A 70306-nucleotide genomic window follows, 5' to 3' on the forward strand; every position below is an offset into this window, starting at 1 on the left:
CACACTGGCCAAGCCTAGGGCTCCCACAAAGCCACCACCCCAGACAGGGCCACCCCCCCCAGTGAAGACTCAGCCCACAAAGCTGAGCTGCTTAAAAGGGACATTCTAACTCCTCTGAATGCCACAGTCCTTTAGTGTTTGGGCTGTCTGACCTACACCTTCCAGATGTGGACAACAGGGGGCCCATCTTCAACAGGCATTAAAATCATGTTTTTTCACCCTCCCAGGAAAGTTGGGGGTGGTGAGGGGGGGTTGGGCGGCGGGGGAACAGGCCAGCAGCTCAAAGAGACACAGTAACATATTTTATTAAGTTTGCCATACAAAGTCTATGCCAAAGGAAAGAACATCAGAACTGGAGAGGCCCATGGAGACCATCCGGACCCCTCTTTTTACAAATGAGGAAAGTGAATGAGGAACACCAGAACAGCATTCTGGACAGCACCGGCCTGTCAGCCCAGTCCTAACACACAGAAACACACAGACGTCGGGCTTCTGATTTTGAGCCAAGTAGAGCCTAAAGACTTGATCCATGTTGACTCTGAATGTTTCTGTGCCCTACAGTACCACATTCTGATGCTTATCTCCTCCTCGAGGCTGCAAGAAGAGCCCTAAAGAAAACATCATGAGTGTCAGGGTGATCCAGAGCCAGAAAAACAGACCGATTGTGGAGCAGAGGGTGCAGAGGGCTGAGGAGAAGAACTCAATCCCACCCAAGAGAGTCCTGATCACCCCTTCCCCCCAAACAACACACACTCAGACCCCAAAGCCTCAGGGCAAATATGCTTGCCTTCCTGAAGTTCAGATCAGGTTTGAAGGAAGAAGGGAAAGAAGGAGGTAGAAGAAAAAGAGAAAAAGATTTACTTCTGAAATCAACAAGTCCAGTGGGAACACATTTTTCCCAGCACAGAGCAAATCCAAACACCACAAGAGAAGGCTGTAAAACTCTGGTATTAAATCAGTTGTGAGATGTAAGGAAAAACACCAATAACTTAGCAAAATAAATACAATGAGAGTTTCACTGAAATTGATGTAACCCAGTGAAAACAGTTTTTAGGCTCTTGAGTCAAGAAGACTGACATGTACCTTGCACTGCATCTTAGAGGAAAACCCTAAGAGATGCCGGGAGCCTTCCCAGCAGAGAGAAGTCACACAGAACTACCTGCGGCCCTACAGAATCTTTCCACTAAAAGCTACTCCCGGGATGTACATTTCCTTCTCCCAGGAAGACAAGGCTGGCCGGTCAAAGCCAAGGCTCGCTGGCTCTGCCCAGGCCATGGCAGGCCGCCCTATGTCTGTCCGTAGGAGGCCCGGGTCAGCAGGGGCTGAGGGCGGAGCGAGTGGGAAAACAAACATGTTGCGAAGAACTGAGCAGTGTTTGTGGAGGGAACTTCATTCCCCCGGGCCGCCCTCCCATCACTGTGGACAGCGCTGCCTCCGGCATCGCCAGGTGAGTCTCCCGACCCAGTGACGGCCTGGACTCTGGGCCAGCTGAGCTCCAGTCTACAGGAGAAGGGAGACTCTGCTACAGAGAAAAACAGTAACTACAGGAATAAGGATACCGCCCTGGCTCTTGCTGGCCGGTTAACGTCCTCCAGAGGGCTGCAGTGTCCAGAGGAGGTGTTCATCCTCTGTCTGCCCAGCAGACGGGGGACAGGAGTTTGGGAAGAGTGGGACGCATGAGCCGCCCAGCCCTGAGTGCAGCCCGGGAGCGGTCAGGAAGTCGAAGTCAGGGCGAAGAGCCTGCGGGGCTGGCGGGCTTCTCCGCAGGCGAGAGGTAGCACCAAGAGCAGCATCCGGCTCCTCCCGCTCATGTTTCCACCACTCGGATAAGAGGCAGGGGCTTATCAGGGCTGGGGGGCTTGGATATCCTCACGCTGAAAGAAAGCCGGAAACACTGAGTGCTTTGCCACCCGCCCCGCACGCGGCTGCCTCCCGCATCGGCCCCCTGCGTCCACACTTCGAAACAGTGACTGTCAGCAGCGTCTAAGAGAAGATACGGGGGGTGGGCGTGTGCTGCTGCCTGGGGGGCAGGGGTGATGGAAACACAGGGACTGAGAAGCGGGTCTAGCTGTGAGTCTTGACTTTTTTCAAAGTCTGGGACCTTTTTGTGAGTCTCTTGGAAACAAAAGGCCCTCTCTCTAGAAATACACACTTGCTACACCTTCATGATTTTCGCAAACAATTGCAGGGTGTCCATCTGTGTCCGGAGGCTGTTCGTGGGCCTCCTTGGGGTTGTGCTATCAGGCTCTACTCTGACCTGGTTAGAAAATGGTTCAGGCGGAGAACAGGTCGGATCAGAGACTGTGAGCGTAAGCGGGATTTAAAAGAGCCTTGCCCTTGCCTCAGCAGTAAAGCTTTCCTTCCCACAGCTCTGTCCCTCTTCCCTCACTTCTCACCCAGGCCCCAGCACAGGCACGCCCCCCTGCTCACCTGCCCAGGTTCTCAGTCTTGGTCCAGGTCTGGGTGCTAAAGTGGCCATGACTGATCTGCTTTTCTATCAGGTGTTCCATCCGGTCATGCATCTCTAAATTCTGTAATACAAGTTGTGGGATCAGAGTTGGCCATTTGTGACATTTAACTAGCTCATTCTACAGCACCTGTTTGTGCTGCAGTCACCACCACCCCTACCATGCGTGCCACCACCAGGGTGCCCTCTCCCCCCACCCCTCATCTTCACCACTCCCGACCACCCTCTTCCTCCAGTTGTCGCTCCCGCCTCCTCCCCTCAAGAACTGTGTGCAACACTGATCCTTCCCTGCTGTCCTCCCCAGCTCTCAGCAAAGGCAGAAATTAGACTAAGAAGAACTCGTGAGCTGATCGAGGCCATCACCTTAGCCGTGGAGAAGACAAGACCCCTCCTACAGAATGCCTCCCCCTTCACAGCCCAGCTCCACTGTCACCTCCTCTGCTAAGCCCATGGCACGTGGCTCACACGGGGACGATGTGTCCCTTTAGAGTGGGGACAGGTTTTACCACCGTAACTCCCTGAAGGTTCTCAGAAAACACTGACTCAACTGAACTGCACGTCAAAAATCATCCCAGATACTCACTTCCCAGCAGCAGCCAGACAGGACGAAGACCCCTCCAGAATCTCTCCCTCCCTATGTACAGTCCTGTCTTCAAGAGCCTGCTCCCTTCCCCGGGCTGCCCAGTGCACACACCTCTGCTTCCAGGTAGGCGATTTTCTCCTTCAGCTCCTGGATGGTGCTGTCCTTTGACTGGACCACAGCTTTTGAATTCTGGAGCTACAAAGATGTGGGAGACAACTGGGTTCATTTTGAAATGACTCAGTACACACTCATCGAACTTCACCCTGCTGCCGGGGAGCCAGCGGAAACATAAGGCAGACTTTTGTACCTCTTACACAACTTGCTTAGCTTTTCTAGAAAAGCCTCATTTCAGTCAATATTGAGCTCTTGATTATCCCAGGCGTGAGGGGAGGGGTTGTGAGAACATCACCCTGATGATCCAAAATCATGAATGGCTCAAAACCCATTCCATTTGATGTTGGGAAATACAAATTATTTATTCATTCAAGAAATATTTGTTGGGGCACCTGGGTGGCTCAGTTGGTTGGGCATCTGCCTTTGGCTCAGGTCATGATCTCAGGGGCCTGGGATTAAGCCCCGTGTCGGGCTCCCTTCTCAGCGGGGAGCCTGCTTCTCCCTCTCCCTCTGTCCCTCCCCTGTGCTCTCGCTCTCAAATAAATAAATCAAAATCTAAAAAAAGAAAAGAAAAAGAAATATTTGTTGAGTGCTTACTATGTGACAGGCTCTGTTCTAGACGCTGGGAAATAGCAGTGAACCAAACAGAAAAATCCTAGTAGTCATGGAGCTGACATGCAGCAAATATACCCTCCCAGTTAGGGGGTTTTAAGTTCTCAAGACAATTCTGCAAAATGCCATATCCTGAGTATGCTACCCTAAAGCTCAGGTGGGGAAAGGCAGAAGATCTGCCGTGAGGTACAAAGGCCTTGATAATCTGCACACAGATAAGTGAGTTTATTGTGACTTCATTATTCATTTACTAGCACTCTTCAAAGTGTAAGAGAGACTAACCTTTTCCTTCTTTTCCCATTGGAAAGCAAAGACAAATGACTAAAACCATAGGGGAAAGATGGGAGAAAAGCAAATCCTAATCACCTAAACCTAGTAATTGGTAGCCATAAATGTTTTAATATAAGGAATATAAGCCAAGCTCCCCAAGAGAGTGAACAGCAAAAGCATGGACTTGACAGGAAAACAGGGCTGGGCTCTATGTGGCGACTTCCCAAGAGGGCAGGGGACGCGTGGTAGCACGGGCCCTGTTTACCTGCTCTATCATTTGCCGCACTTTCCGCTGCTGGCTCTTCAGCATGTCATCCAAGTGGTGGATCTTCTCCCGCAACCCAGCCACTTCCTTTTCCAGACTGGCAGCCCTGGGCATTAAGACCAGAAAGCTGAGGTGAGGGAAAAGATGCCTTCTCTACCCAGTCACAGGAAGAACCTTGGGCTTGGGGGCTTCCACGAACTGGATCCCCTCTGCCTGATGCCCCAGTGGTCTGCCATGAGGCGGAGGTGCTCCGGACACCTTGGAACAGCACAGTGGAAGCCTCACTAGAGATCAGCTAGTCTGAACAAGGACACTGCAGCTCAGAGAGGTAAGAATGGATAAGTCATTCTGGAACGCTCTAGAAGGTACAACTAGAACCAATAAATAGATGTCCAGGGAAGCAGTCCTTATGCTAACACGGGACAGACTTTCTCAGCATCAAAGCTATCAGAACGTGGACTGCCTCAGCTGTGATGAACTCCTCATTCCTGGAAAGATTCAAGTGGGAGCTGGGAGTTTAATACCCAATGCCATCAAACTGTTGGAAAGGACTCTACGTCAAAGGGAGATAAGATTTACAGGTCCTTAAAGCCTCTTCACACAGGTGTGTTCCTATGTCTCCTGATTGCCAGACACTGCTATATCCTCTGCATCTTCTAAACTGGGCCAAGATCCCCAGAGGTCCAGCGACTGGGCAGGGTGTCCAGGAGTTCAGACCTCTGAAGGACCGCCGGTGCCCACCACTCTCCACTCCTGCCTGGCGAAGCAGACAGGTGCCGTTGGAAGGGCAGCGCTCCCGGTGAGGGTGGAGGCAGGGTACAACGCAATCTGAGCCCCGGCATCCTCCCTAAGCCTCAAACAATCTGAGAGCCCACCCTCAGCTCTCCAGTGCCCTATTGCTCAGTCTCCTTTTATTTAGAAAATTAACGTTTATGGTGCATAGCCATTGCTTGCCATTCCCAAGCCTCCGTTTTGGATTATCTGGGTCTTCTTTTGTTTCTCCTGCTGCTTCCTCTCAGTCACCTGCCCATGAGCACCACTGCTGAGAAAGAAGGAGTGCTGAGTAATTTAAAACAATTCCATGATGAGGTCAAGCCCAAAAGGAGGTGACAATAAAATGTCTGCATGTCTCACGCCTAGACTGAGGTTATCCCAAAGAAGAGAAGATGCCCCCCACCGACTGCAGGGTCCAAGGGGGCAAGGATCATGTCTGTTGGGGCGGCTGAGTGGCTCAGTTGGTTAAGCGTCTGCCTTTGGCTCAGGTCATGACCCCAGGGTCCTGGGATCGAGCCCCACATCGGGCCTCCTTCTGCTCAGCGGGGAGCCTACTTCTCCCTCTCCCTCAGCTGCTCCCCCTGATTGTGTTCTCTCACGTGTTCTCTCACGCTCTATCTCTGTCAAATAAATAAATAAAGTCTTTAAAAAAAAAAAAAGGATCATGTCTGTTAATCTTGGAATGCCTTAGAAGGCCCTCCAGGTGACGTCCGTTGAACTTAACAAGATCCAACTTATACCATAGAGGGCAGGCCCAGTATGCTGGTGTTAACTTTGATTTACCATTTGAGGCCTTATTTATTAAAGCCAGCAGCATAAACAATTTCCCAAATCTTAAAGGTCCAAAATGGCCTGCTCTTTGTTCTGCAGGTTTCACTGGTAGGGCCTCTGATCTCTGATCAGACGGAATCTGTGAAAACCCTGGGGTGGAAAGGACCCCAGAGACCCCCTGCATGTCACTGCTGACGGCTGGCTCTCAGGTACGGCAGCTTCAAGTGACAGGAAGTTCAGAATCTCTTCATGAAGCTGCTCACTGTATTTTTCAAAGCATGACTTGTGAGGAAGTTATTTGATTTACCCTCAAATAATTTATAGTCGGCCTTTGTGTTTGGGGGAGGAACCTGCGGTGCAATACTACTACCACAGCCACATCCGGCATGCCACAGCGGCAGGTACTTTACCGACTCTCACTTGACCTTGGCTCTAACACCATGCAAGCCTTTTCTTTAGGCTCCCACTCCATGGAAAATGGCCTCCTCAGAGATGGCAGCCTCCCAAACAGTATCTCCCTGGGCGGGACCCCACCCAGAGCAGCCGCCCAGTGAGTCAGAGCTGGAAGATCTGACCTCAGCTCCAGCTTCCTCCCCCGGCCTGGCTGCACAGAGCTGCAGGCTGCATGGCCCGCCCTCCCGTCCCTGCACCCCAGCTTCCCGGAGAACGAGGGCCCTTACTTTTCTCGTTCTATTTGGCAGTCCGTGTCCTTGCTCCGAAGTTCCTCCAGGGCTGTTTCCCCTTCCCTAACCTTCACCAGTAAGGCCTGATGCTCCTGAATGGGCCGAAGGGAAGAAAATCTAGGTTAAGGAGGTGGCAAGGGTTTCTGTGTTTGGGGTGAAAGGGGCCTGAGGGCTGGGGCTCAGCCCCTATTTGGTCTGGGACATCTGCCAACGAGCAGCAGGCCAAGCTGGTTTGCTAGGGCGCCCTCCCCTGTCAGGGATAACCCTTCCCACCCTCAGCATACAGAAACTTCTCAGCCTCACCCAGCTATCTGGACAGAGAGCCTGGCCCTGCATTATCCAGGCCCACCTGCCGGCTATGGCTGCTGGTCCCCGGGAAACCAGGCCCAGTGGCTCCTTAAGAGCAGTCTTGTCTTGTCTTTTTTCTTTTCTTTTAAGCACACTTCAAAAGCCCATAAAGGGCAGCTCTACGAGAACCCAACTGAAATGGAAATGGGTTCAACTCTAGTTAGCAAGGGCTGAGCTTAGCTGAGAGAAAGACCTCTTGTTCCTTAAAGGCTAAAAGGTTCTCGAAGGTATTTGCTGAGGAAGCCGTGAAGTGTGTTTTTCTGGAGCTGCTCAGAAAAGCAGACTACCATGGTCTCAGTCAATCCCAGGACCAGCCCCCGCTCCCCCACAGCCCCCAGCCCAGGAGTGAGGCCCTGAAGGCAGGACTCCAACAATTACCGCCTGCATGCCTAGCAAGCGCTTCTGGAGCTCTCCCACATCTGCCTCCTTCTGCTCCACTCTGTCCTCCGCTCTCTGAAGGGCCACTTGACTCTGTTCTGCTTCTCTCTGGTACCGGCTGAGTGTGACCTAAGACAGGATGGGGATGGGTGAAGGGGATGGAGGGGAAAGAGCAAACATGGATAAAAACCTTAGGAGAGAACCCAGGGCCCTGGGAGCAGTGATGGGAGAAGGGAGGCACCCCTCTCTTTCCCATTCACGGTTCTAGGACAACTTGGGAAACTAGCAGGTATCTCCATTTCCAGCAGGTATCTCCATTTCCAGGGTTCACATAGTTGATCAAGTTCTACTTTATTTTTTTTTAAGATTTATTTATTTATTTGAGGGAGAAGGTGCGAGGAGTAAGGGTGGGGGTGGTGGGGAGCGATAGAAGGAGAGGGAGAGAAAGTCTTAAGCAGACTTCGCACTGAGCGTCGAGCCGGACACGGGGCTCAATCTCACAGCCCTGAGATCACGACCTGAGCTGAAACCAAGTCAGACACTTAACTGACTGCACCACCCAGACGCCCTGATCAAGCTCTACTCTAGAGTGACATCTGGAACCCAGAAGCGCCTTCCAGATGGCGGACTTCTTCACCATCCCCCCAAGGCGGCCAGCGCCACCCAAGCTTAACCCAGTGCTGTGGCTTTCCTACAAATGCAAACGCAAAGAGTCCAGGGGAGCACATCTCCACATCCTTCCTTCTGTGCCCCCACTCTTCCTCACCCTCACATCAAGCCATACTGCACCCTGCATATAAAGGCCAAAATGGCCTCTGGAAGGGCTACTAAGCACCAGAAGAACTGCTCCATTCCAAGACGACAAGCCAATCTGGGAAGGATAGAAGCAGAACTGCAGAATGAAAAATTAAGGAAGAACTTGCCTCCCTTCTTCCCACATGCCAACTTCAGGTCTCAGCTTAGATACCCTTCCTTCCAGAAGCCTCCATGCCCGGTGAGGAGTCCTTCCACTATGTGGCCTTCCTTCTTACAGCACCAAATGGATTTTGCCCAGTCACTTGTGTGCGCTCCCCAGTGGGCCATCAGCAGGGGCCTTGAGCTCAGCACAGCACCTAGCACACAGTTAATGCTCGCTAACGTCATGAGTGGAATTGGTATTCATCTAGTCCGATCCTCTCCTTTTGCAACTAAAGGTCAACTGATCTCTCCAAGGTACACAGCTAGGGAATAACAGAGCCAATGCTAGAACACAGTGCCTTCATCATCCATCTCAGTTCTTCCCAGCTACCCCACACTGACTCCCCAGTCAGTTACTGAAAAAGAATCCACGGAACCTCTCAAAAGTTCATGCAGCCCGAGGAAAACAGAACACCAAAGAAGCCAGTTTGTCTGACTCCTCCCAAAGTCAGAATCAGGGAAGAGAAAGCACAGCACAGGATGATGTGTGATGGGACATGTCCATGCTGCACACCAGCCCTGTGCAGAGCAGACTCTCCGTGAACCCTTCCTGAGAGCAGGCTGCTGCTGGGAGAACGGAAAACCCATGCTTACTGGCAGGTTGTTTTCACGGTAATTGACAATCTTGCCCTCGCTACCCCCTGGCTCAGAAAAGTAGATCAGAGAGTCTCATTCACTAGCAAAGACCAAGAAAAGCCTCTGAAGGTCCCGTATTAGCCTGGAACAGGCCAGCCCCATGGACAGGAACGTAAAAACGAAACTTCTCATTTCTGTACCTAACACTGCATCCAGGTTGATGTGTACTCAGAGCACAGCGTTAATGGGCCACGGGCTGTCCCCACACTCTGCTGTTGGGATCACAAAGGGAAAAATACATACTCCTCTGCCACATCTGTCCTTGTTGCTCCAGTCAGCAGTGCCCTGAAGGAACCTCTTAGTCATAAAAGGGTGTGCCAACCTACTCCAACAGTGGAAACAGCACCTCTGATTGCAGGCAGGTGCTACTTACCAAGGGCAGCCCCTTCTTAGAAACTGTGGGAGGGTGGCTACAGCTTGTCAGGGACCTTCCGGCCTTAGGCTTTCATTCTGGACCCTTTTGTCCAAGCACTGAAACCCAGAGTGAGCAGACCCCTCCATGGATGGCCAAAACCAACCAGTGCTTCATAATACCTCTCTGTGTAGAAATTTCTTTCCAAAATTCACAGTCTGGTCAGTGCTACAGTCTCAACTGCCCCTTCCTCCTGCTGTGTACCAAGAAGGTAGGGAACAGCTAGTCACCAAAATGATACATCGTCAACCCAATTATCCAAATTGTGGAATCTGAAACAGAGGCGACAACTCCTTTACTGCACAGCTACTTTGTTCTGAGACCAAACTAATCGCAGTATCATGCTAAGTCTAAACTACTTAGGATAGGAAAACCCACTTAACTAAATTGATCACTAAGAAAAATATAGGGTATCTTATATTTCTAAAATCGTTCAGAGTAATAAATATACTTACATATCTTACCTCATTCAGTTCACACACCACACTTGTAAGGTGTACTTAAAATGACCCATTTTTACATAATTTAGAACTGATACTTAGGTTAAATTACTTGCTCAAATAATTGGTCATCTCTAAAGGCAATTGACTATCCCTGTGCCTGCTTCCTCCCCCTCAATATCCTTCTCAAAAATTCTCTCTCTTAGTCCCATGGAAGAGAAGCATTCAGTCTTCTTCCTACCACCAGCTCCTGGCATGCCTGGGCAGGGCATATCCTATCATTACAAATTTATGACACAGAAATACTTTACATGTGGCTGAACAATAGCAGATAACAGATAGTTAATCTCACACAGAAGCCTAGTGTTTTCCTAGTGTATCTCATTTTATACACAAAGAATTTTCTGGAAAGTATGGCAGACCTCACACAGTTTTTAATGGCGGGGGGCTTTCACTCTCTACAGACTTTTGTACTTCTTTAATCTTCCACAATAATTTAGTATTACTTTTGTAACAATAATTGAAATACTCATTCAAGATCACAAAGCTCTGCATAGTAAAATCAAGACTTGACTTCAAGTCCTCTGACTCCATGGGCACAGATCTTTCTACAACCACACTGTTCCACCCACTCAACTAGTCCACACTTAAGAGGTACCCACCTTATATCAGGCGTTATGCCAGACATGGGGATGTGGGGTGACCTTGACAGCAATAGTCCCTGCCTGCATGGTGCCTAGAGCCCAGTAATTCTTACTGTGGTAAGAGTAATGCCCCCTGAGTTACTTGCTATCCCAGACCAGCACTACCACTCAACTTCAGTAGAGAACCAAGTGCCAACCTTTAAACCATGGGCTAGCCTTGAACAGCAAAAACGATACATGTCCAGGAATGCGAAAAGCAGACAGGAAAATGCCCAGGCCTCAAAGCCTAGCCTCTCCAGTTGATGGCACACAGCCAGAAAGACATGAAGTCCATGCTAAGTCACTGGCACCTATATCCAGCAGCCTAACCCTTGGGGTACCTTCTCCTCAAATCCCAAATCTCACCTCAAAAGCCACACGGTCAGACTGGTGCTGCCGCTCAGTCTCCTGCAGCTTGACAAGCAGGTCCCGCACGGTCTTCCTCAAGCTCTCGACATCTTCGTTTATATAGGCATCTACCTATAGTCAGAACAGGGAAGAGAAGGTGAAGGCCCTGTGTTTGTATAAGAGAAGGTCCCCCTTGGGGCGCCTGGGTGGCTCAGTCGGTTAAGCATCTGCCTTCGGCTCAGGTCATGATCCCAGAGTCCTGGGATCGAGCCCCGCATCGGGCTCCCAGCTCAGCAGAAAGCCTGCTTCTCCCTCTCCCACTCCCCCTGCTTGTGTTCCCTCTCGTTCTCTCTCTCTCTGTCAAATAAGTAAATAAAATCTTTTTAAAAAATTGCCATTAAAAAAAAAAAGAGAGAGAGGGTTCCCTGCAACACACACTTGGGCCCTCTTGTCCAGACCACCTTCACATCACTCAGGGGGAGAGTTAGTCTTGGGCACCCAGGTGCTCTGAGTTATTCACGTGAAAACACTCTTTCTTCATATCCTAAGGAACTCAACTAGCCTCAAATCGCTGAATGATTTTAGGACACACTCAGTAATTTTTATACAGGTATCAGCTGATTAAGAGGTATGCTTATGCCATCCTCACCTGCAGGTCCTGCTTCCATCAGACTAGAGTTCTCTGAGAGCCGGCACTGTGTTTCCCTTTAGACTACAGTGCCCCAAGGGCAGGGACTGTGCCACACCCACCATGAGGGGTGCATCCGAAAGGCACATCTTTTGGTCTTCTCTGCATCTAGCACAGAGATCAGCATATAGAGGGTTACTGATGGACAGGCAGATTTAGAGCAAAAGCACCCATGACTCCAGGAATCTGATTCAATGTGAAAAAAGGTGTCTTCATCGAGGTTACCACGAGTCTCTCCCCAGACACACCCAATGGTGGGTTGGTGGTTAGCGCCGAGCTGGCATGTGGGGTCTTGCCCCCACCTCTGCCGCACAGGTACCAGACATTTCAGTTACCAGCTCCCAGTGAGTCTGACAGAAAAGTCTTTCCCCATCTTGCGCATTAGGAAGCACGGAGCTCAACTGGGAGGCGGGCCACAGGGTCCCAGTCGCTGCACAATCACTGAGTCCAGTGGGCCTTCACTTCTCTATCTGTGAAGCAAGAAGACTCCTTACCATGCCCTGCCTTCCAGGCTGCCTCAAAAGGAAGATAATATCCGGCAGGGCTTAGAGCTTGTGAGAAGAAGCAGCTGAACAAACAGTATCAGGTATGATTATAACCTGTTGCCAACAGCCCATTTGCTAAATATGGTGATTCAGGGGAAGGGAAAAAATTCAAATTGCACATCTAGAGCGAGTGGCTAGAATCATAACATGCCAAACTCTAGCCATCAAGAAGTTATCCAGTCAACTGCCCTAGATCTGTACCTAAGCGGCTGAGCAGGTGAGAATGATTTAAAGGGCTCCTGGAGCATAACTTCTACGTGCTTATTTCAAATGTTCTTATAAGACTATTTAATGACATGGAAAATTTTCATGGTATAATATAAAGAGAAAAAAGGTAGTTATAAAACTTTGCATGCAGGAGTTAGAAACACATTAGATTTCAGCACAGCAATGTGGGTAGATCCTAAGAACATGGTGTTGGTCAAAAAGGAAAACAAGAGAAATATAGCACAAATTCATTATGAAAATTGAAAACAAAGGCATATCTAAATCATACACTGAATATATTAGAATGTATACCTTTTGGCTGGGGAGGGGAGAGGCCAAAAAAAAGAAAAAAGTGAAAGGCCTTTATGAAATCAGAGATGATAATATGCCCTGAATGGGTGGGTAGATCTGATTTAGCCAGGCACTCAAGGGCCAGAAATAACAATCCAAAAAACCAAAAAAACAAACAAAACCAAAAAACCCACTGAAACAAAAAAAAACAAACAGAAAGAAATGCTCTATACAGTATCATCTCAATACTGTAATACATGTTTGCATTTCAAACTGTGGTTTTTTTTCTGGGTAGATTTGAATGACATTTTTTTCTCCTTTCACGTTTCTGTGTTTCTGAATTTCCTAAATCTTCTACGATAAGCATATCTTATTACATAATCACAAAAAATCTAATGACAGAGGGCTTTTTTTTTCTACAAGTATAGCATGTTTATTTGTCAATCATACCTCAATAAAGCTGGGGGGAAATTTTTTTTCAAAAAAGATAGCCATGATGAGCACTGGGTAGGGGTACATAGGATTGCTGAAGCACTACACTGTACACCTGAAACTGACACTGGATGTTACCTATACTGGAATTTTAAAAAATAAATAAATAAACAAGGACAGCCATGGAAAGAAATACTACTATGTCATTATTCAAAAGAATGTGGTAGATCCACATGTACTAACAGAGAAAGAAGGCTATAAATTTAATAAATTGACAGAAGGCTATCAGTTTAAAAAAACTGAAAAGCACGGAGTGTTTATCATGACCCTGCATCTGCGCAAAGTCTGTGTATGTTATACACACGTTATTTATACATATAACTACGGTGTGTACGTATATATTAACATATATAAAAACATACATGCATGTAGTGTTTAGATACAGTGGTCTGTGTATAGAAAAATAAACTAGCAGGGCGTGTGGCGGGCTCAGTCACAAGAGCATGAGACTTGATTTCTGGGTTGTCAGTTCCAGCCCCCTGTTGGGTGTAAAGATTACTTAAAAAGAACAAAAACAAAATCTTTTTTTTTTTTTAAGATTTTATTATTTGTCAGAAAGGGAGAGAGAGAGCACAAGCAGCGGGAGTGGCAGGCAGAGGGAGAAGCAGGCTCCACACTGAGCAAGAAGCCCCAGGACCCTGGGATCATGACCAGAGCCAAAGGCAGACGCTTAACGGACTGAGGCCCCCAGGCATCCCAAAAACCAAATCTTTTTTTTTTAAGTTATTTTATTTTATTTTATTTTAAGGATTTTATTTATTCATTTGAAACACAGAGATACAGAGAGAGAGAAGAGAAAGCATGAGCAGGGAGAGAGGCAGAGGGAGAGGGAGAAGCAGGCTCCCTGCTGAGCCAGGAGCCCAATGTGGGGCTCGATCCCAGGACCCTGGGATCATGACCCAAGCCGAAGGCAGATGCTTAACCATCTGAGCCACCCAGGTCCCCCAAAAAACCAAATCTTAAAAAAAAAAAATAGAAAAGATGGGGCACCTGGGTGGCCTAGTCATTAAGCGTCTGCCTTCAGCTCAGGTCATGATCCCAGGGTCCTGGGATCGAGCCCCACATCGGGCTTCCTGCTCGGCGGGAAGCCTGCTTCTCCCTCTCCCACTGCCCCTGCTTGTGTTCCCTCTCTGGCTATCTTTCTCTCTGTCAAATAAAGAAAATCTTTAAAAAAAAGAAAAGAAAAATATGTTAGAACGTTGGTACTCAGCTTTGGCTAGACAGTAGAATGACCTGAAGAGATACTTTTTCTTTTTTCTAAGATTTTATTTTTAAGTAATCTCCACACCCAACGTGGGACTCAAACTCACAACCCCAAGATCAAAAGTTGCATGCTCAGAGTGCCTGGGTGGCTCCATCAGTTAAGCGTCCAATTCTTGATTTCGGCTCAAGTCATGATCTCAGGGTCGTGAGATCGAGCCCCAAGTTGGGCTCCAAGCTGAGTGTGGAGCCTGCTTAAGATTCTCTCTCCCTCTCCCTCTCTCCACTGCCCGCTCAATAAATTAATTAATTAATTAAAACAAAACAAAAGTTGCATGCTCTACCCACTGAGCCAGCCAGGCTCCCCCTGAAGAGCTTTTTAAAGTCCCGATGCCCAGTCCACATCTCAGACCAATTAAATTACAATCTCTGGGGCTGGCACCAGGCTCGTCTCCTTAAGGCTCCCAGGGCCATTCCAATCAGCAGTGAAGGCCAAGAGCACAGCTCTAAAACGATCCACCCACTTCAATCTGTTCACAGTGGATCCTTTAAAGGAGTGGAACTGGGGAAGGAGAATCTCCGGTTTGTATGTTTCTCCGCTGTTTGAATTTTTACAGCAAATGTTACTCTTATATTTAGTGAGAGAGAAAGAGTGATAACAAGGCGCTAGGGGAGGAGAATATCCTGCCTCCTGGCTATGAAGTAGTTACCACTGTTTTCCCCGTTACCTACCTCAGGTGGGCTGCTATATGGGCTTGTGGAGCTTGGATTTAATCCATTGGGCTTTTCTAACACCACCTGTTCAAAGAAAAATAAAACTGGTAGTTAAAACAGCCCAAAAAACCAACTTTGAAACATTAATCTCCTAAGATCTCAAATCTTAGAATAAAAGAAAGAGGTGGAGAAGATGGAGAAAGAAGAGGAAGGGGAAGTGAAGGAGGAAGAGGAAGAAGAAAAGGAAGGAAGGAAAGTAGGAAGGCAGGTAGGCAGGTAGGTAGGGAAAAAAGACCGAGTGCTCTGTGCAAAATGGAGAGGAGAGGGAGTGGAGAAACGTGTGTGGCCTTGAAAGGAATACTGTAGCCTTGCAGGGAGGATGCAGGGCAGCAGACAGGAAAACATGCAGGCTGACTCCTGGAAGCCCAGGGGATACAGGCAGCTGCCTGCCACCAACAGAGAGCTCCCATTGCCCCTCGGGGATCCTGACGAGGTTTGACGAAGCCGAAAGCGAAAGGTGAAGTGGCCTTTGCTGCAATCCTTTCCAACCCAAAGCCTGATTATTCATCATATGACTGCTGGTCTGTGCAAGCAAGGGCCCTGGACTTTTGGGCCAGTCTCTGAGCACATCAGGCTCTTCAGTCACCCAACAAAGCACCTCCCAGCAGCCAGATGTGAGCTCGGGCAGTGAAAGTCCTACCTTCAGTCACAGCAAAGCGAGTTAGGGGGAATGGCCACACAAGCTTCGGGCATGCTCATGCCAGAGAGGAGCCCTGCCGCCTCTAGCGGCCAGGTCACGGTTTCCCTCAGGAGAATGAGGGCAGGGGCTACTGGAGGAAGACTACCCCCTCTCCGAACCAAATGCAAATAAAGGAGCTATAACTCAGCCTCTAAAGGAGGGTGAAATGGAAGAGACAGGTATGTTCTCCTGAGGTCAGTTCTACCCTCCAATTTTTTTTTTTTTTTTTAGATTTTATTTATTTCAACAGAGAGAGACACAGCGAGAGAGGGAACACAAGCAGGGGGAGTGGGAGAGGGAGAAGCAGGCTTCCCGCGGAGCAGGGAGCCCGATGTGGGGCTCGATCCCAGGACCCTGGGATCATGACCTGAGCCGAAGGCAGACACCTAATGACTGAGCCACCCACGCGCCCCTAGCCTCCAATTTTAGAAAAGCTGAAAAGCAAGATCCCAGGGTTATCCATCCATCTCAAGAAGACCTTGCCTCTAGGTTCCATATGACATTTACTGATGACCTTCTGCATCCCTGACCCTGTGCTGAGTGTGGGGATACACAGACAGGGGTGGGGGTGAACCCTAACCTCGAGGAGCTTCTCGTGCCAGGGCAGAGACCGCTACATACACAAATAACAGACAAGGACCAAGACCTCCAATTCACACCACAGTGTCACCCCAATTTAGTATGATCGACTTATGAGAAGTTTGCATTTATAGGTAATTGTCTGCTAAAGCAGACACTGTGTTGCAAAAAGACTGATTGCAGAATCCTCACAGAGAAGAGGTTTTACCAATAACTTCATGGTAGTTTTATTTACATGAATTCCATTTTTACACAGTGTTTTCGGAACAAGTATACTTCTACATAGGCTGATATGTGTAAATGCAAGTGCCCGCCTGCTGGAGAGCACTGCTAAAGTCGTGAGCGCTCTGAGAAGCCAACATTGCCTGTATTCACGCCGTTCCCGGAGAATCCCAGTGCCGAATCACCCACTGCATGATGTAAACGGGACTACCCGGCACAACCTCTTCCATTGACCATTTCCTATTACCTGTATCTCCTGTCCATGGAGACAATCTCCTGGATCTCTGTCAAGCTTGCTACTTATGTCCTCCCGGAGCTTCTGCAGGCAGTTCCGGGCCTGGGAGGGGAGGGCAAGAAGGCTTAGCTTTGGGAAAAAGGCAAGAGAGCCTACCACCTCACCCAGCTTTGTGCCTATCCCCGACCCATACTCCTAGGAGCCAGGTACTGTCCTTAGCACTAGCTGGGGGAAGGAGGGACCCCAGGCAAGTCCCTCCTACACAAACAGGAAACCCTGCCCTGCCGGAGCTAACATTCTTATTGCAGAAACACACAACACAAAAGGCAAACATGTGAAACATGTAATATGTTATTACATGATGACGAGTGCCAAGGAGCCAACAGGAGCCAGGGGGAGTGTCAGGAAAAGCTGGGGAAAAGAGACTGGCAGTTTTAGAGATGATGGCCGGGGTACAGTGCTGGACACATGGTAATCAATAAATATGTGTTGATGAATGGATTAGCTGATTATCGGAAGGGTCGGAAATGGTACTTGACTCAAGGGGCCTGGTGGCACTTTGGGTATGAAGGGAGCAGATGGGAGAGAACCAGACCCCACAAAAGAAGGGAGCCAAAAAAATGGGAAGTTGCCTGAGAGGGAGGGATGCCTACCTCCTGGATGTACTGCACCTCACTCTTCAGCTGCTTGATATTCTTCTCATGGATCATCTTATCTCCAGACCTCCCCTTCAAGTATACCTGCAACAAGGAAAACGATACTATTCAGGTAAGGAACCTCCTGGTCAGTTAATGCCACACAGCCAGGCTCATATACTGCTGCTGGGAAGGTCAACTGTTACTGCCTTTCTGTGTGCCAATTCGACGATTCAAATCAGAAGGCTTAGAACTATATTTACTCCTTGACCTATCAAATCTACTTCTGGAAATTTATCCTAAGGAAGTAAATTTAGCCAAACTGGCATAAACACTCACATATATATGTAAATTTATGCAAATGAAGTTGTAAAAAGATTTACACATTTTTCTCTATACATGCTTCAATCCTTTACAATTAAGAAAATATTTATTACATGTGTTATAGAACACATACACAATTTAGTAACATATGTTCAGCAAAATATTGTTTACGAATGCAAAAATGGAAATAGGCATAATGTCCCACAATGGGGGATTACTTATATTGTGGTATGTCTATAACAGCATATTATGCAGCCATTAGAATACCAGACATTTACATTTATGGACACAGAAGATGTTATAAACCAACATTAAAGCATTAAAGTGTGGGGGGGGGCAAGCAAATTGTAAAACAGAGTATATATAATACAATCTAACTTTTGAAAAAATACACATATATAGGAAAATGTCTGAGAGGATACACAATAAAGTAGTAACAACAATGATTACATCGAAAGAATTATGGGGTAGTTTTGCTTTCTTTAAGGGCCCTGCAATTACTTTAAATAAGAAAAAGAAATTAATTAAAGGCATTCAGATTGAAAAGAAAGAGGAGGGCGCCTGGGTGGCTCAGTTGGTTAAGCGACTGCCTTCGGCTCAGGTCATGATCCTGGAGTCCCGGGATCGAGTCCCACATCGGGCTCCCTGCTCAGCAGGGAGTCTGCTTCTCCCTCTGACCCTCTTCCCTCTGGTGCTCTCTATCTCTCATTCTCTCTCTCTCAAATAAATAAATGAAATCTTTAAAAAAAAAAGAAAAGAAAGAGGAAAAACTACCTCCATTTACAGATGAAGTGATCATTTATATAGAATACCCTAAGGAATCCACTACAAAACTATTAGAGGCTGTAGCAAGTTGTAGGATTTAAGATCAATATACAAAAGGGGCACCTGGGTGGCTCAGTCGTTAAGGTCTGCCTTTGGCTCAGGTCATGATCCCAGGGTCCTGGGATGGAGCCCCACATTGGGCTCCCTGCTCAGCCGGAAGCCTGCTTCTCCCTCCCCCACTCCCCCTGCTTGTGTTCCCTCCCTCGCTGTGTCTCTCTCTCTCTGTCAAATAAATAAATAAAATCTTAAAAAAAAAAATCAATATACAAAAAATAACTGTATTTCTATACACTAGCAAGGAACAATCCAAAATGGAATTTAAAAACAATTCTATTTACAATAGCAACAAAAAGAAAAAATACTATGTGGATGGAGCTAAGTGAAATAAGTCAGAGAAAGACCAATACCATATGATTTCACTCATATGTGGAATTTAAGAAACAAAACAGATGAACATAGAGGAAGAGAAGGAAAAATAAGATAAAAACAGGGAAACAAACCAAAGAGACTCTTAACTCTAGGAAACAAACTGAGGGCTGCTGGAGGGGGGGATAGGGTAACTGGGTGATGGGCATTAAAGAGGGCACTTGATGTAATGAGCACTGGGTGTTATAATATGCAACTGAAGAATCACTAAGTCCTACCCCTGAAACTAATAATACACTGTATGTTAACTAAACTGAATTTAAATAAAAATTTTAAAAAGAAAACATACTTAGAAATAAATTTAACAAAGTTCAAGACTTATATTTTGAAAATTATAGAATATTGTTCAAAAAAATAAAAGAAGGCCTGGGGCACCTGGGTGGCTCAGTTGGTTAAGCAACTGCCTTCGGCTCAGGTCATGATCCTGGAGTCCTGGTATCGAGTCCCACATCGGGCTCCCGGCTCAGCGGGGAGCCTGCTTTTCCCTCTGACCCTCTCCCCTCTCATGCTGTTTCTCTCTCTCTCTCTCTCAAATAAATAAATAAATAAAATCTTTAAAAAAATAAATAAAAGAAGGCCTAAAAAAATGAACAAACATCCCATTTTCGTGGATTGGAAAACTTAGTATTGTTAAGATGGTAATACTCCCCAAATTGATCTTCAGTTTCAATATAATTCCTATCGAAATCCAAGCTGGCTTCTTTGCAGAAACTGACAAACTGATCCTAAAATTCATATTCATATGGAAATACAAAGGGCTCTGAATAGCTAAAACAATCCTGAAAAATAACAAAATTATAAATATTAATAAATATTAACAAAGCTACAGTAATCAAGGCAGTGTGGAACTGGCATAAGGAGAAGACCCATAAATCAGTGGAATACAACTGAGAGTCCAGAAACAATAAGAATACAATAAAAATACACTCAACTGATTTTTGACAGGACGCCAAGACAATTCAATGGGGACAGAACAGTCTTTCCAACAAATGATGCTGGTTTAAGTGAAAGAAACCAGACATAAAGGCCACATGTTCTAGGATTCCATTTACGTGAGATGTCTAGAAGAAGCAAATCCACAGAGACAGAGAATAGATTGGTGATTGCCAGGAGCAGGAAAGAGTGACTGAAAATGTTCTGGAATTAATAGTGGTGATGATTGCACAATCTGTAAACATGCTAAAAACCTGAATAAATAAATGGATATCCACATGGAAAAGAATGATACTGGACCTCTTCCTTATACCATACACAAAAATTAACCCAAAATGAATCATAGACCTATTCATAAGAGCTAAAGACATAATTCTTTGAAGAAAACACAGGAATAAATCTTTGTGACCTTGGGTTAGGCAAAACCTTCTTAGATAGGACACCAAAAACACAATAAAAGAAAAAATATATATAAATTGGATTTCATCAAATTAAAAACTTTTGTTTCAAAGGACATCATTAAGAAAGTGAAAAACAAAACAAAACACAGAGTGGGAAAAATTTTTTTTAAAATATTTCCAAGTCAGGGTGGGAGGATGGGTTAGCCTGGTGATGGGTATTAAAGAGGGCACATTCTGCATGGAGCACTGGGTGTTATATGCAAACAATGGATCATGGAACACTACATCAAAAACTAATGATGTAATGTATGGTGATTAACATAACAATAAAATTTTTTTAAAAAGTTACAAAAAAATATTTCCAAGTCATATATTGTAAGGGCCTAGTCAGTATCCAGAATATATAAGGAACACTTACATCTCAAAAATTAAAACACAATTGACTTAACAAAAATGATTATTTATAATAATCATGTCCAAACTCTTTTTCGCAAATTTAATTAATTATCATTAAAAGTCTTTTGGACTATTCACTGCTATTTAAAAATTCAAATATAGTGAGGGTAACACGATGGAGAAAGTGCGGCCACATTCATTACTTGTACCTACACATAAACTCTTTAAACACTATTGAATTTTTAAATGGGCAAAGGATTTGAATAAATATTTCTCCAAAGAAGATACACAAATAGGCAATAAGCATATGAAAGCATGTCATCAGGGAAATGCAAATGAAAACCACAAGATATGGCTTCACATGCAATAGGATGGCTATAATCAAAAAGCAGATAATAACAAGTGTTGGTAAGGATATAAAGAAACTGGAACCCTCCTACATTGCTGGTGAGAATATAAAATAGAACAAATGTTTTGAGAAAAACTCTGGTAGTTCCTCAAAAGATTAAATACAGAGTTACCAAATGACCTAGCAATTCCACTCCTAGGTAGATACCAAGAAAACTGAAAACATACCTTCACACAAAAACCTTCACTTGAATATTCATAGTAGCATTATTCATAATAGCCAGACAGTGGAAACAACCCAAATGTTCATCAACTGATGAGTGGGTAACAAAATGTGATATATCCATTCAAGGGAATGTTATTTAACCATTAAAAGGATTAAGTACTGACATATGTTACAACATGGCTGGATCTTGAAACTATTATGCTAAGTGAAAGAAGCCAGACACAAAGGCCACATGTTCTAGGATTCCATTTACGTGAGATGTCTAGAGAAGGCAAACCCACAGAGACAGAGAATAGACTGGTGATTGCCAGGAGCAGGAAAAGAGTGACTGAAAGTGTTCTGGAATTAATAGTGGTGATGATTGCCACAATCTGTGAACATACTCAAAACCTGAATTGTATACTTTAACTGAATCGATTGTATGGTATGTGAATTATGTCTCAAAGAGCTGTTACAAAAAGAAGTAACAAAAATCGTTCTATTAAAAAAAAAATAGTAAGTTCCCTAACCACACCTCCTACCTGTCTCCACAACCTCCAGCAGCTAAATATGGATAGTGAGATAGGCACCTAGAAAGGTCATCTCATCCATCCTCGTGCCTACGGCTGAGTTGCACCAAAGTCACTACACACGGACTATGGTCTCCTGGTGCTAATTAAGATCTTTCCAGGAAAATACCCAGGAACTAGCATTACAGGTCTGGTTCCTCCTAGTCAAACCACAGTCAAACCCTGTGGCAAAGTCCAATGCTCCCTCTCACATGCCTGTCAGGAGAAAGAGGGGAGAGAGAAAGAGTGGAGGTGAACAAAGCTTACCTTAATGATCTCCTCATGGCCATCATTGGACTCCACCAGTTCTGAGGCCAGAGAATGACTGGTTGAGCGGCCAGACACCATGGCATAGGTCTTCCTGCCCGCCTGCCAGACAGAGAAAGAGAGAGAGAAATGGCTCAGAAATCATGACAAGCCCAGAACTTCTGCCCCTTGACCAATGCAGAATACCTGCTCCTCAGAAGATGTAAAGGGTTAGTCTGATTGTCCCCACCAAAAATTCATTTCAGAACCTCTACCAGAAGCCACACAGCAGCAACACCAGACAGGGAAAATTAGCAGAAATTGCAGTTAGTTTTACTTTTAGTGGGGTCTCCCCATCCCCCAAAGCAGTGCACAGCGAGGAGGTCAGGTGGTGTGTCTGAAAGGAGGTGATCCTGAGCGGCAGCAGAGATGGTTCCATGCAGCACTGGCATGGGAAGTCAGCAGCAAGGAAGGATAACTGGCTGAGGGAGAGGTCTCACCCCACCAGAAACCTCAATACCTTCTGGGCTAAGTGTTCAAGTTCATCTCCTGTCAGTTCACTCTGTAGAGCCAGCCTGAGAATGTCCACGCTGCCCTAATAATGACAATGACAGCAACAATAACCCCTTACCTTTACGGTCCACGACTGGCACAGGGATACTTTGCCAGCCCTGTGGAGTGGGTCTTATTATCACACTTAACAGACAGCAAAGCTGAGGTCTGGAGAGGTGACGTTAGCCTGCCTAAGATCAGTCACTCCTGGGTGGCAGGATGTCTCTGGGGCCTCTGACAGTGCTCTGTATACCACACCAGAGACTACACAGCACGCTGCTCCATGAAGCTCCAGAGGGGCTAGCTACCCTGATCCTCGGACTACAGCACATTGCACGCATTCCCGTTTCCCCAGCCTTGAAGAAGGCATCCCCAATCCAGGGTTCCTGCACCTGACAGCCAACCAGGAAGCTACCAATGCACTTTCCAAGACTAGGATATCCTCCTTCTTGAACCAAACTATAGGGCAGTAGTTGAATCCAAACCACCCCCTTTTTTTTAATTTACTTGTTTAGGGGCGCCTGGGTGGCTCAGTCGGTTAAGTGTCTGCCTTCAGCTCAGGTCATGATCACAGGGTCCTGGGATCAAGCCCCGCATCAGGCTCCCTGCTCAGCGGGAGGCCTGCTTCTCCCTCTCCCACTCCCCCTGCTTGTGTTCCCTCTCTTGCTGTCTCTCTCTGTCAAATAAATAAATCTTTAAAAAAAAAAGATTTACTTATTTATTTGGGAGAGAGAGTTGAGGGGGAGAGAGACACAGGAACTTAAGCAAACTCAGCACTAAGCGTGGAGCCCAGTGCTGGGCTCAGTCTCACCACCTGATCACCTGATCATAACCTGAGCCAAAACCAAGAGTCGGAAGCTTAACTGACTGCGCCACCCAGGTGCCCCCAAGCCCCTATTTTTATAAAGCATACAGAAATTATCCAAATGAAAGAAGGCAAGACAATAGGTATCTATCTACAGATGAGTCTAATTTCAAAGGAAGAAGCAGTTTTTCTTTCCTAACTCAAAGGAGGTTTAAAAAACAAACTGGGGGGGGGGGGCGCCTGGGTGGCTCAGTTGTTAAGCATCTGCCTTTGGCTCAGGTCATGATCCCAGGGTCCTGGGATCGAGTCCCACATCTGGTTCCCTGCTGGGTGAGCCTGCTTCTCCCTCTCCCTCTGTCTGCCGCTCTGCTTACTTATGCTCTCTCTGTCAAATAAATATATAAAATCTTTTTTAAAAAAATAAAAAATAAAAAACAAAATGTGGGGCAAATAGAACACAGTAAGAGGGAAATCATATGGTAAATGGAAAAAGTAGGTACTGAAGATCTGGGGAGATAACAACACTGAGAGAGGGTCAGCAAGGCAGAGAGGACCAAACCCTGCCATAACCTGTGTTATGTGTAGAGTTGGATGAGAGATTTAGCCACACTGGGCCTCTAGCTTGCACCAGAAAAATAAGGAGTTGGACTAAGTGTCTCTAAGGTTCCTTCCAGCTTTGATACAATGAGAGCATGAAAAGGGAGTATATGCTTCCCCCAGGCAATGATGGGAAGATGCGGGCTGAGCTACCCAAGGATAAAAGTGATCTCTAGGTCCAGGAGTATAAATGCCATCTTACCCTTAACAGGTTTTAAGGAACCCTCCTAACATTCCAAATGTCTGGTGGAAGGAAAGGAGGAAGAAAGAATGTGCCCGACTGAGGGAGCTGGGAGAAGCTTCTCTGGGCAGGGAATAGTCTTTCCTATTCAAGGAAGAGAACTTGGGAGAGAAGAAATCAGTCTCTGTGGTCAGATACTTAACTCTCAGTGTTCTCCTTATAAAATGGCAACACTACCCTCTAACACTACTAGGGTTTTTTTGTTGAAAATTAACTGAAAAGTGTATGGAGGTTGTTCTCTGCCACATAAGAGAGAGGTACTCAAATATTAGCCTCCTCCTACTTCTTGAAATGAACCCAAATTTGGGACAGATGGAAGACACTCCCACATGGCCCTTCAACCTTCCCAATCCTAGCAATGTAGCTGCTTTTACAAAAATACTTAATTCCTACCAAATACAAGTTAGGTCCTTAGTGGGGGCATTTCAGGCCCTCCAGAGCCTGGGTCAACTCACTTCTTCTGTTACTGCTTCTCAAAGCCCCTGGCCCAATACATCCCACCTCAGTGACTTGGCTTTCACCATTTGTCTGAAATGTCCTTTCTTCCCATTTTCACATGGGGCATCTACCAGGCCCTCCAGAATTCACACTGAAATCCACATCTTGCATGACTCTTCCCTACATCCAGTGGGACCATCCCCCCAGCTCCCTCAGCATCACAGGGCCTCCCATGGCACCTGCCCCTCAGTTATTTATGTTCCATGAGGAATTGCCCCTTCTGTTAACTCCTTGTGGGCTGCTGTCTGCCACAGTCCTTTACACGGGTAAGTATTTTCTGAATGTATATGAGTGCTCCATGACATCTAGGTCAAGAGAACATTACACAAGAAAGAAGAGGAAATGATTTCAAAATAGCCAGAGTGGCTGCCAACTCTTTTTACCCCAGGACACAGACAGGCACTTAGGTTAAAATATCTCTCCATACCTGGAGGCAGCTGGGGAAAGCTGGGGCATCCCTCAGCCAAAATAAAGGGGTTATTATTAGCTATTGAAGATCATCAAGTCTGGCTTATTGTATGAACCCAGGCATTCTAACTGAAAAAGCACAGACAAGTAGGCTGGATGGAAGCCTTTGAGAAGTCATCTCACCCATTCATGTTATCAGAATTCCAGGTGGACAGGAGAAAGTAGGCAACTTGCAAAAGTACTCAAAGAAATAATGGCTGAAAACTTTCCAAATTTTGCAAAAGACATAAACCCACAGATTCAAGGAGCTGAGCAAATCCAAACAGGATGAGCCCCCAAATCATGCCAAGACACATCATAATTAAACTTCTGATAACTAAAGACAAAGAAAAAAATCTTTTCAAGTCAGAGAAAAAAATGACACCTTACTTATAAGGGGAAAACACTCTGAATAAAAAGGAGATTTTTCATCAGAAACCAGGAGAAAATGGCACACTATTTTCAAGTACTGAAAAACACCTCTTAATCAACAATCTTATGACCAAAAAATCTTCTTCAGGAATGAGGGGGAAATCAAGATGTTCTCAGGTAAAGGAAAACTAAGAGAATTTGTTACCAATATAGCTACACTAAAAGAATGGCTGTAGGGGAATCTGGGTGGCTCAGATAGTTAAGTGTCTATTTATTTTGCTTCAGGTCATGATCTCAGGGTCATGAGATCAAGTCCCACATTGGGCTCTGTGCTCAGCGTGAAGTCTGCTTGTCCCTCTCTTTCTGTTCCTCCCCCCACTCTTGCACTCTCTCTCTGGAATAAATAATAAAATCTTTTTTAAAAAGTGGGGCACCTGGGTGGCTCAGTCAGTTAGGCAGCTGGCTCTTGATTTCGGCTCAGGGCATGATCTCGAGGTCCTGGGATGCAGCCCTGTGTGGGCTCGGCATCCTATGACGGGCTCTGCACTCAGCACAGAGTCTGCTTGGGATTCTCTCCCTCCCCCTTTGCCCTTCCCCTCCTCGAGAGCTCTCTCTGCCTTTATCTCTTAAAAAAAAAAAAATGTCTGTAAAAGGTCTTCAAACAGAAAGGAAACAATACAAAAGAAACTTTGGAACATGAGAAAGACAGAAACAACATGAATAGCAAAAACATCATTAAATACAATAGGTTTTCCCTCTCTTCTTGGGCTTTCTAAAATACGTTTGATGGGTGAAGATAAAATTATGACACTGTCTGATTTGGTTCTAAATGTACACAGAGGAGGGGCCACCTCAGTGACTCAGTCGGCTGAGCTTCCAACTCTTTTTTTTTTTTTTAAGATTTTATTTATTTATTTGACAGAGACACAGTGAGGGCAGAAACACAAGCAGGGGGAGTGGGAGAGGGAGAAGCAGGCTTCCCGCTGAGCAGGGAGCCCAATGCGGGGCTCGATCCGAGGACCCTGGGATCATGACCTGAGCAGAAGGCAGACGCTTAACCCACTGAACCACCCAGGTGCTCCTGAGCTTCCAACTCTTGATCTCAGCTCAGGTCACAATCTCAGGGTAGTGAGATCATGCCCCACTTAAGCTCCATGCTCAGTGGAGAATCTGCTTGAGATTCTCTGTCTCCCTCTCCCTCTTTCCCTTCTCCCACTCTCTCTCTCTCTCTCTAAATAAATACAATCTTTAAAAAAATAAATAAAAAATAAAAGTACATAGAGGTAATATTTAATTTTATTATGAATGGGGGATGGTAAAGATAGGTACGGTTTCTATACTTCACTCAAACTGGTAAAATGGCAACTGGTAGACTGTGATAAGTTACACTTATACAAGTGTAATACCCTGAGCAATCATTAAAAGTCTATACAAACAGGTAACACTCAAAAACAACAAACGAGGGGCGCCTGGGTGGCTCAGTCATTAGGCATCTGCCTTCGGCTCAGGTCATGATCTCCAGGTCCTGGGCTCGAACCCCACATTGGGCTCCTTGCTCAGCAGGGAGACTGCTTCTCCCTCTCCCTCTGCCTCCCCTACCCCCACTCATGCTTTCTCTTGCTCGCTCACTCACTCACTCTGCACTCTCTCTCTCCAATAAATAAATAAATCTTTAAAAAAAAAGATGTTCACTGTCATTGAGGAGATACAAATCAAAACCACAGTGAGATACCATTATACACCTATCAGAATGGCCAAAACAAAAAACAGCGACACCAGCAAATACTGGCAATCACTGGATCCAGAAACTGGATCACTCACACATCGCTGGCGGGAATGTAAAGTGACACAGCCACTTTGGGGGAGAAAAAAAAGGTTGGCAGTTTCTTTAAGAACTCATCATACAAATACCATATGACCTAGCAACCATACTCCTGGACATTTATCCAAGAGAAATGAAGACTTATGTTAACACAAAAACATGTACACTAATGTTTATAGCAGCTTTATTTGTAATACCACAAAACTAGAAACAACCCAGATACCCTTCAATATAGACAACAAACTGTGGTATATCTATATCATGGACTACTTACTACTCAGCAATAAAAGGGAACAAATTATTGATTCGGAAAAAAAAATATATTGATTTGTACAATTCCCAGAGAATTATGCTAAGGGAAAGAAGCCAATCACAAAAGGTTACATATGGTATGATGCCATTTATTTGACGTTATTGAAATTAAAAAATCATAGAAGTGAAGAACCGATTAGTGGTTGCCAGGAGGTAAAGAGAAAATGGGGGTGAAAAGGAAGTATATGTGGGCTCCAACGTGAAGTATCTCTGTGGTGGTGGACATATCCTGTATCTTGACTGTATGAAGTCTATTCTGGTTGTGATAGCACGCTATAGTTTTGCAAGATATTACCACTTAGGAAAACTAAGTAAAGGGCACAGGGGATCTCTATTATTTCTTATAACTGCATGTGAATCTACAATTATCTAACAAAAATTTAATTAATACTGGGGCGCCTGGGTGGCTCAGTCGTTAAGCGTCTATCTTCAGTTCAGGTCACGATCCTGGGGTCCTGGGATCGAGCCCTGCATCGGGCTCCCTGCTCTGCAGGAAGCCTGCTTCTCCCTCTCCCACTCCCCCTGCTTGTATTCCCTCTATCGCTGTCTCTCTCTCTGTCAAATAAATAAAATCTTAAAAAAAATTTTAATTAATACTTTCAGGGACAAAAATTGAAGAATATAATGAAGAAAATAAGTACTTATAATCCTACTACCCCAAAATAGCCACTATTAAAATGTTAGTGTATTCCTTATAATCTTTCTACGCCTATTTTTTAAAAACATACTACTGTACAAAGTTATATACTTGCTTTTTCCCCTTAATATTACATCATTAATTTCCATCATACTCAACATTCTTCAAAACTGGCTCTTAATGGCCACTAGTATGCCACTGAATAGATTAAACTAAATAAACTTAGGTATTCAAACTAAGCCCCCTCCCTTGCCCTCACTTTTAAAGATTACTGTCAAATTCTTTTTTTTTTAAGATTTTATTTATTTATTTGACAGAGAGAGACACAGCGATAGAGGGAAAACAAGCAGGGGGAGTGGGAGAGGGAGAAGCAGGCTTCCCGCCAAGCAGGGAGCCCGATGTGGGGCTCGATCCCAGGATCCCAGGATCATGACATGAGCCGAAGGCAGACGCTTAACAACTGAGCCACCCGCGCCCCTCTTTTTATTTCTTATATATTTATTTTTTTATTTCGGAAAATATATTTTCTTTTCACAGAATGGGATTGATACACAACAGTACCTAGATTACCACCAAATTTATTGCCTGGTCTGTTACCCCTCAAGCCCAAATGACTTTCTCTCTTCTTTGCAGAAAAAGAATCACATTTGGAACAGTTGGACCTGTGCTCAAACACTGATTCTGGCTTTCATTTGCTGTGTGTATTGATTTATTCTCCCTCAGCCTTAGTGTAAGTTGGTAAGATGGACAGTATGATGCTTAAGTGAAAATATAGCGACTAAAACACATAAACAAAAGTTCCAGTTCCTCAAAATTTGATGTACTGCTCCTCAAAATTTGATGTAATGCTCCTCTTCAAAATATTTGCCATAGCATATGCTTATCGCTAAAGTAAAGGAGTCTTGTTGGAAAAAGATGTCTATTAAATTTACTTATTTGTCAGAGAGAGAGTGAGCACAAGCAGGGGGAATGGCAGGCAGGAGCCTGATGGGGGACTCAATCCCAGCACCCTGGGATCATGACCCGAGCTGAAGGCAGACGCTTAACAACTGAGCCACCCAGGCGCCCCTAAGACCCCATTTTTTAAAAAAAGATTTTATTTATTTATTTCTTTGTCAGAGACAGCGCACAAGCAGGGGGAGCAGCAGGTAGAGGGAGAAGCAGGATCCCTGCTGAGCTGGGAGCCCCATGCAGAACTCGATCCCAGGACCCTGGGATCATGACCTGAGCCAAAGGTAGATACTTCACCAACTGAGCCACCCAGGGGTCCCAAATCACATTTTTTTAAAAGATGTATTTATTTTAGAGAGAGAGTGAGCGAGCAAGCGCACGTTAGGGGGACAGGCAGAGAGAGAGGGAGAGACAATCTTAAGTGCTGAGCACAGAGTCGGGCACAGGGCTTGATCTCATGACCTGAGCTGAAACCAAGAGTCAGACGCTTAACCAACTGTACCACCCAGGCACCCCCTAAAACCACATTTAAAAAAAAAAAAGAGTAGAATGGATCAATTAAAATTGTGATATAGTCATACAATGGAACAGTGTACAGCCATGAAAAAGAATGATACATGCAACATGGGTAAACTTCACAGAAGTGTTAAGCAAAAGAATTCTGACACAAAAGTATACGATATGATTCCACTTATAGAAAAAGTATAAGAACAAGCAAAACTAATACATACTTTAGAAGTCACGACAGTGTTTACCCCTGGAGGACGGGGGTAGATACTAACTAGGGGATAATGACTAGAAGCAGGGGCTTCTTGTGGGGCTATTGATTTGTTTCTTGCTCTAGATGCTGGGTAGAGAAGTATTTCCAGTTTGTGAAATTACTTGACTGTACATTTATGATACATGCACTTTTCTGTATGCATGTCATTGTTAAATAAAATCTTCTTAAAAAATTAAAATTCCTCATGGCACTAAAGTCCCCTCAGGACTAGGCTTATCATTGTCTGTACCACATAATGTCTTGACTCCTCCCACTACCCTACCTGTACCCTATACTCTATCCCAAACTTTCCCGGTCCAATTGTAGGAAGGCACCCAAATCCCAATCTCTTTCTGTGGATGAGTCCTCCGATGCAATTATGTGTTTCACCTCCCCATCAATGCACATGTTGCTTTCTCTTTCTGGGTCCCTTCCCATCCCTTGCCTCTTTGGAGAATTCCCAGCTCGGGCATCCTTTCTCTAAGGGTCTTAGCCCAGCACTCCTGGGTCAGAGCCTGCTCCCTACACCCACCACATACATATCCTACAGTATAACGACGATCCCGTTCCTTTATAACTACGTATTTATGCAACTCCTCCAGTAAAATCAGAAGCTTATTTAGCACAGTGTCTGAACTAAGTAGGTTCTCAAAAAATATACACTGCATCAATTCCAGGTGATAAGACCAAGGATTTCCCCAATTCCCTTTCTTATGAGAAACTCAAACTTCTCAGTTTAGAGAAGGAATATGGAATACTGGAAAAACCAAACACAAAAAGAGGGGAAACAAAAATAATGAGCAAAGGCTAAGAAAGGTAACTCTAAGAGGAAATATAAGTAGTTAATAGACATATGAAAAGATACTCTGCATGGAGACAGATGGTAGCTACACTTGTGAGCAAAGCATAACATATAGACTTGTTGAATTACTCTGCTATACACTTAAAACTAATGTCACGTTGTGTGTCAATTATATTTCAATTAAAAATAATTATATAATAAAATTAAAAGTTTAATGTATAAATAAATAAATCAGTTGGTAGATAGATGAGACATATGGATTGATAAAGTAGAAGTTTGGTCTGAATATAGGGAGTTGGGTCAGTTAAGTCAAGTCATTCACTATCAAGAACTATATTGTCCAATATGGTAGCCATTAGCCACATGTGGCTATCGACCACTTGGAATGTGGCCAGTCCAAATAGAGATGTTCTGTACAAAGACATAGTACAAAAAATTGAATAATTTCTTTTTATCCTGACCATTTGGAATGATAACCTTTGCATATATTGGGTTAAATAAAATCTATTACTGGAAAAAATTTTAATGTAAAATTTTAGAATATATGAAAGATGCTCAACCTCACCAGTAATTAGGGAAATGTTAATTAAAACAATAATGAGTTATCATCTTGGGAAGAATTTCACTAAATTGATAGATTTAAGAAGTGTAGGGGCACCTGGGTGGCTCAGTTGGTTAAACCTCTAACTCTGGGTTTCGGCTCAGGTGATCTCAGGGTCGTGAGATGAAGCCTTAAGTCAGGCTCCGAGCTCAGCCCTTGGAGTCAGCTTGGGAATCTCTCTCCCTCTCCTTCTGCCCCTCCCACTCATGCGCTCTCTCTCTCTCTCAAATAAATAAATAAATCTTTAAATTAAAAAAAGAAGTGTAAAGAGGAAACATGCAGATATATGCTCACAGCAGCATTGTTTGTAACGGCTACACACTGGCAACAGCCCGGATGGTCCGCTGACAAGAAAATGGGTGAATAAACTCTGGCATATGAGTACAATGAGCTAGTATTCATCTGTGAAAATAACTGAATTAGTATCGACATGAGTGACTCTCCAAATTAATGGTAAGTTTAAAAGCAAGCTATAGAAGGGGGACCTGGCTGGCTCAGTCGGACAACCATGCGAGTCTTGATCTCAGGGTCATGAGTTTAAGCCCCACATTGGGTGTAGAGATTACTTTAATTATTTTTTTAAAAAAACAAGCTAGAGAATATGGATAATATCATGAATATAAAGTTCAAAACATGCAAACTCAAGCACTATATCACTTGTCCATGTAGGAAAAGTATAATAAAGAGCAAGGAAATAAACACAAAATTCGAGTCAGTGATCACTTCTGTGGAGGAAGAAGAGGGTTATGAACTAGGAAGGACCCCAGGGGCTTCAAAAAGATTGGTAATGTTCTATTTCTTAAGCTGAGTGTTCAGTGCACAGCTGTCCATTTTATTGCTATGCTTTAAAACTTCCCATATACACAAGCCTTATTTCTTGCCCTCAGTAAAGCAATGGACTTTTCCTCATGTAAATCCTGCAAAAATAGCATTTGTAGACCAACAAATTGGCAAATATTAAAGATACTGGGGCACCTGGGTGGCTCAGTTGGTTAAGCATCTGCCTTCAGCTCAGGTCATGATCCAGGATCCTGGGATCCAGCCCTGAGTCGGGCTCCCTGCTCAGCAGGGAGTCTGCTTCTCCCTCTCTCTTTGCCCCTCCCCTTCGCTTATGCTCTCTCTCTCACAAAATAAATACCTAAAATCTTAAAAAAAAAAAAAAGATACTGGGGCACCTGGGTGGCTCAGTTGTTAAGCGTCTGCCTTCGGCTCAGGTCATGATCCCAGGGTCCTGGAATCGAGCCCCGCATTGGGCTCCCTGCTCGGCAGGAAGCCTGCTTCTCCCTCTCCCGCTCCCCTGCTTGTGTTCCTGCTCTCACTGTCTCTTTCTCTGTCAAATAAATAAATAAATCAATAATCTTTAAAAAAAAAAAAAAGATACTGATAATATCCAGGATTGGTGAGGGTGCAGGAAGAAAGAATAATCTCATATATTGTTAGAGAGTGTAAGTTTATACAAGTATTTTGGGAATCTGGCAATATTAATAAAAAGTATTTGCACATTTTGTAAACCTTTTGACCCAGTAATTCCACTTTTAGGAATATGCCTTATGAAAACCCACACACATTTGCCCAAAAATACATGTCTAAAACTGTTGACGGCAGTACTGTTTACAATAGTTACAAACTGGGAACAGCCTAACTATCCTCTAGCAGGTGAGTGAGTGAATGAAGTATGGTATCATCTGCACTATGGAATACTACACTGCTGATAAATAAACTTCTGGGGATGCCTGGGTGGCTCAGTCGTTAAACGTCTGCCTTTGGCTCAGGTCATGATCCCGGGGTCCTGGGATCGAGCCCCGCATCGGGCTCCCTGCTCAGCAGGAAGTCTGCTTCTCCCTCTCACATTTCCCCTGCTCATGTTCCCTCTCTCACTGTGTCTCGCTCTGTCAAATAAATAAATAAAATCTTTAGAAAAAAAAATAAACTTCTGTGAACTGACAGAAAATGATCTCCAAGATAAAGTAGGAAAAAAGCAAGGCACTAATTCATAAAAAAATGACTTTCTATTTATTTAAGTACATATATATGTGTTTATAGTAATTGCCAAATCCTATATATAGCAATTACTATGTGCTGAGCCCTACTGGGCTCTGTTCTAAGTGCTTTATATACATTAACTCATTTAATCCTCATAATAATACTATATGGTAAATATTATTATCAATATCCTTATTTTATAGATGAGAAAACCAAGGCACAGACGTTAAGTATCTTGCCCATGGCCATATAACTAGCAAGGGTCAGAGCCAGGATTCAAACCCAGGTCCTGTAGCTCTAGAGTCAGTGTTCCCAACCACCATACCACAGGGCATTTCTAGCATGTAAGCACATGGGAAAAGCACTGATTTTATACACATTAAACAGGAGAAGGACAAAGGAGTAAAGGGACTTTCAGTCCATGCTTCTACAGTGTTTTAAACTTTAGCAACAAAAATGTGTTTGTGCAGCACTGGTCTAGTAAAATATCTAAATTAAGAGAAGGAAAGAAAAAGTGCTAAACTTGGAGTTGGAGGTGGGGTCTGAGCCAAACTGACACCTATTAATCCTTGAGCAAATCACTTTATCTCTCAGGGCCTGTTTTCTATCTGCAAAATGGTAGTGATAATAGGTACCCTGCCTACATTTAACGCGGGACAGGCAGAGATGTAGGATAGTGTGAAAGTGCTTTGCGAACCATAAATCACTTCACAAAGGTGAGACAGCATTACTTTCCCAAGGAGCTCTGGGAAGACACGGGGAGGAGGGTGGGTGAGCCAAATTGTCTAAATGAAGCCTGTGAACAAATCTAGGGTTCTCTCTGCCACCTCAGCCTCCAGAACAAGAGAATCCAGTCTGCAAGGCCATGAACCTCAACCCACAACCCCAGCCCAGAGCTAAGGAGGGAAACCCAGGCCCAACTCTGCTTGGTGCCATTAGCTGTTTTCTGGAGCTGGAGTGATCTCAGGGCTATGAGAAGGTTCCAGGGAGCTTTAGGAATACCCCAAAATGTCTAGCAGGGAAGTCCCACTGGGCACTCTCTGAAAGGCAAGATAAGAAGCAGAGCCTTCTCTAGGGAAAAAGCAGCAGCTAATCACAAGGTAAGCAGCCTCTAACCACATAAACATTCTTGGGGAGAAGCCCAGCCACCTCCAAATTACAGGCAGCCTCTCACTTCTGTTCAAACAGATCTCCAGCTGTGAGTCACTCCTCAGAGCAGGGAGGGGATAAACACATAGCTGAGGGGTTAGAGATCAAAACGCTGTGGAGAAACGATAGGGAGATAAAGAGGGAGGCCCCAGAGGTTCTCACACCCCAGGCTCATGTGATAGGGGACAGATCTATAGGAAATTCTGTTTCCCTTGCTCCTACTACCCAGGCTGCTATGGGGGCCATGAGCATGGGTGGCAGGTGAGGGTCAAGGGTCTTTCTAAGAAGAAGTAAGGGCAATAGAGATTGTCCCTGAGCTGGAAGCCAGCATCCTTAATTCACCTTCACTCTATAACCCATTCCTCCATCACTCTGTCCCTCAGTCCTATCCCCTGAGAAATGGGAATAGCCAGCCACTTGAAACACTGGCTCCCAAGAGGCCAGCACAAGGAAAGCCCCAATAAAGTCAAAGAGGGCCAGACAGGGTGCTTGGGCTTACCCTCTCTTGGCTGCCACTCCACTCTCAGGTTTTGGGCAGCCTTGGTTCTGCCTTCTACTGGGCTCTCTAGGCCGGAGATGGCCCTTTGTCAAGTATGACACAAAGAATTATTCCGCTCCTCCCCACAGATTAGCCAACTAAACAGGTGTCTGCTTTTTGTCTGGCTACCTGCCCAGCGGCATGGGCTGGACAAGCACTATGCAGAGGGCTGACCGGGGTGATTGGGAGGTGAAATGAGAAAAAGGATTTAGGGTGGCACCCTAAATGGGGCAGCCTTTCTCATCACCTGGAGACCTGGCACAGGGAACCGCCAGGGCAGAAGAGGCCTAACAGTGAGTGTGTATAAGCAGGGAGGTGGGCGTGAAAACCTCGGTTCATGGTCAAGACAGGATCAGAGGCCATGGATGTTGACAACTGATTTGTCTGTTTTTCTCTTTTTCCATGAGTATATCTACTGCCTCGTCTTGATTTTTAAATAAAACCTGGAAAACCTACAAAAATAAGTGTTTTGTGGTTTATTTAGGAATAATACAGAAAATATTGCTGTAATTTTTGGTGAAGAACATCAATCTTGTATAGTTTATTTCAACCTAAATAAAATGTGAATTTTGTTTAAAAAAAAAAAAAAAGGAGGGGGCGCCTGGATGGCTCAGTTGGTTAAGCGACTGCCTTCAGCTCAGGTCATGATCCTGGAGTCCCAGGATCGAGTCCCGCATCGGGCTCTCTGCTTGGCAGGGAGTCTGCTTCTCCCTCTGACCCTCTTCCCTCTCGTGCTCTCTATCTCTCATTCTCTCTCTCAAATAAATAAATAAAATCTTTAAAAAATAAAAAAATAGGGGCGCCTGGGTGGCTCAGTTGGTTAAGCAACTGCCTTCGCCTCAGGTCATGATCCTGGAGTCCCGGGATCGAGTCCCATGTCGGGCTCCCTGCTCAGCGGGGAGTCTGCTTCTCCCACTGACCCTCTTCCCTCTCGTGCCCTCTATCTCTCATTCTCTCTCTCTCAAATAAATAAATAAAATCTTTAAAAAAAAAATTAAAAATAAATAAATAAATAAATAAAAATTAAGAAAAAAAAAAGGAGGGAGGTGGGCTCCTGAATGCTCAACTCTCAAGGAGACACTCTTTTGCTGAGCTAGTCGCTCTCCAGGAAACCTGCCAGGTGCTCAGTCAGCCTGGGATGGAGGGGCAGTGCTCCCTCCTCTCTCTTGTCATTTTGTCATTTTTTACTTTTGTGCCCCCAGACCCTAGAAAATCATTTCCTTTTTCTTCCTTCATCTACCCATCTCCATCATACCCTCTATTTTCTTCTCCTCTACCTGCCCCTGCTGGCCAGGCTTAAATCTAGGCCACCAGTCTCCCTGGCACATACCTATTCCCCTAACTAAACCTCCCCACCCCTAAGAAACAAAAGCATTTCACAAGACTCTGCATTGTGACCCAAAGAGGCATGTACCATAATTACCCGCAGGCGGGGAAGCTCGTCTCACCTGCTGAGTATATGTGTCTGGAACCGAAACCATCTGGGTGAACACCCCATCCCCCACCCCAGAAAAATATGGCGCCAAATGCCAGGTGATTGGCTAAGCCTCCTATCCCAGATCCTCTGGCAGAGCTCAGGATTCCCCAGCTTCCTGGCAGGCTTGGAGACATCAGCTGTAGTACTCTAGAAAGTAAGAATCTGGTAATGGATGGGGGAGACGGAGTGGTGTGAGGAGGAATTTATGGGCTGAGCTGGGAACAGGTGTCCTGAGTGGAAGGAACAGGCAGTCACCAAACTTGAAAGGTCCCTCTGCCCAGGAGTTTCTTCCCCGCCCCGGGGTCACAGAGCCAGTGCTGTCAGCATTTTGGAATTCATTCATTCCTCTGGAGTACCAATGACTCCAGAGGAATCCTCTTTCAAAATAAAGATATTCTGACCGAGCAATCCGCTCCTAGGTTTATCTCTCCAAAAGAAATTAAAATATAGGTCCAGGGGCGCCTGGGTGGCTCAGTCGTTAAGCGTCTGCCTTCGGCTCAGGTCATGATCCCAGGGTCCTGGGATCGAACCCCGCATCGGACTCCCTGCTCCGCGGGAAGCCTGCTTCTCCCTCTCCCACTCCCCCTGCTTGTGTTCCTGCTCTCAAATAAATAAAATCTTTACAAATAAACAAATAAAATAGATGTCCATACAAAAACTTGTAAGTAAATGTTCATAGCAGCATTATTCATAATAGACAAAAAGTAGAAACTACCCAAATGTCCACCAACACTTATCCATGATGAATATATGTGATAATATATCCATATAATGGAATATCATTCAGCTTTAAAAAGGAATGACGTACCGGGGCACCTGGGAAGCTCAGTCACTTAAGCGTCTGCCTTCGGCTCAGGTCATGATCCCGGGGTCCTGGGAACAAGCCCCAGGTCAGTCCCAGTCAGTCTGTCCTTCTCCCTGCTCAGCAGGGAGACTGCTTATACCTCTCCCTCTGCCCCTACTCCTCCCTCCTCCACTTGTGCTCTCACGTTCTCTCTCAAATAAATAAAATCTTCAAAAAACAAAATAAAATAAAATGGAATGAAGTACTGATTCATGTTACAACATGGATCAACCATAAAAACATCATGCTAACTGAAAGAAGCCAGTCACAAAGGATCACATATTATATGATTACATTTACATAAAATGCCTAGAACAGGAAATCGCAGAGAAAGACTAGCAGGTGTCTAGGGCTGGGGGGTGGTAAGAGAAAATGAGGATTGACTGCTAATGGATCAGGATTTCTTTATGGCTAGAGAAAATGTTCTAAAATTGATTGTGTTGATGACTATACAACTCAGTGACTACACTAAAAGCCACTGAATTGTACGTTTCAAATGGGTTATCTGTGCAGTCTATGAAGTATAGCTCATTAAAGTAGTTACAGAAAAATTAGGCCCATAGTAAACCTTCAATAAATCATAGCTTTAGTTAAAATTTTTTTTTAATTTTTTTTTAAAGATTTTATTTTATTATTTATTTTAGAGAAAGAGAATGAGAGATAGCACGAGAGGGAAGAGGGTCAGAGGGAGAAGCAGACTCCCCGCAGAGCAGGGAGCCTGACGTGGGACTCGATCCCAGGACTCCAGGATCATGACCTGAGCTGAAGGCAGTTGCTTAACCAACTGAGCCACCCAGGCACCCTTTTTTTTAATTTTTTTAAAGATTTTATTTATTTATTTGAGAGAGAGAGAGCACAAGTTGGGGGAGGCAGGGAAAGGGAGAAGCAGACTCCCCGCTGAGCAGGGAGCCCGACAAGGGACTTGATCCCAGGACCTGGGGATCATAAACAGAGCCAAAGCAGATGCTTAACCGACTGAGCCACCCAGGCACCCCCCCAAAAAAAATTTTTTTTGAAGAATGGAGTTCGGGAAAGACTTGGTATTAAACTAATTCAGCTTCTGAGATCCTAAAGGAAAAACACCTGTTCCAGGGTAAAGACAAAGGTTCAAGCTGTAGGCTGATGAAAAAATTCCAAATCCACCCAGGCGTTGTTGAGAGAAACTCTCTGGCCAAGAATGATCAAAACAAAAAAAATTAGAGGGGCGCCTGGGTGGCTCAGTCAGTTAAGTGTCTGCCTTCAGCTCAGGTCATGATCTCCGGGTCCTAGGATAGAGCCCCATATCAGGCTCCCTGCTCAGTGGGGAGTCTGCTGCTCCCCCTGCTTGTGCTCTCTCACTCTCTGTCAAATAAATAAATAAAATCTTTAATAAAATAAAATCTTACAAAGACAAAAAAATTAGAGATTAAAAAATGTAAATATTGGGCGCCTGGGTGGCTCAGATGGTTAAGCATCTACCTTCGGCTCAGGTCATGATCCGAGAGTCCTGGGATCGAGTCCTGCATCAGGCTCCTGCTCAGTGGGGAGCCTGCTTCTCCCTCTGCCTCTCTCTCTCTCTCTCTCTCTCTCTCTCTGTCTCTCATGAATAAATAAATAAAATCTTTAAAAAAAAATGTAAATATTCTGAGGAAGGGTAACACTGATAGATTACGTAAAGGGAATCATCTTACCAAAAAGCCCAGAGCATCATGGGACATCAGCTGCCTAGGCCATGAGTCAGAAAAAGGAGGAAGAGGAAAGCGGCCTAGAGCAGGATACTAAAATATGAATCCTGACCATCACTCCTCTAAGACCAGTCCTGGCTGAGCTGGTACTAGCAAAGGTTACTCTGGGCCTACTACAGGCCCCTTCTCATCCTCAAGATCCTCCAATGGCAGAGGCAAGGGGAAAGGAACAGATAAGCATAAATGTGAACATAATGAGAAGGAGCAAACCTTGACCAGACCAGAGTTCCCAGACTCTTCCTCCATCCCTTGGGCAGGGTCTCACAAGAAGCTAAAACAGTCTCATCTAAGCCAATAAGTAGAACAAACAGAAAATAACAGCTAACATTGAGCACTTACCATGTTCCAGGCACTGTGCTTAATATTTCACATACATTATTTTATTTAATCCTCACAACAACCTTAGAAGGGTGCAATTATTATCCCTGTTTTATAGATGAGGAAACTAAGACAGAAAAGATTAAGTAATTTACTGAAATCATCTTAGGCAAAGGAAACATCAAAGCCTTGACTACAGTCCCACTGTAGGGTCAGATTCCCAGGACTGGGCTCTTAACCACAATGTTATTAACAGAAATCATAGTTTAGCCAAAAATTGTGATGTAAATATACTAGGAGGATGGGAGAAGGGAAAGAGAGTATATATGGGGTGGGAGTATAAACATTCCTATAATTCCTACAGCAGGAAGTCAACAGATGTCTAAAACTGATAAATCAAGAAGTATCACTCTAAGCATATTATTTAGAAACATGGGGGTAAATACCAGACAAAAGTGCTAAGAGTTGAAAGTGGTCTCTCCCATGGGGCAGGGCTTGGGGTAGGAAACTGCTTGCTAGTTTCCTTTAAAAAGCCTTTTGATAAAAAATCAGGCACATATATTCCTTTAATTGAAAAATGATTTATAAAGAAAAAAGAGGGGTGCCTGGGTGGCTCAGTCAATTATGCGTCTGACTTCGGCTCAGGTCATGATCTCAGTGTTCTGGAATCAAGCCCCACATTGGGCCCCAAGCTCAGCATGGAGTTAGCTTCTCCCTCTGCCCTCACCCCCTTGCTCATACTCGCACGCGCGCGTGCTCTCTCATATAAATAAAATCTTGAGGGCGCCTGGGTGGCTCAGTTAGTTAAGCGACTGCCTTCGGCTCAGGTCATGATCCCGGAGTCCTGGGATCAAGTCCCACATCGGGCTCCCAGCTTGGCGGGGAGCCTGCTTCTCCCTCTGACCCTCTCCCCTCTCGTGCTGTTTCCCTCTCTCTCTCAAATAAATAAATAAAATCTTTAAAAATAAATAAATAAATAAAATAAAATCTTGAAAGAAAGAAAGAGTGGGAGAGAAGGAAGGAAGGAAGGGGGAGGGAGAGAGACAAGAAAAAAAAGAAAGAAAAGAAAGAAAAGAAAGAAAAGAAAGAAAAGAAAGAAAGAAAGAAAGAAAGAAAGAAAGAAAGAAAGAAAGAAAGAGAAAAAGAAAGAGAAAAGGAAGGAAGGAAGGAAGGAAGGAAGGAAGGAAGGAAGAAAGGGAGGAAAGAGGCACCTGGGTGGTTCAGTCATCTGACTTCGGCTCAGGTCATGATCTCAGGGTCCTGGGATCGAGTCCCAAGTCGGGCTCTGCATTGAGCGTGGAGTCTGCTTGAGATTCTCTCTGCCCCTTTGCCTCCACTTGTGCTCTCAATAAATAAATAAATAAATAAAATCTGAAAGAAAGAAGTGCCTAAGGAAGGAAGAAGGAAGGAAGGAAGGAAGAGGAGTGCTTGGCTGGCTCAGTCAGTGGAACATGCAACTCTTGATCTCAGGGTTCTGAGTTCAAGCCCACACTGGGTATGGAGCCTACTTAATTTTTTTTTAAGATTTTATTTATTTATTTGACAGAGAGAGAGAGAGAGAGAGAGCGAGAGCAGGAACACAAGCAGGGGGAGTGGAAGAGGGAGAAGCAGGCTCCACACTGAGCAGGGAGCCTGATGTGGGACTCGATCCCAGGACCCTGGGATCATGACCCGAGCCAAAGGCAGATGCCTAATGACAGGCACCCAGGCAACCAAGCCTACTTAATTAAAAAAAAAAAAAAAATTTAAAAAGAAAGAAACAGATCATTCAAACCAAAGTCTAATGTAGTGAACTTCTGTTGCTTTTGCCACACAGCTTCCATCTTCCTCTACCAGTAACAGCACTTGGGTTTTGCTTTGCACAATCTCCCTTCTTTATAGGATAATCTGGTGGGCCTATCCATCAAGGAACCGCATATCGCCCTGGCCAAAGTGGGTGAGGGACCAATGACACCCTCTCCTTGGAATCTTGAACAGAATGGCAAAAACACCTGGAACCAATTCACCCAGATATAGAAACCCTCCATTAGTTCCTTCCATTTGGCCAGATCCCAGACTCTCCTGGTTCACCCTTTTTTTTAATTGAAGTACAGTTGACACAATGTTACATTAGTCTCAGGTATGCCACACAGTGCTGTGACAAGTCTATAGTTATGCTATGTTCACCACCAACGTAGCTACCAGCTGTCACCACTGACTGCTATTATAATACCACTGAAAAACAGAACACTTCACAACTTTGTATGGCACCCTGGCACAGGGACCATGCTAATCTTCTCCATATCGGTTCAATTTTAGTACATGTGCTGCCAATGCGAACAGCCTTGGTTCGCACTTTTTTTTTTTTAAGCTTTCTCTTACATTCTGTGACTGCCCGTTTCCTTCTAATAAATTCCTCTTCTACTTAAGTTAGCTAGAGTCCCTCTCTGCTGCTTATTACCAAAGGAACTTGACGGGAACGTCTAATAAAAATGTCTGAGGTTTGTTTGTGCTTCTATTTGCCATTATAACTTACTACAGTGGGTTGCAAACTCCTCTGACCTAAAAAATTTTACCTCAAGATCTAGTAAGCGCGCGCACACACACACACACACACACACACACACACACACACACACACACATATTATGTATACATACACATAACTGAAACAAAACTTTTGCTAAAAATGTCCACCCTAACACTGTGATAGTGCTAATTCTATTTCTTTTGTTTTGAAGACTTTATTTTGTTTAGAGCAGTTTTAGATTTATAACAAAATTGACAGGAGGGTACAGAGATTTCTCATATACTCCCTATCCCCACAAAGGCATAGCTTTCTCCATTACCTATATCACTCACCAGAACAGCACATTTGTTACCAGGAATGAACCTACACTGACACATCATTATCACCCAAAGCCCATGGTTCCCCTTAGGGTTCACTCAAGTAAGGTGAATAATGTGCATTCTGTGGGTTAGGACAAAAAGAAAATCCTCTGTGCTCTATTCCTCTCCCCTCAAAATTCCTGGCAACCACTGATCTCTTTATTATCTCCACAGTTTTGCCTAGTCCAGAATGTCATATAATCAGAATCCATTTCTTTTCTAATGCTAGGGTTCTAACCCACTAAGTTGACTTCAGACCCACTGGTAGTGATGATCTGCAGTATGAAAAACATTGGCTCACCGTACCTGCTGCATCTGCCTCCAACAATAAAAATAAGCCAGAGAGGTATTAGCCGTATTTCCACGTCCAAGCGTGATGCACCAACACACACAGCCTGGCCAGCAGGGAAACACCAACAGAGTCCCAGGGTCCTCACTCCCACTAGGACACACTAGTCAGTTAAATTGTCTACACTACTGACACCAAAGAGAAACATCTGTTCATTTACATATTCATTCACTCACTCTGAGCATGCACTGAGCACTCACTCGATGGTGTGAATATACTACAGCTTCCTGGGGACTGTCCAGAGCCATAAATTCTATCTTCAGGCTGGCTCAGAGGACAGGAATCCGGGGACAAAGTCTATCGCCTGATTGATTGTTTACCACCTCCTCCCCCTCCTTAACAGCTCAGGAATGTCTCCAAGAACAGATTCCAGCAATGCTTATTTCATTCACATATTTGAAGTAAAATACCTCTAAAGTCCAGTCTATGGAAGAAGGAATAAAGGGAATTTCTATCTCCCCTCTTTCTAGAGGTCTCTGATTAGCTTCAAACTAATCCATGGCTGGATACTGACTGAATTCCTTGCTCACTATTTTCCTACTGACTCTTTCTCCCCCACGAGGCAACAAAATATCAAGGGACAGAAGAGTATGTCAAATCATTCTCAACAGTACCAATACATTGGTCTTAGGACCCTTCTGGATCTTTTTTACAGCCAACAAAAAGAAGCCCAACACCCCTCGCCTTTATTTTCCTCATACTCTTTTCCCTGTCTTAACCATTCCAAAATAGTGAGTAAGAGCACACAGTAAGTGTTGTGGCTGACATAGAGGATGGGTTTCTTTATTATCTTCAGAGTTGCATTGCTGGGGGAGTGGTGGGTTGGGCAGTATCAAGACCTGTAATGTGGGCAGAAACACTCAGACTGGACAGACATGGAGAGGGGACTGTGAACAGAATTAAGTGATCACCTGTACTCTAAACTTGAAAGGAGAAACTATTCTACCAGTTATTTTGAGTTATTCTGAAGAGCCATAATCAGGGTGCAGCTGGGTTAGCTCCCCCAGGGGGCATGCTGAGACTGGAACCCAGGAAGGGAATCAGATACAGAGTGGAGGGAGGGGAAATGGAGGAATACAAACTCCCCATCACCGTGGCTCCCATTTCACTCTCACCCACAATAGCTTGAAAATCGATGAAACAGTACACACCCATTCTGGGTCAAGTTCCCCAGCAAAGCCTAGAAACAGTCAGCCACAAGTTACCTCCCTCTGCCTCTGGAGGAGAAAAACCATATGGTCACCTGGGGTGGGGAGGAGAACAAGGACAGGGAGCCAAGGAGTGAGGGGAGCAGAGCAGATGTGTTAGCGCTGGAGAGCGCCCCTCTCTCCCCCACCCTCACTAGGTCCGGAAGCTCTCGCGTGGGTCACTTCCCTTCCCTTTCCAGCCTGGTTTCTGGCATCTCCTTCATCCACTTGCACGCGGTTTGGTAGCTGGACCCGGAAACAAAGTGAACAAACCGTCCCAGGAAGCTACCTGTTGGCCCATGGGGGAAGGGGAGCCAGGAGAACTGCAAGGTGAAGAAATCCGAGCAGAGAGGTTACCCCCAAGCGGACAGCCCCATTCCTCCCAGCGAAAAGTGGAGTTCCTGGCCAATCTCGGTGTACCTGGAGTCCTACCGCCCCACCCTTCGGTCCAAGCCCTAGGATTTCACTCTCTACCCTTTGTCTTCTTACCGACCACCCAAAGCACCATTAAGTTCTTTGAAGGGCCTCTGACACCACCAGGACCCACAGAAAAGCTTAATCTCCCCCGTCGGAGACCCGAAGTACAAAGAGCAGAGATCCCGTTCTAGGAGCTCATTTCTCCTACGACCCAATCTACTGTTCACAGGACGCCTGAGTAGCGCGCACCGGATACTCGCGCGGGGTCCGGGCAGGAGCCGCAGTGTCCTCCCAGAGGGCAGGGATGCCCCGACTCCCCGAGCCTCGAAACAACCTTCCTGCCGCAACTCCCCAGGACCCCACTGCCAGCCACGCGGAGGTAGAAAAAGAGAAAGAGAAGCGCCGCGAGGAGCCGATGGCACCAAGCCGGCCCCAGGTGATGTCAGCGAACTCCGCGCAGGGCACGGGAGGGACGGAACTGCAAACCGAGAATACCGGGCGGGGGAGGCTGCGCGGCCGCTCTCTCTTACCACGGTCTGCCCCTCCGGGTGCACGTCCACCAAGGTACACCAGTTCCGCGTCCCGTTCATCTTATTCGCGCAGGGGTCACAGCGCGGAAGCCTACTGCCCGCTCCGCGGTCCGGCGCCTACTAGGCAAGCGCGCGCGGAACCGCCCCCTTGTATAGGCGCGTCGGGGGCGGGGACTGCTGATTGGACACGCCCCAAGAATGCCGTTCGCCAATGTGAGCATAAGAGCGGGATGGGCGTGACCCAGAAGCATCAGAACACGCCCATCTGCGCTCGCTCAGACTTACATAAAAATGGGGCTCAGAGGCTACCTCAGGCTACTTAACCGAAATTTTGTCCAGCGTGTGGTTGCGTCTCAAACATTCTTCGTTAATCTTGCTGTTCCCTCTTTTCAACTCCAAGGTCGGTGTTGGTTAGAGAATCACCCTGCCTGCCCCTTAGAGGATGAGTTGGAAAAAAGCTTCCCTACATTCTCCTCTCCCTGTATATAGGTCACCTTTGAGGAGCTCAGCATGGTAGAAATGCAGGCACCAGAGGCCAACTCACTCAAACTGGCCTAAGCCAGTCTGACAGGTGCCCTGCCCTGGCAGGAGGCCCAGGCCAAAGTCAAACCAGCTTGGCTCTGGGTGGGGCTTGTTTTGTAGAAGCTATTATACCAAAGCTGCCCTTATATGGTCGGGAGAGGCGGGACACGTTGCCTTAAAAGGATTTTGTATTCTTGAGAAAGGATGAGCCTCGACTTCTCTAATGGCGTCTGCTCCCCAAGCCCAGATTATCATCTTAAGGGCCCACAGGAGAGGATGGCCACGGACAGAGTCACTCCCAGCCCGATTTTTCTCTACAGGTTGGCTGCTCCACTGGGCTGTGTCCACATGGAAAGCAGGCAAGAGGTCTGACCCACTCTTGAGTGGGCAGTGCCCCTGAATCTGGCATTAGGCTCTGATGAACAGCTAGCTCCCTCTTCAAGGCAACACAAGAGCAGGAATTTTGCTACCTTCCAGGTAGGGACTGGGTCCCATTCCAGATGGGAATGAATGTCTTTGTACAGGGGAGGTGAATGCTGGGGATATCCCTGTGCCCCAAGGGAGTAAAACCCAGTTCTGTCTCCTTTAACCCTCAGAGACAGCATTTACTGGCCTTTCTGTTCCCAGAAAGTTGTTTCGGAGAGAATGGAGGTGCTATAAACACTTGGTTCCCTAGGTTCCATCTAATCAGCTGTAAGGAGCCTCTAAAAAGTGAGGCAAAGAAAACCCCAGCTTTAGCCTCTAAGTTCTCTAGTTAAAATGGTTTCTTCATAAAGGGGAGCCCTCTTACACTGTTGGTGGGGATGCAGGTTGGTACAGCCACTTTGGAAAAGTGTGGAGTTTCCTCAAAAATTTAAAAATAGATACCCTATGACCCAGCAATTGCACTACTGGGTATTTACCCCAAAGACACAGATGTAGTGAAAAGAAGGGCCATATGCACCCCAATGTTCATAGCAGCAATGTCCACAATCGCCAAACTGTGGAAAGGGCAGAGATGCCCTTCAACAGATGAATGGATAAAGAAGATGTGGTCCATATATACAATGGAATATTACTCAGCCATCAGAAAGGATGAATACCCAACTTTTACATCAACATGGATGGGACTGGAGATTATGCTAAGTGAAGTCAGTCAAGCAGAGAAAGTCAATTATCATATGGTTTCACTTATTTGTGCAACATAAGGAATAGCATGGAGAACACTAGGAGAAGGAAGGGAAAAATAAGGGGGGGGATTGGAGGGAGAGATGAACCATGGGAGACTATGGACTCTGAGAAACAAACAGGGTTTTAGAGGGGAGGGGGGAGGGGGAATTGGTTAGCCCAGTGGTGGGTATTAAGGAGGGCACGTGCTGCGTGGAGCACTGGGTGTTATACGAAAACAATGGATCGTGGATCACCACATCAAAAACTAATGATGTATTGTATGGTGACTAACAATAACATAATAAAATCTAAAAAAAATAAAATAAAAATAAAATTATTTCTTCATAAAACAGACCTCCAAATAAGCCACGGAAAAGAATGGGAAGGCAAGGTTTCAGTATAGATATATAATTTTAATATTTAATTTAAAATAAAATCAAGTTTGGGTTGGTTTGGGAGAAAATCTCTAATTTGCAGAATAGAAGATTTAAAAGAAAAAATCATGGAATTACAAGTCATTGGTGAAAACAGCCTTCTTCCTCCCTCAGGCTCCTTACAGAGCCTGCTTAGGAAATAAGAAAGGTAAATCAGAAGGAAGAGAGGTACCTATGGGCATTGTACATGAAACTAAAAACAAAGTATGATTTTATAAATAAAGAGAGATGGGGGGGAAAAAAAGGTAAATCATCTCCCTTACCTCCTCCCTACCAGGGCTTGACTCTCCCCAAAACCCAAAGGAGGAATAAATCTTCCATTGCCTCTTCCCATTTCTACCAAGAGTCAGTCTTTAGCCCTAGGCAGGAAGCCGTGTGTCAGGTCCAAGCTCCTGAGATGATGGTCCCCTGGTTCCCCACTGAGCTTGGGCACATCTGGGTCAGAGAAGCCACAAGGAAGACCTTTGCTTTTCAAATTCGTGTAGACAGTTATCAGGATTCCCAGATGCAACCCCCTTATAAACACATCCATAGTCACAGAAGGAGAGGAGGAAAGATGGAAACCCTGAGCAGAGCCAAGCCCCACCACCTTATCACGGTCCTAGCAAAGTCCATCCCCCAAGGGCTCATCAGCTGAGGAGCCAGTAGTTCTCTATCTAGACTGGGGCAGCAGGGAAAGCTGAGGGCCCTGGTTGGGGAAAGGCTGGTCCTTGGAGAGGTATGAATGTGCAGGTAGAGAAGGCAAGAAGAGCATCCTTACCTCCTCACCCTAAGGCACTGAAAGGAAAGGAAGGTAGGAGTGGTGAAGCTAGGAAGGGGAGAACAGATCCCTTGGATCCCCCGGCTTGGGGAAGACAAAATATATAGGAGTGGAGAGGGGTGGGGACTACATATGGGTCCCATGACTGTGCAAAGAGGAGCATCCAAGAGCCACCCCAGTGTGTCCATTACCCATAATGTCCCCTTCACCCTGCTCCAGAGTGGGAGGAAAACACACTGCAGGAGTCAAGGGAGCAAAATCACTAAGGTATTTCCCTGAGCCTGAGGATTAAGGGCTAAAGAAATAAAGCTTTATATACGTGGCAATGTCTTATCCCTTCCTATCCTGCTCCATCCCCCTCAGCCTATATGCTGACCATCCTATTGCTGTGAGGGAGGATAAGGAAGGGTTCAGTTGGCCTAAAATACCCACCCCTCCAGAGGAAAGGGAAAGCCTGTTTACCAGCTTAGTGCCGATGCCCTTTTTATCACCATCACTCACACCCCTCCAGTCTTAGGGCTGAATAATTGGGTCCCCCCCTTCCAGGAATGAGGAATTCAAGGCTTGGCAGGGCAGAATAGGCCTGGCCAGGGCAGGCAGCAAGTGTGGTTTCTGGTCCCTTGTGGACCCAAGCTAACAGGAGCTGGTTTGCAGGTTGCTCTCCGTAAGCAGTGATGCGATGGAAGAAGGGTCGTAGACACTGTCAAATTCCTCATCTGAGCTCAGCCCTTCATGCTGGGTTGACTCAGCAGCTGAGCGGGAGGCTTTGCGCCTGAGAGAGAGGAATACTTGTAAGGGAGGGAGACAGAAAGATTGAGACAACCATGCTTTTCATGCCAAGGACACAGGCCTCAGGGTACAAGATCCCCCACCAACCTGAGATCTGAGGAGATGGGATATATATATAGACAGTGGGCTGAGATACTAAAGAATAACTATACAGGCTTCCAGCCAGGAAGGAGTGACTGCAGAGTCCCATCTTAGAGATCCTCCTCCCTATTCAGCTCCAGAGAACCCATTCCCTTCCCACATGACTATCCTGATTGAACCAGGGGACAGAAAAGCAGCCCATACCAGGAGTCCTTCTCTAGGGTTTTGATCCGGGCCTGGAGCTGTTCATTGACCTCATGCTGCTCTTCCAGCTCACGCTGGGCCTTCTTCCTCAGGCCATCGAGTCGCTCAATCTCCTCTTCTGCTTCATCCACCTGCCGCTTCAAAGCCTTCACCCTCAGGCTTAGCTGGGCAGGATACCAAGTCCCCACATTAGAAAAGTATCTGCTGCTACCATGGGCTGGGACCCTCCCCTGTAGCAATCTTGACAAGGGATTGTTGCCCTAGAAAAATATCGTGACAATGGGCAAGTTCCCTAACTTCACAGGTTTGTTTTGGGGATTAAATGAGCCTCATACATGTGTAACACTGAGAAAGAGAACCTAGCATATCACACTCAATGCATGTGCTTACTATGACTGTCTTAATCCAGTGCCTCCAGTCTAGTCTCCATCCTTACACAAGGAGAGTCAAAGCTAGGAAGACCTATGAGATGGGGCCTCCCTTGGCCTTCAAGCAAATACACATATGGTATATGCCTACCATATGGGTGCTTGGCCCCGGCTACCATCCTTACCTGGTCCTTCTGGTCATTGACATGCTGCCGCTCGTCATCAATTTGGATGGACAGCTCTTTAACCTTCCGCTCCAGTTTTCGGTTGGTGGACTGCAGAACGGTCTTCTCCCTAGGAGGGTATGGTAGGGGGTTGTCTATGGCTGTTGCCATTTCTAAAGGAAACCCTAGTTGGCCTCCTCCAGCCTCCATGAACTCCTCTGAGTCACGTCACACTAGGGAGGATCCAGGGGCAGAACCAAAGAACTGGGGAGATAAGGTCATTCACATTTCAGAAGTTCTGCAACTCCCTCTGCTCTTTACCAAGAGAAAGGATCCCCCTAAAGATCAGGCCAGGTTGGCCATGTTTGACATGCAAGACAGAGAAAAGCCCAGAGGGAGAGAGGGAGGATGGGCTCACATCACCTCTCTTCAGCCTGCAGCCGCTCCTGCAACTCCCAATTCTGGGATTCAAGCTGAGAGAGGCTGGCACTGGGCTTCTGGAAGCCTTCTAAGCTGGCCAACCGGCTCTTCAAGTCCTTGTTCTGAGAGGGACAGAAAGTCTTCGTGGTCACACTCCACTTCTGATCCCTCCTATGGTCATTCTACCTGCCTCCTGGGGTCTATCCCCAAGACTCCTTACTCCCCTGCTCACCTGTCTCTCCAGGGAGATTTTGTCACACTCCAGGTCCTGTCGAGCAGACCTCTCCTGCATGAGCTCTGTCCTCAGCTGGTCTACCTAGTGGATGAGAGGAGCCAGATTTGGGGAGGGCTAACAATGAACCGGCCAGGTGAACCATGAAGCAGAGTAAAGTGTAGGCTGCTCTCTGAATCCCCACAATTCTCAGGCAACTAAGAAATCACAGCCTATTCAAATGGGAGGAGCCACAGAATTTAAACTGGGCCTCCTCCATCTCACCAGGAACTAGCATCCCTTCTGAATGGAAGCAGCCTGGACTCAGGGCAGAGAGGATCCCAGGCCACCAGGATTCCTTCTCCCACTCAAATCCCTGGCTTCCTTCTACCCGTCCTGAAGCAGAGGAGACCCTGAAGTAGCACCAGCCATGCAGAGATTCAGCAGCCAGAATTCTCCAGATTATGAAACATGGGAGGGTGGAGGTGTTTTTGAGAGGGCCGAGGGGTAAGGAAGGGGGTACCTGGTCCCGGCCACGACTCATGCGTTCTGTCAGCAGCTCCACAGTGCTCCTCTCCTCATCTAACTCCGCTTCCAGCCGTGAGACTTTTTCCTGTGGCAGAGGAACGAGAGGTTCGTTCTGCCCCACATGCTGGACACCAGAATGCTAAACCCCAACCAGGACCCTTCCAAAGCCCAGCCTCCACAGACCTTCCTGTCTCCCTTGTCCCATAACCAGCTGGTCTTTGCCCCTGCCCAGAGCCACCATGGAGCTAGCACCCTCTGCTGACCAGCCATGGCACTGAGGGGAGAGGGTGGTGGAGCCTGCTCTAGCCTTGGCCCTTGGCAGGATGACAAACCCAGAACCAATTCTTCAGTGGGGCAGCCCTATTTCCCTAATGGGAAAACAGAAACCAAAGTGCCTGAGCCAAAGCTGGGATGGAGAGTCAGAAACCGAAGTGCCAGGGTTCAGACCAAGGAAGTACCCAGGCAGTCCCATATAGAGGCTAAGGGTATGGGCTCGAGCCACGCGGCCTGGGTCTGAAAATCATCTACCACTTCCTAGCAGAAGGGCCATGGCCAAGTTGCTTAACCTCTCTGTGTGTCTGTTTTCCTCATCTATAAAATGGAGAGCCTACCCCACAGGGTTATTCTCAGGACTGAATGAGCCTTCAGTGCCCAGCATGTGGCATAATATGTGTTTGCTGCTACTGTCACTGGTATTATCGTCACTGCCAAACACAGCAACCTGGAGACCCCTGTTCACTCTGAAGGGGCGATGCCGCTGCTCAGTTCCAGCCAACTGCTGCCCTGCAGACAACTCAGGACAGAGGCTCAATGTTACCAGATTTTCCAAAGGGACAAAAGGAGCCAGAAAGCGAAATATATAAGTAAGTGACATGTATAAATTTCAAACATTGGCAATTAACTCAAAGTCATTTAAAACACTGCACTCAAACAAAACCCATCAGCTGTGGCCTACCAGCCTTTGATACCTAGCACAAAAAGGGGGCTTGGCATGTCCTGACTCCTTTCCCCCACGAAGTCCCACCTGTGCCAGGACCTGGACACCCCTCTCCCGCCCCGTCACCCCCACGCCGTCACCTCAAGACCCTTGAGTTGCCGTGTCCTGTCATCCTGGGAGCGCTTTTTGTTCTCTGCCTCTTGTTCCAGCCCCTGCAGTCGCTGGGCCAGCAGCTCTTTGTCCAGCCGGGCGGTGTCCCGGTCAGCCTGAGATGCCTGCAGGGCCTGCCGTAGCCTCTGGGTCTGGGCAGAAGGAAAAATGCAACAGCTTGGAGAAGTAAGGTGGGGGCTGAGGGATGGGAGCAGTCTGCCCCTGTGGGGAGAAATGTTTCATCACTGACATTCTTTAGAATTGCCAGAGCATGGTGGTAATAAAAAGCAGGTTGACTTTTAGTCCCATTTTCTTCTCTTTGAAGATCTAGTTAGCTTTATTCAACAATTCAGGAATCAGGCAGCGTCCTATCTAGCAGGCAAAAAGGAGCTCTTAGTCCATTTTCTTTATTGTTTTAAAATGCCCTACACAAATTAGAATCACTTAAGTCGTTTTTAAACAAATGATCCTGGGTCCCCACCCCAGAGGTTGTGATTTAAGTAATACAGGATCCAGGTTGGGTACTGAGACTTTTTGGGTTTTTTTAAACAAAACAAAAAGGGTTTAATGTCATCAAAAAACACAAAATTGTTACAAATTGTTACTGTAAAAGATTGTGAAGCATTAAAACTAGCTATCATCTTTAAAAAATAAAAATAAAACCAGCTATCATATTTAAAGCACCTACTCTGTCAGACATGCCTGTTTTGATACCACACTTCCACTGACACCGCAGTGTTAAGATTTTCTTTTAAAGATTCTATTTGTACTCTCTGAAATAAATAAAATCTTGAAAAAAGAGGCAATGACCTTAAAACCAAGGACATTGGGCCATTTCTCCTCCTACCTCATCCTGAAGCCGGCTCAGCCCCCCTGAGTTCTTCTCAGCCTCACTGGCCCACTCCTTGGCCTGGCGCTGCGCATCTGCCACCTCCCGCCGGGCCTTCTCCTTGTAATCCTCCAGCTGGGCCTGGAGCTGCTGCAGGGCCTGCTTAGAGTCATTCCCAATCTGCTCCAGCTGAGAGGCAGAGAAAAGACCCTTTTTAGCACTACACCTCTGTCCCTCCTCCGAGCCCCAGATTCTCCTTATGGCCGAAGCAGCCCTCCCTTGCTCTCCCCTGGGCCTAGGTCCCTAGTATGGCTAGTAAGTGGTATACAGATTGCCTGGGTCCAAATCCTGGCTCTACCACTTATTAGCTATGTGACCACAGGCAAGTTACTTACCCTCTCTGGGTCTCAGTTCCCTGTAAAATGGGAAAATAACGGTACCTACCATCACAAGGTTGTTGTGAGAATTACATTAATGATGTGAAGTACTTATAAAAGTGTCTGATACAAAGTAAACCATAAAAGTGTCTGATACAAAGTAAACCTTAAATGACCATATTTCAACAAACCCAAGAAGCCAGTGATTGTTAAGATGTACCACTAAGAAAGAAAAACCCGTCAACTGAACTGTAACCATCGTTATGACACAAGTCAACTTCAGAGATGATGCAATGTGCATTTTAGAACTGATGAAATATTTTTGTTTGCTCTAGCTTTATAAAGTAAGAGATTAGGAGGGGAACCTTGCCCTCCCCCAAATATAAAATTCCACCCACAAAAATTCTTGTGTTTAGGTCTTAAAGAATCTAGGGAGGGATTATGGAACGTTCCTTTCCTTACCCCAAACAGAAAATCCTACTAATGAAGATTCTTATGTTCAGGTCTTGCAGCTATCTAAGGGAGAATCCCAGGAGACATTCTCCAAGGACCAAGACCACATGGAATGGGATGTATGGGGGAGGACAAGAACACTGAGGAGCGGGAGGAAGGACACCCCTCTGTAAAGATTCGGCCTTGGCCTCCCCAGCAACGAACTTGAGGAAAGCAAACATCACACACTCTGACCACCCCCCACCCCCCGCCGCCATGCTTCCGTGTAAGAGCTGGGCCTCTTCCTGAGAGCCCAGGCCACCCCGTGTCCCACCTCCTTGTTGAGCTGGCACACAGTCTTGTCCAGCAAGCGCTTCTGCTCCTCCAGCTCAGCCTTGCCCCGCCGGAGCGCCTCCCGCTGCTTCCCCTCCTCCTCTAAGGCCCGGTTCAGTGCTTGCTGCTCCTGCCCCAAGCGGGCCAGCCCCCGCTGGGCCTCCTCCAGCCGGGCCTCCAGTGCTCGCTTGGCAGCTGCCAGGCCCCCCTCCTCTTCCTGAGCCGCGTTCAGGGCCTCCGCGAGCCGCTGTTTCTCTGCCTGGGAGAGGGAAGACAAGCCGTTTGGAGGGGAATAGATGGGACGCAAGAAGAGTGATTTACAAAAAAGGTGGGCAGTGAAAACGGGCTGAGAGGAAGCAGCGAAGAAATCAAGACACAGAGAACAAGCCCAGGGTGGGAATAAGAGACAACAATAGCAGTGCAAGGGCCGAGATGTCCACAGCAAAGCACGCTCCAGGATATAAACCCAAGTTTAACAGCGGATTGGGAAGGCAAATGGAAGCACACATGGGGCAAAATAAAACGGGCGGCTGAGGATTTAGCTGGGGAGGATTTAGCCAAGATGAGAGGAGGGCGGGCCGGGGGAAGCCAACGGTGTGGGCAGAAGCACTGACCTCCAGCCGCTGCACCCTGTCCCGGAGCCTTGCCTCCACCGCTTCCCCACCTTCCGCCAGGCCTCGGGCCTCCTTCAGCTGCTGCTCCAGACCCAGGATGCGCCGTCGGAACTCGTCATTCTCCTCCTGGGTCTCCCGAAGCGTCGTTTCCACTGCTGCCCGCCGCTGCCCCAGCACTGCCACCTCTGCCTCTGCTGCCATCTGAGCCTACGGCCAGTCCGGGGAGGGGCAGCTCAGACCCGGGGCTCCAGGTCACCAACCTCCGCCAGCAAAGCCACACCCAAGAGAGCCCACGAGAACTAGACAGACTTCAACAGTGCTAGTGTCCCCGAGAAGCCCACCCCTACAGAGACGTGGTGGCTATCACCAGGTGCAGCCCTGCCTCCCCCTTGCCAAATCCTGCCTACTTTTAACCACACACCTAGGACCAAGGATCTGGTCTGTACATACCCATGGTAGGGAATTTTCCATGCCCTCCAGACCCCTCAGCCTCCACCTCCTAAGCCCTGTGCCCACTCCCCTTGCCTTGGAAGCCTCTTCACAGTCCTGTCTCAGTTGCTGAAGGGTCTTTTGTAGCTGGAGGTTCTGCTGTTCCAACCCCCGGCCTCGATCAGCCTCAACCCTCAGCTGCTTCTCCAACTCCCGCTCCCGGTGGCGCGCAGCCACCTCCTGGCTCTGCTGCTCTTCTCTCAGTTCCTTAAGTTCCTGCTGTGTCTGGCGCAGGTCCTGAAAGGGAGGTGGACAGTGACAGGGCACAGACACGGCCTGGGATACCAGACTGCGCAGCAACCGGAACTCTCATCCGTTGCTGGGGGAATGAAAGATGCTGTGGCTACTTGGGCAAGGGCTCTGACAGTTTCTCAAATGGTTAACCATAGAGGGGCACCCGGGTGGCTCAGTCGTTAGGCGTCTGCCTTCAGCTCGGGTCATGATTCCAGGGTCCTGGGATCGAGCCCTGCATCGGGCTCCCTGCTCAGTGGGAAGCCTGCTTCTCCCTCTGCCTGCCACTCTGCCTGCCTGTGCTCTCTATCAAATAAATAAATAAAATCTTAAAAAAAAAAAAACACTAAATCGTACACTTTGAAAGGGTGAATTCTATGGTATGTGAAATAAATCTCCATTAAAAAAAAAATCACATGGTGCTCGCTTCGGCAGCACATATACTAAAAAAAAAAAAAATCACATGAAGTGAGAGTAGGTGAGGGTGTGGATAAAATAGGATTGGCTGTATCAAAAACAAAAGAAAATATGTTGAAAACCAAAACAGTGGCGCTGCTCTTATTTCTTTTTTAAAACGTTTAAGTATTAGGGCACCTGGCTGGCTCAATGGGTAGGGCATGCGACTCTTGATGTGGGGGCTGTGAGTTTGAGCCCCACATTGGGTGTAAAAATAAAAATATTTTTTAAAAAATTAAAATAGGAGCTCTAGTTCTAGTTCTTTAGCTATCAGCTACTTCTGAAATTCAGAAAGTACCATAATTAGGCTGAAAGGTTATATATTTTGAGTTTTTGATGTAAGACACTAACAAAACTAACTACAAAGAAAAAAACAGCACAGCGTGTGGTCTACACTGGATGGGGTCTGTTTTCCTAATGCGTATGTTGTTTGAGTACTTGATAAAATATACTTCATATATGAGATAAATGAAGCACTAGTTACTACTTTTTAGCTTTATCTCATATGATAAATCAAGATTGCCCAGAGGAATGTCCAAGTTTATTATGTCGACTAATATAGCAAACAGACTTCAGACTATCCTTGATATTTGTTAATTTCATATTAACAGAAAAATTTAAGAGCACTTTTCATTTCACAATCACTAAAAGTATGTTTGGTCAAAGTTTATTACAGTTTTCTTCAAGTATTTTGTGTAAGCTCAGACTTTGTGTAAGCTCAGACTTTTATTTATCTGGAAAATCATCACTTAGAGCTATACTTCTTTACTCGTTTAATATGATAACCTTGATTACAATTAGGCAGTCTTATAATAAAGGCATGATAAACAGGCATTGAATCATTAATACTTGTTAAATGAGCACCAACTACATATCCAGTGTAGCGAATCAAAGAACTATAAACCTAGAAGGATCCTCAGGAGGCCGTAAGTGCCACTTCCCTATACTAACAAAAATATTTTCTAAGTTTCTAAATCATCCAAAATAATTAGTTGCTTTCTTGTCCTTCATAAACCTATACCAGGAATATGAAGAAATATTTGTATTCGCTTCAATTTGATGACCTTATCATTTATAAAACATCCATGCATGATAAAATCCCTGCGTCTAGATTCTATAAGGAGCCTTCAAATTGCAATTTGGCTTCCCAAGTAGGTCAGCTGGCCATGCCGATGCAAATATTCCAGGCTGTGTGACGACACTTCACTTTACAAGTTAATAAACTGGCATTCTAACTGTAAATGTTTGTTTAATAGATGTAGTTAATGAGTCCATCACCCTGCCCCACTCCCCACCCTCCCACCCCCTCCTGACAGAGCAACTCTCCCTGTGTGGACCAAATTCCAAGCTTGCAAAAATGACCCTGGAGTTTCACAAATCCATCTAAATGCCACTCCCCCTGAGGTCTCTTGGGAGGCAGCCAGCAGCCTCTGGCTAGAACCCAACCGGGAGTCCTTTCTGTTAAAAACCTGTATACTCAAGAGCAGCCCAACTGCATCAAAGAGTGTGGTGGGGGGGTGAGATGGCTGAGCAGGCAAGGTGGGTCCTGAAAACCAAGTACACAGGGAACCTCATGGGTAGGCAAGGTCAGTGGCCGTCACCCCAACCTGCCCTTCCACATCCCAAATGCAAGCACTTTTTTTTTTTTTTTTTTTTTAAGTAATCTCTATACCCAGTATGGGGCTCAGACTCACAATCCTGAGATCAATGGTCCCATGCTCCACTGACTGAGCCAGCCAGGTGCCCCTCAGAGTACCTTCTTGAGCTCCTCCATTTGGCGAGTGTCTGCAGCACCAGCTCGGGCCTGCCCTAATTCCCTTTGTAAGACCTCCATCTTCTCCCCAAGCTCTTCTTCCATCTCCTCCTTCTCCATCCGCAGCTGCAGGAGTCTGAGCCCAGCCAGGTGAATGCAAAGGGAAAGGGAACAAGGTCAGGCCACCTGCCTGGGAGAAGTTAGCAGAACAATGCAAACCACCTACCCAGAAGCCAACAGACTGGGCACCCTCTCTCAGCAGAGTAAAGGGCACAGCATGGGTAGAAAAGAAGCAGGATATAGGAAACATGGATAAGCATTCCTGGGAGAGAGGCAAAGTCCTTACTCCTGCTTGGTGGCTCTAAGCTCCTCCTTGTTCTTCTGGAACATGCTCTGCCAATGCCCTGTCTCCTCTGAGGTCTCCTCCAGCTCCCTCTGCAGCTCCCGCACCAGGGTTGACATCTTCTGCTTCTCTGCCTCTAATGCAGCATGGTCCTAGGGAAGGAGACAGTTGGGGGCCAGGAGGCTCAGAGGGAGAATGCACTTCGGACCAAAGTCTAAGTGTGTGGAAGGGGAGGCTCAGGCCACCCCTCAGGACACCACACCAGCTACACATTGTGAGATCCCAGTGGCGCCCGGTGCGATACTAGCAAAAACCTCTCCCCAAGTCACAGCACACACACCCCCCACCGCCGCCACTATCATTTACAGGAAGCCTCCCCCATTTATTTCCCCATGGGACTTTGGTCACATACCCTCATAGTGCTCCTGGCCTGCATCCCCTCACTCTGCCCTTATAGGTTTTCTGGCCAAGGTTTTCATTACATCTCATGCGTCATTTAGAGGGAGTTCCAGTTACGACCAGGAAAGTCCCAAAATACCAAGAAACCTCAAGGCAGCTCCTTCTTAGGGGTGGGAGGATGCCCTCTTCTGGCAGCCCCCGCTCTGGTCACATGCCTGGGTTGCGTCCTGCATACTCCGGCGAAGCTGCTCGGCATCTCGCTGGTACTGCTGCCGGACGTTTTCCACCTCCTGGTCACGGGAGGCCACCTCCTCCTTCAGGGCCCCCTTCAGGGCTGTCAGTTCCCGCTCCCGCAGTCTCAGCTGCTCCTCTATCCGCTGTTTGCCCTCCAAGACCTCTTCCAGAAGCTCCCGGGTCTCTAACAGGTCCTGGGGAAATGAAGATGGAAGTACAGAGGTGACTCTACTAGGATCTGCCTGCCTATTCATTCATTTAGTCAATCAAAAATGTTTACTGAGCACCTTGTACCTGTCAGGCTCAGTACCAGGTGCTCTCTGCCCACCATTCTGGGCTCTAACCCCCACCCCACCATTGAATCTGTCTGAGAGCACACTGAGGGGTACCCATAATCAGCTACCTACTGCCCATACTGTGGGGAAACTACAGGTGAACAGATCTGAGGGTGCTCTAGCTGAAAGGAGGCAGAAGCTGTGGGAGCCATCTTGCTCCCTACCTTCCTTAGTGCCTCCTTAGCAGACTCCGGCCCCTGGGCCTGTTTCAGCTTCTCCTGCAGCTCCATCACCTGGGTCTCCAGTCCATGTCGTGCCCTTTCACCCTGATCCACAAGAAGCTTCATGTTCTGGAGCCTGATAATTAATAATAGATAATATCATCAAGTGCTAGGTGCCAAGCAGTTTTCTAAACACTTCACATATATTAATTCATTTAAACCTCCTTCTTTGTTCAAATCTAAATGCGGCCTCCCCTGACCACTTTATTTAATACTGGAACCTGCTCCTCCACCACTTGGCCCTCAATCTTCTTTGACCTACTCTACTTACCACCTTTTCACATGCTACAAATTTACTTACCTAATATGTTGACTATTTACTGTCTGTCTCCCCCCAGACCCCTGCCACCGCTAGAAACTATGCTTCTGGAGAGCAGTGCTCGTCATCTGAATGGTTCACTGCCTGGAATCTAGATCAGTGCCTGCCACACAGTATTCATTGCAAAAACATCTGCTGAATGAACCATCCTGTGAGGTAGGTACTATTATTAACCTATTTTACAGATTTAGAGCCTGAACTAGAGAGGCAAATCCAGGTACCCCAACTCAGGCATAATCACCATTACCGATAGAGAAAGTAAAAGAAAGGTCCTATATTTAAATTATCTGTCTGCCCCTTCTAGCTTCTAGAGATTTCTCTCCATCTCTCCCACCCAGGTGGCACCTCCAACTCTGGCCTCTGTCCCCAAGTAGTCCCATATGCACCATCGACTGCACATACTCTTTGGTGCTCTGCTGGGCCTCCCCCTTCTTCCTCTCCAGCAGCTGCTGCAGTCGGCTGCACTCTTCTGTCTTCTCCTCCAGCTGCTGCTCCAGCCCAGCCCGGGATGGCTCTAGCTTCTGCCGCTTCTGGAAAAGGCAGGGCGAGTAACACAGGTGGACAGTAAGCAAAGCATCTCAGGAGGGCCAGGAGTAATGCAAATGTGCCTCACTAAATGACGGGCACTGTCACTACGAACCCTGTGTTTATTATCTGCATTTAATTCTCTTAACAAGCCTTGGGACTTGTGATGGTTTAAAGTATGTCCACTAATTCTCTGACATTCCTTTCAGAAGGGGAAGCTTCTCCCCTTGAGTTATGGGCTGGACTTAAGGACTCTCTTCTAACAAACAGAAAAAGGAAGAAGCGATGTGTAGCTTCTGCGACCAGTCCTAAAAAGACACTGAAGTTTCCTCCTTACCTTCTTCTCTCTTGGATGGTTCACCCTGGGGGAAGGTAGCTGTCATACTGTGCAGACATTCAAGCAGCCCCACCAAGAGGTCCACACAGCAAGGAAGGGAGGCCTCCAGCCAACATCCACTATCTTCTAATGACTATAGCCCCAGCCAATACCTTGACTGGAAACTCTTACATAACAGACCCAGAACTACCCAACTAAGCTGCTTCCAGACTCTGGGTCCTCAAGACACCGGGAGATGATTGTTTCAAACTGCTAAGTTTTGAGGTAATTTGTTACACAGCCATAGATAAATAATACAGTACAATTATTATCCCCACTTTATAGTTACAGAAACAGTGGCTTAGAACATATAAAGAACATGCCCAAGGTCAGTTACACAGCCAACAGTTACCAGGATTTGAACTCAGTTTGACTCCACAGCTGACCACTTAACCAGTACACTATTTTGCTTTCCAGGAAATAAGAGGAGTTACAACCCAATACTTACTGAGTACTGAGTACCAACTACATGCAAGGCAATACTGTGAGAGGTGAGAGCAGTATTTTTTAAACTTTTTTAATTTTTTTTTTTTTTAAGAGAGAGAGAGAACGCAAGGGTGGGGGAAAGGGCAGAGGGAGAATCCCAAGCAGGCTCCATGGCCAGCATGGAGCCTGACACGGGGCTTGATCCCATGACCGTGAGATCATGGGACCTGAGCTGAAATCAAGAATCTGACACTTAACCAACTGAGCCACCCAGGTGCCCCGCAATATTTTTTTTAAAGGGAGTAGTTAAGACTTCCACATAAGGCTGACCTGAATATTTAAATTCCTTCTCTGTAACTTAATACCTTGAGCAAGTCACTTAACCTGTCTGATCTTTAGTTTTCTTACCATGAAAGGGTCCACAATACCAACTTTACAGATCACTATAATTATTATGTATTACCCAGGACGGTACCTATTACAAGAAATATACTCAACAGGGGCACCTGGGTGGCTCAATTGGTTAAGCATCAGACTTCGGCTCATGTCATGATCTCGGGGTCCTGGGATCCAGGCTCTGCACTCAGCATGGAAGTCGGCTTGTCCCTCTCCCTCTCCCTCTGCCCCTCCCCCCACTCATGCTCTCTAATAAATACACATAAATATATATACAAAATACACTCAATAAATGACAGCTACTGGGTACTGCCATCATCATAATGCAGTGAAAAGGACTGAGGTAAGTAAGCTGCTCAAGGCATCCACAGCCAGCAGCAAAGTCAGGGTGGGAACTTCCAAAGGAAATGAATGGAAGGTACTCAGAGCTCTGATGAATGTGCTCTTCTCCCTAAGCTTCAGGGAACCCCAGAAGTCCTTGCTGGGACCAGCACACACGCTTGTCTCTCGTTATCACAGCACACACAAGCGCTCATTTGATCACTTGGAAGAGCAACCCAGGCCACGGTTTCTCCCGTGTCCTGTGTGCCTCCTGCACCTCCAGTCTCCCCTCACCTTCACCTCTTCATCCAGCTGTTGCTGAAGCTCCTCCACTTTTCGGGTGAGCTCACTCTGCCCAGCCAGGGCCTTAGCAGACCCAGGAGAAGCCATCTGCCAGAGAAAGGGCAGGAAATAACAGGTCCACACCCAGACCCAGGCCCGAGAGGCCCAACCCTGCCCCCCTGCTCCCACCAGGAGGTGGCCACTCACCACCAGAGGCTGCATCTGTTCCAGCACCAAACTGACCTTCCTCCTCACAGAGGTTTCGCTTTCTGAGCTTCTGGAGGATGAAAAGGACAGAAGCAAAGGCTAAGGGAGGGAAGAGGTAGCAGAGATGAGAGAAGGAAGAGCTAAGGGCAGGCAAGACGGGGAAGGAAGCTAGAAGGAAAAGAGGGGAGGTGTGTGACTGTGCCGTTGGGAGGGCCCCCACTCACCCCTCCTTCAAGATGCTATAGATGGTGGCCTTCACATGGTCCACACTGCCTGGTGGGGCTGTCTCCTGCTGGTCTCGGAGAAGGTCTGGAGTTGACTTGAACTGCAAAACATAAACCCAGAGAAACAGGAAGATGAAGCCAGCAGTGCGGGTGATGTTCAGATGGCGCAGCAGCGGCAGGTGGGAGACGAGGCCCTCCAAGCATGCTGAACAAGCCTCACGTGGGGAAAAGAGGCAACACCGCTGACCTGAGCAGCAGGCCCAGGAGAGGTCCAAGCAGGGTACACCTCTCACTATTGTTGCAAGCCAGCCAGATTCTCCTTTTTTTTTTTTTTTAAGATTTTATTTATTTGACACAGAGAGAGAGACAGCGAGGGGGAACACAAGCAGGGAGAGTGGAAGAGGGAGAAGCAGGCCTCCCCCGGAGCAGGGAGCCCGATGCGGGGCTCGATCCCAGGACCCTAGGATTATGACCTGAGCCGAAGGCAGACGCTTAACCGTCTGAGCCACCCAGGCGCCCCCAGATTCTCCTTGACAGACAGATCTCAACTAACTGTGAGCTCTGTGGTAAGTTATTTGTTGCTACTGACAGTTAATGTATTAGAATTTGTCAATGAACAGGCTTAAGAAGTCGCTCTCCCACTTACTTACACTGCTGAGTAGGAGACAAAGGTGGGAGTTTTGACAAGAGCACTGGAAGTTGCTCGTATTACCAGGCCTGCCTTACTCATGCTGCCGACCTAGCAAATGCTAGTGACTGAGGCACAGTTCATGGCCGGGCAGTAACAAGGGACTCTCATGCTTGTGAAGACTAATTTCACAGTTAGTTTCCATGGAAATATCTTGTACATGTGAATACCATCTATTAAGAAGATGAGTAAAGTGGATGGGCGCCTGGGTGGCTCAGTCGGTTAAGCGACTGCCTTCAGCTCAGGTCATGATCCTGGAGTCCCGGGATCGAGTCTTGCATCGGGCTCCCCGCTTAGCGGGGAGTCTGCTTCTCCCTCCGACCCTCCCCCTCATGTGCTCTCTCTCTCTCTCTCTCTCTCTCTCATTCTCGCTCTCTCAAATAAATAAGTAAAAATCTTTAAAAAAAAAAAAAGATGAGTAAAGTGGAGAACAAAAGTAGAAACCTTCTGCCTTAAATTATTTGAATCAGCAAGGGGTCCCTGGGCTGGTGGGTCAGGGATTGGAAGCCACAGAGGAACGGGGTCTGACCTGCAGCGTGCCAGGGTCCTGGGCTCTCCCCCGTGGCTCCTCAAAACTCTGAATGATCCAGTCCTGGGTCTGACGGAAACGGCTAAAGCCACCAAGAGGGCTCTGGCTCTGGGCCGGCTGTTTGGAGCTGCCCATGTGGCTGTCATGCTTTGTGCTAGGAGTCCAGTGGTTGGGGGACCGACGCTCCCGTTCCTCAAGGGTATCCCGTGGGAGCCGGTTGTCCAGGCTTTGGCTCCGCTTGCGTTGTTCAGGGGGCAGCGTCCGCATGCGCCGGCCAGTCCGGCCCCGGGCCTGCCCCCCATGGTGACTGTCAAACTTGTTGATGAGTGAGTCCACTGAAGATAGGGGAGCAGTGTCAATGGTGCTCCCAGGGGAAGCTCCTTGGGGGACCAGCTCCAGCAAGCTAGTGCTCCTGGTGGTCGGACTCACAGGGGCAGGGCCTGTCAGTGAGGCCTGGGACTGGGATCGGAGTAGCCTTCCATTCCAGTGGGCCCCAGGCTCCTCATCAGACATGCTGCCCTGTGAGCGGGCAGGAAATTCCTTGGCACGAGAGTAGGAACTCTCGGGGAATTCCGAGTCAGAGCTCAGAGCTCCCGGAGCCCCTCTGTTGTTGGCCCCCTTGATCTGGACTCCAAAGGAGTCACCACCTTGCTCCCCACTGTTGAGCACTACAAAGGGCTGTCCAGCGATGCCCTGCACACGCACAGCGACCCCATAGGTATTGGCTCTTGCATCCTTAGCTGGACGTCGCCCACCACGACGTAGGGTGCCCATCTCTGCATCACCCACTGGCTCCGTAATGAAGCGAATCTGGACTCCATGGTCTACAGGGCCCCGGGGCTCAGCCATGGTGGATGCCTGCTCCATGAATGGGAGGGTTCCTAGGAAATTAAGAAAACAGTTAAAGCTGAGAGACTGGGAGTAGAAACCCAGAAACCTCCACCTGTCTGGCTTTTGTGTGGCTTGTTACCTTGCCGTTCCTTCTACATAGAATAGTGGTTCTCATATTTTATCTGAGCAGAAGTACCTCAGGGGCCTATGAAAACACAGACTGTTGGACCCTGTCCCCAGAGTTTCTGATTCAGTAGGTCTGAATTTGCATTTCTAACAAATTTCCAGGAGATATTGATGCTGCTGGTCCAGATTCCAGATTTTGAAACCCACCGACTTAGAAGAATCCATTTCCTCTAATACAGTCCTAGGGAGCTTGGCTTTATCAAGAGTTTGATTTTGCTTGATCTTCGCACGTACGCCTATAGCATGGTGTGCCTCCTCCAACCCCAATGAAGGCGGAACCCAAACCCCACCATATAGATACCTCTATCCCAATGGAGAAAAGGGGCCTTCTACTCCCAGAGCTCTTTTAAAATACAGAAGACCCCCCTCCACCAAGGTATGCCATCCCATTTCTGGGAGGATAGCAGTGATGCCTCTGGGCTGGAGGACCTGGGGGCTAAGGACAGAGATGGGAGAGTAACTAGCTTTCTACTGTCCCTGTTAAATTTGGAGCCATGTAGATGTAGTGTTTATGCAAAAAAAGATTTCAGTAACATTTAAGAATGTCAGTCCAAAGGGCCCTAGGATAGGCAGATTTGTCCCACATGAGGGCCAGAGCCAGGACTACCCATAGGCCAACTCCTCCAGTTCACATCAACCCAAGATTAGAGTCGGCAAATGGAAAATATTCCAGGTGTGCTCTGGCTCCAGAAACTGGGGAGGGCAGGTTCTCCTCGAAGCAAATAAAAAAGCCAGCTTCCCCAGCCCTGCGACTAATCTCAACCACAGCCTAGCACTTAACTGGAGGAGGAGTGTATCAAGGGCCACACAGACACACAAACATACACACCTCGATTTCCCAGTGGAGCTCTCGGCCAAGGAAATTTGGCAAGGCCCCCTTCAGGGACTCTAGACAAGCTAGGAAGCCCAGGAAACGGGGGTGAGAGGGGAAGGAGTGGCCTACCTGCAGGTGAGAAAGGGCTTGGTGGGAAGAACATTCCTAGCATTCCCAGCCCTTCCCCTCCAGAGAAAGGAATAGTGAGGGAGGAGCCCTTATTGGCAACGGTTCTTCTCCTTTTTGGTTCTGAGACTCCACTGAGAGAATGATTAAAGTAATGCACCCCCCCCTCCAAGAAACAGTCCACCCAAACTTTTACCACAGAATCTCAAGAGGTTCATGGACAGCTCCAAGCCCACCCTGAACTAAAGGACCTCTGTCCTCCCACCATTCCAGCATTGCGGAGGACTTTAACCAACCTCAGATACTCCAAACAAAAGGATATTTAGTTGACAGGGTCCTTTGTTAGAATTCAAGTAAGAGATGGGACCAGGAAAGAAGCTACAAGGCAAAGGTTCTCCAAACCTCATCCAGTAAAAAAGGAACTTAGCCCTGCTCTTCATTGGATGTATATAACCTTGAGCAAATCCCAACTTTTCTGAGCCTCAGTTTCCCCATCGGTAAAATAAGTATAATGATAATACCTCATGAGGTAATACTTGTGAGAATTAGACAACAATAATTATGTGTATACAGCTGTAAAAAATTTTATCATGTTCTACACTTCAGATTCTTGCATGTAATTTACTTAGGTTTCATTATTTTTTTTTAATAAAAAGAGGGAAAATAAGGGCATGTGGGTGGCTCAGTCAGTTATGTGTCTGACTCCTGGATTCAGCTCAAGTTGTGATCTCATGGTCGTTGGGATGGAGGCTCACGTTGGGCTCTGCGCTCCGCACAGTGTCTGCTTCAGATTCTCTCCCCCCTCCCTCCCACTCACCTTCTCTCTCTCTCAAATAAATAAAATCTTAGGGAAGCCTGGGCGGCTCAGTCGGTTAAGCGGCTGCCTTCGGCTCAGGTCATGATCCCAGGGTCCTGGGATCGAGCCCCACGTCCGGCTCCCTGCTCGGCGGAGAGCCTGCTTCTCCCTCTCCCTCTGCCTGCCACAAATAAAATCTTTAAAATAAATAAATAAATAAATAAATAAAATCTTAAAAAAAAAGAGGGAAAATGACAAAACATGAAACATAGCTAGCAGCATGTATGCCTGTCACAAAGCTGACAACAAATGTTACCCTGCATACATGCGTTCCTCCTAAAAGGACCTTCCTGGCTTCAAGTGCTTCACAGAAGGATGTCACTTCCTCGGAGACTTTCCCAACCACCTCCTCCCACAAACTAGATCAGAACCATGTTATATGTTCTACAGTTGTCCTTCAATGAATTTACCTCAGTTTTTTATTTTCTTAAAGATTTTATTTTTAAGTAATCTCTACACCAATGTGGGGCTCAAATTTACAACCCCGAGATCAAGAGTCACATGCTGTACTGACTGAGCCAGCCAGACAACCCTGCCTGTTTATTTTTATATATTTATCAGAGTGATGATTTGTTTCCTGTCTGTCTCCCCCACTAGATTATAAACTCCTGGAGGGCAAAGAACATGGCTCTCAGCTGACTACGGTGGCCCCAGGGCCTGGTGACATGGTATGTATCAATAAATATTTGTTAAAGGTTGTATCCTGAACCAAGGCAGACTCGCACAGCAGTGGGGAGATTTACCCAATGACCCCCTCACAGCCATTTCTCATTTGCCCCAGTAACAAGACCTCTCCCTGCCCCATTCAGTCATAATTTTGGATCCAGATGTGCCTAGACTGCCAGCTCTCAGAAGTCACATGATTTATTCATAATGCAGCTCTACTCTGTCAGTACATCTACTGATATTCCAGATCCAGGTCAAGGAGCTCCCAGACTAGCCCAGCAGAGCGCACAGTCCCTCACCCACCCAAGCGCACCAAGTTGTTCAGAGGCAGTGCTGAACGTGCCCCCAGGTCCCAATGACTCCCTAACTTCAATGGACCATTAGTCCTGGGGACAGGTGGGTCAGGGGCCGGGGGGTTGAAGTGATCTTTGGAGTGGGTCAGAAAGCAGAGCTCTAAATGATTCAACATGGAAAACCCGAAACCTACCCGCCTTCAGTTACAGAGGACAGTGGGGCGTGGCCAGGGGAGCCAGGCAGCTCCAAGGTCTTGCGTAAGCCCCAGAGGCAGGTAAACAGCGATCCAGTGCCAGGAAACATGGAGTAGAGAGGCTTCCCTCTCACAGCCTGCCCCTGCTTTTCCCTCCTCTGGCATGTGCCCAGGGCACTCCTCACCAACTGTACTCTGGGAAGAGCTCAGGCCACAGGTTAATTCAACTTCATCTGTCTGCCTCTGCCATTCCTGCCTGTAAGGAGAGGGAGGATACGCTGCACCTGTACCAGACAGCCACTTCTCCCTGAGTTACTCATTAGCCTGCCCTGCCCCAATTCCGCCACCTCTGGCCCAGCCATAAGCATCTGGCTTCCAACTAGGAGTGACAGTCTCTGGACTTCTGGCAGGAAGTGGGGGTGGGGTGGTTTGGGGTGTGCAGAGGAAGAACTGATATATACAGGGCCAGGCAACATGCTAGATGCTACGTAACTGGCAGATTCAGAAAATGGAAGAATGAGAGGTATAGAGATTAGACTCCCCTCAGAGGTAACAAGGGAAGTAAATGGTCAAAATAGAAAAGGACACCTCAGTGACCTTGATCAATTGGTTATTTTCTCAGAAAGAGTTACAAAGACAAGAAGGTTCCCCATGGATCAAAAAGAACCACTCCAAGTGGACTCCCGGCCCATCCACTGAAAAAAACAGAAACCTGAGAGCCAGGCTAGAGCAGCTTGGCCAGTGGAGGAAAAAACACAATGACAAACTGGGCCCTGCAAACTGGCTGGACTGGTTTGAGAAGCAAGGGGAAGGGGAGGGCCAGGGAGACTCCACCAGCAGCTCATAAAGCAGACCAGAGAAACTCCACACCACAAAGGAGGCAGGGGGCAAAACCATGGGCAAGGGCTGTCCAGCCTAGAGCCAAAGCTCTGAAGGAGTAGACAGAAGGTGGAGAGGGAACAGGGAGGAACAGATACACAAAGAACCTGGTGAGTGACAGGCCAGTATGTGACAGGAAGACTTTGTATCCCCCACCCCTCCCTCTCAAGTTCCCCAAGTCGCATTCCTCATCCCACACTTGCCTTGGCCAACTCCCTGGGCCTTAGTTCTCCCCTCGGCCACCGCATGAAGAGAAGCAACCCTACCTTCTCCTCACCTCCCACAGGGCTGATAGCATGCAGGTCAGCCTGGGGAAAGAAGAAAGGATTCTAGCAAGCCAGAATCCTCTTAGGGTCAAGCAAATCTCTGGATTAGCAGTCCCCTAGGGCCAGCCCCCCACTCCCAAATATCAAGGAAAGAAGAGGTGCAGAGGCACCCGTAGGCAGCCTATGAACAACATAGCGGTTGCTAATTATTTCCCAATTACAACAACTTTCCTCAGGCAGGGCATCAAAGGGGCCAAGCTAAGACTGGCTCTGGTTCCCTTACCTGCCTAAGGCAAGGAAATCTGCCTCAGAAGTCTGTCTGGGCCCCAATGTGCAGCTCTCATCCAGCCTGGAGACCTAGAGGTGCCAATTCCCCTAGTCTTGTGGTCTCCTAAGGAGTCCTGCCTATTTCCCATACCACTGGTGCCTCCTGCCAGTCTGACAGCCATCATGGTCCCAGAGTCAAGGATGCCTTGTGGGGTTTCAAGGAGTAATGGGGATCTTCTGGGAGGCATCAAGGAAATTGGTTAGGCGGGCACCTGGGTGGCTCAGATGGTTAAGCGTCTGCCTTCGGCTCAGGTCATGATCCCAGGGTCCTGGGATCGAGTCCCACATCGGGCTCCCTGCTCCTTGGGAGCCTGCTTCTCTCTCTCTCTCTCCCTCTCTCTCTCATGAATAAATAAATAAAATCTTTAAAAAAAAAAAAAGGAAATTGGTTAGGCTCCCAAATCGCATCCAATGACTCCATCTAGAACCACAGAAGAAAGTACGTGTGCTTGGGGAGAGGGTTTGACATTAGCCCCAATCAGAGGCCTCATTAAAAAGTATTTCTACATATTTTGTAGGCCTAGGGATCTATGCTTCCTCCTATCCCTCTCTTGAAGAGCACTCTCTGAAGAGGAAGAAGGAAAAATTCTCCCAGGCATAAAAGCAAAGGCGACAGAAACTGAAGGCTTAAGTAGTTTCACACCTAGCAAAGAGATGGGGGTGCCTTCTTGTTCTGCCCCTCAGTGTCTTCACCTGTAGGTGAAGAGTTAGAGCAAGATTCCACACCTCAGAGACATCTCAAAGCCGGAAAGGAGGTGTCAGCGCCAGCTCAGAACGGCAGCCAGGGGGAAAACCTCAGGGAAACAGCACCTCTGGATGCCTTCCCCTTACGTCTCTGAACCCCCTGTCCAACTGAGACTAACTACTTCCCCCTAACACCTTGGTCTCCAAGAGAAATTCTGCCCCTGAGACCGGCGTCTGACCTCCAGAGATAACCTGGCCCTGAAATGCTTTCACGTCCTGAGACTCACCTGGCACGTTCCCAGGCACCTGCCTCTGGTACCTTAGAGTAGGAGCCAGCTCTTAATCACTACTCCCACCCTAGCTTCACCTCCCCTCCTCCCCTCGCCAATGCAGCACCTGTACCCCGGAGGAGGGTATCTCGGATCGCCTCGCCCCTTGCCCCTGAGGCCCGCTTGCCTTTCAGGTGCTCTTCCCTCTCCGCATTCACTCACCCCAGCCGGGCTCGGCGCTCCCGGGTTCGGCGCTCCCGGGCTCGGGCTCGGCGCTCCCGGGCTCGGGCTCGCGCTCCGGGAGAGCTGCACCCGCCGCTCCCGGGCCCTCCCCCTCCGTCCCTCCGCGCTCCCTCCCCCACCACCAACCTGTTACTCCCCTCCGGAGCTCCACCCCCATTGGCCGTCACCACCCGCCCCGCCTTACCCTTCCTCTGGTTGGTCCGTTTCTCTCGAGGGGCGGGGCCGTTCGCCGCAGGGAATTGGACCGGGGGTCGCCGGCCGGGGGGAGGGGGGCTGGGTCACGTGGGTCGGCGGGCGGTGGAGCGCCGCGGGCGGGGCGGCAAGGGGCAACCGGAGGCCATTTTGGGGGCGTAATGGTTGGCGGTGTGTGGCCGCCCCCGCCCGGGCACAGGAGATGCCCGCCAGGGCATCTTCTCGCCTTTGTTGGAAAGCAGCCCTCTGTTTCCGCGGTTCTCGACGGGAATCTCTGTCTAGACCGCTTTCTGCCCTTCACCTCTCTCCACATAAATCAGATTGCTCTGATGTCCTTTTGCAGAGGGTATCTCCCTGGTCCTCAAAACGCCAGAGCTCCGCGACTTTAGTTCGTGTCGCTTCTCCCCAGCCTGAGCCGCAGCCCCTTATCTTCTGGCCTCCACAAATCATTTTCCAGCCTGGTACCTTTTTCTCTGTAGTATTTTATCATTTTCCAAATTACATAGTTCAATTTTTTGAATCATATTCATCGTTTGTCTCTCGTCCAACGTTAAGCTCCACCGGGGAAAGGATCTCTTGTTTTGTTCGCTGCTATCCTAAACGCCTGCTACAGGGACTGGCACACATTAGGCGCTTAATTTGTTGAATGAATGGGAATTGGGTAAAAGTCAATGTAAGTTTA

General features: G+C 47.0%; 2 protein-coding genes and 1 non-coding gene across 13 annotated transcripts; all 3 read right to left on the minus strand.

Moving 5' to 3' along the window:
* Positions 1-289: 289 nt before the first annotated feature.
* Positions 290-44899, minus strand: TUFT1 (tuftelin 1). 3 transcript variants are annotated; one of them, XM_073888473.1, is made up of 13 exons: positions 44743-44886; positions 22482-22556; positions 21983-22084; positions 17307-17393; positions 16666-16755; positions 14893-14962; positions 10760-10869; positions 7266-7394; positions 6537-6631; positions 4312-4417; positions 3162-3245; positions 2431-2531; positions 290-1874 (listed from the first exon to the last, which is right to left on the minus strand). In XM_073888473.1, the coding sequence occupies exons 1-13, from the start codon at positions 44800-44802 to the stop codon at positions 1808-1810; spliced, it is 1176 nt and encodes a 391-aa protein (XP_073744574.1). In that variant the 5' UTR covers positions 44803-44886; the 3' UTR covers positions 290-1807. The 3 variants fall into 3 exon arrangements, with proteins under 3 accessions (XP_073744574.1, XP_073744575.1, XP_073744576.1); XM_073888474.1 differs by lacking the exon at positions 22482-22556 and having other exon boundaries at positions 44743-44899; XM_073888475.1 differs by lacking the exon at positions 16666-16755.
* LOC112813375 (U6 spliceosomal RNA) lies at positions 41607-41711 on the minus strand. Its single transcript, XR_003205517.1, has one exon. It is a non-coding gene; the product is annotated as a U6 spliceosomal RNA (small nuclear RNA).
* Positions 44900-46805: 1906 nt separating the features above from the next.
* On the minus strand, positions 46806-69522 carry CGN (cingulin). 9 transcript variants are annotated; one of them, XM_073888422.1, is made up of 24 exons: positions 69412-69521; positions 67843-67951; positions 66761-67016; positions 64645-64754; positions 62799-63679; positions 61582-61682; positions 61358-61427; positions 61163-61258; positions 59227-59354; positions 58449-58581; positions 57931-58143; positions 57320-57468; positions 56977-57109; positions 54570-54770; positions 54045-54251; positions 53432-53689; positions 52307-52477; positions 51450-51611; positions 50368-50457; positions 49866-49949; positions 49637-49755; positions 49235-49343; positions 48682-48845; positions 46806-48379 (listed from the first exon to the last, which is right to left on the minus strand). In XM_073888422.1, the coding sequence occupies exons 5-24, from the start codon at positions 63663-63665 to the stop codon at positions 48241-48243; spliced, it is 3594 nt and encodes a 1197-aa protein (XP_073744523.1). In that variant the 5' UTR covers positions 63666-63679; positions 64645-64754; positions 66761-67016; positions 67843-67951; positions 69412-69521; the 3' UTR covers positions 46806-48240. The 9 variants fall into 9 exon arrangements, 8 of the variants coding, with proteins under 8 accessions (XP_073744523.1, XP_073744522.1, XP_073744524.1 ...); XM_073888421.1 differs by lacking the exon at positions 69412-69521 and adding an exon at positions 68193-68326; XM_073888423.1 differs by lacking the exon at positions 67843-67951 and having other exon boundaries at positions 66761-67020.
* Between the last annotated feature and the right edge of the window lie 784 nt (positions 69523-70306).

Source organism: Callorhinus ursinus, unplaced genomic scaffold, assembly GCF_003265705.2.
Source record: "Callorhinus ursinus isolate GAN/ISIS: 27379988/994484 unplaced genomic scaffold, GSC_fseal_2.0 scaffold90, whole genome shotgun sequence".
NCBI lineage: Eukaryota > Metazoa > Chordata > Mammalia > Carnivora > Otariidae > Callorhinus > Callorhinus ursinus.

Coding starts and splice junctions, on each gene's coding strand:
- CGN (XM_073888420.1), bottom strand. CDS start 63,665: ATGGAGCAGGCATCCACCATGGCTGAGCCCCGGGGCCCTGTAGACCAT. Junction 57,110..57,319: donor CTTAGAGCCACCAAGCAGGA/GTAAGGACTTTG, acceptor GGCTGGGCTCAG/ACTCCTGCAGCTGCGGATGG. Junction 48,846..49,234: donor TCAATGACCAGAAGGACCAG/GTAAGGATGGTA, acceptor TATCCTGCCCAG/CTAAGCCTGAGGGTGAAGGC.
- TUFT1 (XM_073888473.1), bottom strand. CDS start 44,802: ATGAACGGGACGCGGAACTGGTGTACCTTGGTGGACGTGCACCCGGAG. Junction 10,870..14,892: donor TAGCAGCCCACCTGAGGTAG/GTAACGGGGAAA, acceptor GACTATAGGTAG/ATGCCTATATAAACGAAGAT. Junction 3,246..4,311: donor TGCGGCAAATGATAGAGCAG/GTAAACAGGGCC, acceptor ACATCTTTGTAG/CTCCAGAATTCAAAAGCTGT.